General features: G+C 37.6%; 1 protein-coding gene across 1 annotated transcript; it reads right to left on the reverse strand.

Moving 5' to 3' along the window:
- Positions 1 to 281: 281 nt before the first annotated feature.
- On the reverse strand, positions 282 to 47,344 carry LOC104402017 (diacylglycerol kinase eta-like; the record flags this gene model as incomplete). Its single annotated transcript, XM_010009782.1, has 16 exons — positions 47,316 to 47,344; positions 37,446 to 37,551; positions 35,268 to 35,348; positions 19,342 to 19,446; positions 18,860 to 18,992; positions 12,405 to 12,511; positions 11,169 to 11,294; positions 9,908 to 10,010; positions 8,541 to 8,703; positions 6,155 to 6,263; positions 5,711 to 5,850; positions 4,046 to 4,130; positions 3,753 to 3,838; positions 2,241 to 2,340; positions 873 to 1,149; positions 282 to 410 (listed from the first exon to the last, which is right to left on the reverse strand). Coding segments are annotated over exons 4-16 (1,612 nt in total), but the record flags the coding sequence as incomplete, so codon positions are not given.
- Positions 47,345 to 72,089: the final 24,745 nt, after the last annotated feature.

Raw genomic sequence — 72,089 nt, forward strand, 5'->3', positions numbered from 1 at the left:
CTGAGCTACCAGCTGGGCTTAAACCATGACAGCGAGTTAAATGCAGACACTTCTCTCTCCGATAAATACCTTCTCAGTTTTGTAAATACACTCCAATAGACTGTTCATCTCGTCTCCTGCTTTTTTCCCTTAACTTTCATTTATCCAAATCTATCAAAATCTGTGACTAGTTTGCAGTGAAACAGGATGCTAGCATTTTTAATTATGGAGCCAACTGTGCTCCATAATGCAATATAAAAAGACTGTGTAATTTGAAATTATTTTATTCCTCATTTACTCACCCGGTGGGGACTCAAGTTCCTTTGTATCTTCCTCTTTTTCCTCTTCTTTGGATTCATCCAATTCTTTGCTATATTCTACTGGCGACTGGTTCACTTGTTCTTCACTATGAGCATTCTGCTCATCCACAACTGCTTATTAAAAAAACAAAGACAGAAAGTTTCAAGATTTTAAAAGACAAACTGCATACATGGAAAATTAGCTCCTCTTTTCTGTAGCTTCAAATTTAAAAAGACTAACAAAAGATTTATATTGCTAATTCAATGAAAAAGAGTTTTGCAATCCTTCACCCATTGATAAAGATTTGCTGCCAGAAATTTTCATTTTGTGGAGGATAATAGTTACAAAAGAAGCACACTTTTATATGTGCACACACGTGCATACATATGTATTCATATACGCAAACAGACAGTCATCAACTCCAAACAAGCTGCATTTTTTTCCTTGCAGCTTTTAATAAGCACATAATTTCAGCTACAGAACAATTCAGAAATCAAACTTTAATAATGAAAACTTCTGCTAGTTTAAAAAAAAAAAAAGAAAAGAAGCAACCTTATTCTATCAGTAAGGATTAAAACGTCGCTGATGTGCACCTTTTTCTGCTTGTTCAATGATCTGCCTCACAGCCTTCTTCAAGCTGTTTGCCCGGAGCATCAACTGTTCCCTTGGTTTGAAGAGTTTCTGGGTGGAAGACTTTGAGACACACTCTGCTAATTGCTCTTTACTTTCAGACAAGGATTCTTCACTTGAAAATTCCTCTGCTTCTTCTTCCACAATGGGGGGAGTGATGCCTGGGAGAAGGGGAGCAGCCTGGGCTTCTGTGTGAAGAGCCTGGAGCAACAGGTCTAGCTTCTCATTTAACTCAGAGCACTAAGACAAAGTGCAAAAGAACACACACAGAAAAACCTTAACATTTTCAAGAGATTAAGAACCAGATTATATTTAAAGCTGTAGGCGTCTTAAGTGTCTATGTAATTGTTTATGTAAAATCCAAATTTAGGTTCAACACTTTGCAATATCAGATTATGAGTAGTCTGCATGTTTTTTTTCCAGACATACTCTGTGGCACCCAAACAGATTAAAGCAATTACAACCAAAAACCCCGACACTCAGATTAAAATAACACACCATGCTAAACTCAGCCTGCCACATAACTAGGGTACAGATTAGATCTGACTCCTCCCCCAGTGGCCTGCAGCACAGAGAATCACCACTGATCTGCCCATACCATGTATTATAAGAAATTATGGGTGTTCAGTACCCCAATTTGGAGAGATAATCTATGGGGACATGCCCAGCTGTTAGACTGAGACACATGAGGTTGTTTTCACAACGCAGCTGTACATTTAAGCAATTAAGTTGTCACAGAGCAGAGAGGCTCAAGCCAGAACCAAACACCTCAAGCATCTCTGCCTATCACTAAGCAGTTGCTCTTTTCAGGTACACAGGAGAAGAGGTGATTTTATAGATTTTCTGAGCTTAAGGGAAAGGAAACCAACACTGTCTGACCTTGGAACAGTAAAAAAGAAAAGCTCATTTTCTAAAATGTGCGCTGAATAGAAATGTGAACCACAAATTGCCATTTAGCAAGCACACTTCCTGACTCTGGGATTGCTAGTGATTTTGTTTTCCTCTTATCTGTTTAGCTCATGTAAATCTTGTGCCTCACACCAAACCCTCCTGCTGATAACTCCTAATGCAAAATATTTCCCTTTGTCTCTATGTATGTCGCCATGAACTTTATCCTTTATAAAGGAAAAAGTATGAACAGCATTTATAGACATCTTAAGAGTTTAAAGATGGCTTGGAAATAACCGTTCTATGCAAGAAGAAAACAAGATTTTCAAGTCATTGGTTGAAATGAAATCCAAGCTGGGCATCCTGAAGTAATTCGAAAATTAAGCATCTAAGAGCTATAAACATTAAAAACCCCGTAACTTTAAACCAGAACATAGTCTTACTTTAATGGCCATGGCATCAGCTTCCTCTGCATTTTCCATTGGTTTTTCATAAGTCTTCCCTATTTTGGCAACGAAGTCCTTTACAGTTTCACATAATATTCTTCAGATAAGGAGAGGGGAGAAATCAAATGAAATAAAATAGGTACGTTTTGAACATTACATTCTTTTGGCAATTTATTTATATTCATACTGCTGTACATCATTGTTACTGAAAACTGAACTCTGTGATCAAAGCTGACAACACTCAATTCAAGTGATAAGCTTCAAAACAAAAACTCTTCCTACCTTTTATTTAGGGCTTTGCACACATTGTGTCTCAGTCTCTTATTTCTAAGAACTGAAATAAACATGACTAATTTTATCCATTCCTTTGCTTGTACACCTTCCATACCACAGGAATTAGCAAACTTGCATTCACTCTGACAACTACAAACACAGTCTTGCAAATTCCAATGCAAAGATGGAGCCTAGAAACCATAGAGAAAACCTATTGACTTTAATGGAGCTCTTCTTACACACATCCCACTGCACAGCTCATGCTTTTGAACCACAGCTTAGGCATATCTATGCAAACTACAGTGGCTGCAATGAATTTTCATTGTGTATATCAGAGAACGACTTGGTTCTTATTACCTACACTGCAGACAGACAGCAAACTTACTAATGTGATGTGAATAACTGCTTAGTACTGTTCATTTTGTTGAAATTTATTTGACAGAAATTAAATAAATTTAACCAGATACAGACCTAATTTAGAATCTGGAGTTATAATATCCTGCGGTTTCATTTTCAACACGTGCTATGTATAGTCTAGAAACAAAATTTTATTAACTTGCATTTAGCAAAAAAGAAAGTGATGTAATAACATTCAGATGTACTTTTTAAGATTCTATGACTGTTCTTTTGCATACATCAAAATATACAACTATTTTTTTTTCTTCACAGTGAAGGTATATACAGAATCCTTCTGATCTCAGATGATGTCCATAATATGCCAAGTAATTATTTCTCATTTTTAAGTGTTTCAATCTGGGGAAAAGAACCCTTTCATTTGAGATCACTACTGATTGAATTGACACAGCTATGGCAAAGCTACCTAGCCTGAAGTTCTGCTTCATATTGGTGAAGTTGTTTATTTGTCCTCTTAAAGATATGGATAAAGATACACATAAAGCAAAACAGAAGAAACGTAATGTGAAGAAGATCAAATATTTGCACTACTAACAGTAAGTTTCATATATAAGCTGCACACTGATGTGATTTAAAATCACTTTATATTATGTGGTTTTTTAAAATTTCAATGTGTTTAGTATTAAGCTACCCATTACAATTGTGCCATATAAAAATTTTGCATAAAAAAACATGCACTCTAAAAGATATAACTCAAGACACATTAAGGCAAGCCAATTGGGCCAGACATAAGAAAATCAGGCTTAGACAGAAGGTTATTATGGTGATGGTGTTACACAGGGGATTTATCCCATACATGGTACATAAAACGGATAAACTCACTTGGCAGATGATATGACAACAGAGTGCTGATCAGAATTGAGAATTTTTGCAAGATGAGCAGCAACTGAGTCCTCATAAGCTGATATCTGAAAACAGACAGAAAAAAAGACTTCAATTTCCCACATTTCCGCAGTTTAATACCAAGTAGTGAGCTAAAACATCTTCAAACCCAGCAGGATTTCCATTTCAGATCTATTACAAGGACATGCAGCTGGCAATGCAGATTTTACCTGCATATTGTATTTTATGTACCAGGTTGTTTAATATTCAAAACAACAAAAGTAGAAGTCCACCTGGCATTCCTCTGACTCTTCTGCAGTCACTGGAAGTATAGAAGGCTTTGCTGGTAATTTCAGTTCATATGACATTATACTCCACCTGAAAGAAACAACAGCTTTTAAGTTTCCAGATCGTTAGTTTCATCTTTTCTCCAACATAACAAAAAGAAAATTCATTGTCACATCACAGAATATCTGTTAGAAAAGAAAAAAAAAAAAAGCAGCTTAATTTTCAATTGTAAGCTAATTACATATGGATAACAATTTAGAATAATGGTAACATTAGTTTTATTGCTCAGATTATTTGTTAGTGATTTGATGACGAGCCTTATTTGTGAACAAATCATGGGATATTCAATGCAAGCAACAGATTTTGCGGTAAAACATTCATAACATAGCATAAAAGAATTTGTGGAAATTAACTACTGAAGTGAAAGGAAAATAGACCTGTTTCTAAAGAAAAAGCTCTCAGGTTACATTAGCTTTTCATCTCAACTAGGGGAGGCAGACATGAGAACAAAGCTAATGGTGAAGTATCTTCATTGACACATATATGTATCTTCCCCTGGTAAAGGACAGTACTCCACAGCATAGATAGTATGAAACTGCTAATAGCAACATCCTTCAAAGCCTGCTGAAAAGAACAAGTGATCACTGAAGATGGCCTTGGGAGCAAGTCTACTGAAATTAGCCAAAAAAGGAAACTAAGCTTTTTTTCAGTACAGAAAAAGGTAAACGTGATTTAATCTACTAGTGTTTCAGAATGTCCAGGCCAACAATTATTTCTAAGGACCAGTAACAAGCAATTCACTACGTACTTTGCTGTAAAACCATCAATTAATCTGCAGAAAAGCTTAAAATAAAAAAAAACCCGACTTGTTTGTCTATTCCATATTAAAAACACCTAAAATGAAATCGCCTTTAATGACATTCATGCATTTGTAATTAGAGCAAGCACAGAAAGAAGAGAAAGGAACAGAGTAAGAAATAACTGTTCTCAAAAACAGCGTTACACCTTCATTGGAATGACATGACCATCATCCTCTGACTTTTTTAAATGGGGATTGCTCTTCTGCTTAATGGATAGAAACCATACAAAAGAAGGAGTGGAAAGGTCTCTTGTTTTTGACTAAAACCCCAGAAATATTAGTAGTAGATCAAGCCAAAGATGCAGTTAGCATCTTATCCATAGCTGATGCCTCAGGAAATTATACGAAGTGTGAAAGCACACAATCTGACTTCTCCTCACATCCAAGGAAAGAGAGCTCAGGAATCTCTGAAATAAATATGTTACTTTTAATGGCACTTAATAACATGCATGGAGCCCATAAAACTGCCCCAAACAGTTTTGAATCCTTACAATTTCTTAATGCTTACAACTTCTTGTAACAGGCAGTTATGTAGCTTCATCAGTTATGCAATAAACTGTCACCTTTTGTTCATCTTTGGACAACGCATTTCCTAGTTTCATCAACCACTCTCCCCTCTGACTCTTCAGTTTAAAAAAGACATTGAAGAGCTGTCCCCACTACTATTTTGGCTTCCCTCATGATTATGATCTGCACCCTAAAAACCCAAACCACCAAACACTAAGTCTCTAAGACGGATTTAGGCCATCAGACACCCAAACAAATACAATTTGAATCTCATGGTAAATCAGGTATAACCATTCAAATTTACCTGTCTAACATTTTCGTGCTGGCTCGTTCTAGTTTTTCCAAAATCTGAGGAAGTTGTGTATCATCATCACAGGATCCTCCCCAACCAAGGACACGAGCGAGGTCATTTCCAGTACCAAGGGGTAGCACTCCTAACTGACACTGAAACACAACATAGGAGCAAATCTACTAGTGAAAACTTGAAAGAAAAAGTACAAACTCTTACAAATGCTTGTTACTTCAAGCAGCAAACGTTAATTATATAGCTGATATCTAAAGCTTGTAAATTCAATTGTACAATCCTGACACAACTTGCCTGGTTTACACCAGTGAAAATTTTCATTTAACAGTAACTATTGAGTTTGGCCCATATACAAGATATGACAAAGAACCAAGTCAAGGAAAAGCAACCATACAAAATTAAGGCTGGTCAGTATAGTCAAGGAAAGTAAGTATGCACACTTGCCTGTTTGTGCAAGCTGAGCTTGTCAATTTCTGACAAGACCCAACCCACGCTTCCATCGCCGCCACACACAAGAATCCTGAAGTTGTCAAACTTCTGAAATAACCTCAAACTGCAGAGAAAATACAGCTTCTTAGAGCCAGTAACATCCACTACTGAGAAAGCAGTCATATTCATTAGCAACTGTTACATGAAAATGTGGTCCTTTCACTGCTCGGGGGTATGTGGATACAGCCATCTACTTAAATAAACCTAGCAGCATCCCATCTACTGCTGTATATTCCACTTATACTGACATTTCTGATAAATAACATGCCAAGTTTTACTTAAAAAATTCCCTTGATATTGTTTTCAGGATTTTATTAATGTTATTTTATTCATATTTTTAAAAAATTCTAAACTGTGCAATTGCAACTGCTCTGTGCTTCTCACTCCAGCCAGAAGCACAAGGCACCGATGGGGAATTTTTGGAAGAGGTCGAGACACAATGACAGGATATGCTCCACAATACAGGTGGGCTTTGCCAATGCATGACTAACTAAAAGCAAGGACTGTTGGAGGCAATTACTACACATAAGGTGATCACAACAACGTAAGACAAATAAGATATGCATTTCATGTTAGATGCTTAAAGCCATATCCTGCTTTCACTTCCTCCTGTTCTCTCACTTGCAACAACTCCAGGATACAACACTTGGGTAGTACAGAAAAGGACAAGAGAGACAGAACAAACAGAAAGATGAGACACAGAGGAAAGGGGAATGGTATGTGAAGAAACGGCCAATAAGTAAAACCAACAACGATTTAAACTTAAAGAAACACCAACAAAACAAAGAATTGTAAAGTATAAACTCTTAAAATAATAAAACCAAAGATGTTTATTCTTAATGCATGTTATTTTCCAGAATATGTATAATCTCAGAACTATTTCTATAAAGCAACATATTAAGATCACAAATATTTGAAGCATTTATATTTTTTCTAAGAAAATAGTGTCACTTCTATATGATAGGCAGATTCCTATTCAGAACAAAAGATGCAGATATTTAAGGAAAAAAATGTTGATACCAAAACAATTTCTCCTATCCTGAGAAAAGGGAGAAAACACCTAGGCATACACTGGCTCAAACAATGCAACTCTGCCTTTTAGATCAACTAGAAAAAAAGAATACATCAGTACAACCTGATAGAAAAACTGCTAAGACTCTCTCTTTGGAAACTGTTTGGGAAAACATTTAAAAGCAACCAAGCTGACCTATAATCATAGGTTAAAAAACGAAAGCAAGCCTCCTGAACCATGCTGCTGCTCCTAGGTACAACTGTATGGCCGAACCCAGGACAATGAAGCAAGAGAACTTGCAAACAGACATCTTTTTCAGAATGTCCTCTCTCAAAAATTGCCTCTCCAATTTAGATCAACTTTTTACTGTCAATTTAATTACATGTACGCAATGTTAGCCAAAAGGGATTTAGATTCAATTCAGATTATCAGGCTTATAATTAAAAGAATATTACAATTTAAAGAGTTAATATAACATGTCAATAACACAGTACTGAGCACAAAAGTCCACAGCTGTATTCCATTGTATTTGTATTATTTGCCCACTGTTTGAACTGAATTTTTGTGTATGTTTCCTCTACATTTTTAGCACACAAGCATAATTCTGCATCTTTAAGAGTACAAAAATTAGTGTTTCTAGTTCCTGTAACTGATACTAATAGGCCATTCAACCACAATGCCATATCTGAGTGGAATTAAGTTAGGTAACAGAAAAATGTGCATGAATTTAATCTTTATGAATGTGCAAAGATGCTTGGGTTGTGGCCACCACTATGCAAATTTCACCCCTCTCTCTCCAACAATCAACCCTTAGGTTTTGTAGAATGCCTGATGATTTTAACTGTGGTCTTGCTCCAAATTCTGTGAGATGCTAATTTTCTTGACCATTTGCATATGTTGCCTAAACTATATTTTGACCATAGTTTTCAGATGACAGAAGTTTTACTGTACTCGTCCATCACCCACTGCAGACTCCCCCACTGGCATTTGTGTTCAGAATTTCCAAAAAATACAGAGTACATTTAGACAACAGTTTTATTCCATATCTATTCACAAAAAATTCACAGGAACATCTGAATTACGCATATGAAATGTAAGAAAAGCAGCTGGGCAACTGAGTAAAGGCCCTGATTCAGGAAAGCATCTCAATATTTGCAACGGTTTTGAGTCTTACCAGTTAATAGAAGTCAAAGCTAGCCAAAAAGCCACTAAACAGTTGGGCTGATAGGTTTTGGTTTTGAATTTTAGCAATGCGGGGACAACACGACACTATACTTCGCACTAAATTCCCTTGCAGAAAGGATTGCTCCAGGTTTCCAAGGTCATTACCCTAAGTGAGGTCCTCCATTCATTAAATCGAACACCTGAGCTGGATTTAACGACTGTTTGAATCGCCGAAGAAACTTTACTCCCTGATTGTCTCCACTCTTTGAGTTAACAAAAACTAAAAGAGGACTGGCACAGGATGGCGGGCATGTGGCTTTCCAGAAACCTGTGAACATAGTTAGAAAGAATGAAATAAATAAAGCTTTCTAATATGAACAACACAAAAAGAAATCATGGGAAAGAGGAAGAAAGGGATGAAGGACAAAAGGAGTACATTTTATCATGCATAATGTAAACTCTAAACTGAGTACTAGCCCTGCAAGGAAAACATAATTGCTAAAGATTTACCAGTTCATTTTTTTCTTTCAGGTATTTTCAGTGTCTAGATTTAGTAAAATCCTGAAGACAATAGCTTTATTGTTTTTCCATAGTGAAGAAGAGTACTAACCTTTTAGAATACTTCCCAAATCTCACCTTCAGAGATTATCACTTAATTAAATATATATTTCAGTTATAAGTGTTTGGTTTCGAATATGATTTTTCTTCAACTTTACTGGGTTGAAATGGATCATCCACATCTGTATGAGCTTTCTAAGAGCACTACAGATTTTAAGTTACTATATTCAGCTACTCCAGGTGAGACTTCGCATGATAACCTTTTTTTCAGACTGAAGTTATACTACTAATTATAATAGAATCACTGAACAAGAGGTCTTCCGCTGTGATTCAAAGCTTAGTAAATTCAGTGCAGGCCTTAACTAATTACAGCAGGCTTTCTATAATGTCCTTAGTAAGTGGTACTAATGGACACTGTTGTCCCTAACATGACCAGTCGATGAAAGCAGTGGTTTCTCAGCAACACTTCAAAATCAGACATTGTAGATACAGGTTTTGACATTTGATTCAGGCAAAGTTAAAATGACAGTATTGTTTTCGATTACTAAAAAAATTACTAGAGCTACAAATAAAAAGAATGGCATTAAAGGATGCTAATTTAAATCCACTTACCATAATGTGCAATTTAAAATAAGGTTTGATTAATTTATTTAAATGCCAAGAAAAATAATTTCACATATGGAACAATCTTCCTAGCATGAATAATAAACAGTAGCATGATGTTCTGGTCTAAGACACTGCATAGCAAGTAAACAGAGTGAATATATACAGCATAAACAATCACTTTTGCTAACTTCATACAATAAAATCTATTAAATTGTGATAAAGTTTTTGGTCTATACTTTCCATCAACATAAACCATAAAATTAAAGCTGCTAGATTTCATGATACTCCTTATGAAATCCACTCGCTGCCTTTAAGTGCAGTCTCCGCAAGTCCAGAGCTACCACTCAACGCACTACAATACTACGTACCATCAGAGTCTATACTGTTTAGTGCTGTTGGAGGTATGATCGATACCTTACATTGACCAAGTGGACATTTACGAGGATACAGATCTTTACAGGCAGTGTGAACCTACAAAAGAAACAAAAAATTAGTTCCCTACAGTGGAATTTCAGGGTGAAAGTATAAATTAAATAGTATCTATGTAATAAAAATGGGCTAATAAATAATAGTTAGGTGTAGCGGGAAGAGGAGCAAAACTCAGAAAAAAGTCGTGACAGTGTTCAACCACAAAGACTTTTCACTTGTTCCACAAAATATAAGTTTGGAGCACTTCACCTTCGGCTACCCCTATAGCAGACATGAATCATCCGTTCAAGGGAATCATTAGCCTCCATCCATGAGAAAGGGAGGGCCAAGTTCCCAGCAGCCAGCATCCGTGCTGGGGGCAGAAGGCACTCTGCACACATACAAAGCAGTAGCTCTGTATGTGCCTGGTCCACCTGGCTCTTCTGGAAGACCCATCTGCACCAAAGCTAGCAAACCCACTGATCTAAGCTAACCCACCAAAGGTGGGTCCCATAAACTGTGCATTGTAGAGGTCTGCTCCATAATTGTTGGAAAGACAGGCTGCACTTCACCTAAATTTCACATCACCTCTGGGATGCCAATCATTTCCATCTGCCTACACAACAAAGCCTCAGACATCTATATGCCAAAAGATTCAACAATAAAAAAGCTGCTAACTTTCCACTTCTGTACGTTGGTATATGAAACCCATCTTCTTAGACAAGTTAAAAAAAATTAAGAGAAAACTATGTTTTGGGGAAACAGCAATAGAATGCTATAGAATTTCAATCAGCAACCTACAGAGTATGCTGGAGAACTTCAAGATTATGCAGTAACAAAATATTACTACATTAATATCAATAAATATTAACTATATTACTAAAATATTATTACAGCAATATCTGCAATAAAAAAGAAAATACGATTAGCAGGTTTACAGAACAGGCACCTGAACTTTCAGTTATCAGTTAGGAGAAGTCAGAGAAAACACACCGGATACCAACACCTACTAAAGCAAAGCTGCAGCTGTGGGAATACTAAAAAACAACTGAAGCAAGTAGGACAGTCACAAGAAATCAGGAACATTAGAAAGACCTGAGTTTGCACAAGCTGCCTGCTCCTAGTTAATCCAAAAGCAGGTTATGAAATGAAAAACTAAAAAGAATAAAGCAATAAAGCTGTCAAAAACTTAAATGCTTGGATGTGGTTCACTGCACCTACCATAGCTTTACACCAAAGGCACTTCCAATCTTGCAGGCGTAAAACACTGCCACAAGTCTTGTCGCAGACTGCGCATTTGGCACTGACAGGCAGATTACCCTCTAACCACTGGTGAGGCATAGCTATCTGTGAAGAAGTAGTCACACGAGTTAAATACTCAGAAACAGAAGTTAGAGGCTTTTGTCTCTCAAATGTAGGTGGATTTCACGTACTTTCCACAGGTCTACCCTTTCATCAAAGAAGCAGGTATAGCTGACCAGGGTAAGTGACACTGATGCTCACAAGGCAGCAGCTATGAACGTGGCCTATGGTGGTGTTTCACATGCTAGGCAGAAAGCGTGACAGCTGAAGAAGGGAGGCACATCTTGTTCAACTATTCATGGTACTATGGTAGCAACTAACCATAAAATAATGGGGCAGTGAAATCCAGAGATGCCGTAATATAAATAAAGAGCCACTAACTTAATGTTGACTACATGACACGAACCAAGTAAAACAACTAAAATTCAGAATAGGCAGGACAGCAGAACACCTCTCTGGCTTTACCCCCTCACCATGGTTGGTAAGTAACAGCTCTATGAAGCAGTCCCTAAATGCAGTGCAAAGCTTTACTCAGTACACTCTTTGTCCCATTAATACCAATGGCAACTCAGGACACTCATAGGTGTGCAACTTCACACTAACCTTCTAGGAAGAAGTTTCACAGCAGTGGCACATACATAGTTTGTTTGTAAAAATAACCCATTACAAATTCTTTTAAAAAGGTTTTTTCATTCCTTCTGCTAATTTTAAAATTCCTGCTTTCATCAGTAAAAAAAACCAACAACCCACATGATAGTGAATTCCAAAGAAACCTCCTGAAAACAGCCATCGGTAAGGAGGACACAAAATAGATGGCCAAAACAGCACAGTAACAGCATAAAATACCACCTTTGCTTAAGAGCAGTAGGAACTTCTGGGAGCAATTCTCCAGATTCTGAGTTTCTCTGCATGTGGCCTTTAAAATCTTATAATACAGCTGCAATCTAGTGCCCACAGATACTAAAATTGTCTTGTGAGATAGGAAAGTAACTTTTGTCTAAATACCATGTTAATCTTTAAGAAGTGTACAGGAATATAGCCACCTACCATTAACTTCACTGGTTCACATGGCAATATGTCTATGCTTAGTCTCTTTTTTTTAACCATCAGGAAGAAACAGCTTTGGAAAATACTGCAAATACAAATAGTACTTACACCATCTTCATCTTCAATGATGTCTTTTCCAATTGAGGCTAATGTAGTCCATTTGCAGTTATTTGTTGCTCGGACAGCACATCTTTTATGTGCTTTAAACTTACACACTGGAAGGCACACATAAACACATACACTGTGTTATTTGCTGTATTTCAGTGATATATATCTTTTAAAAAATTAAACATAGATATTCGATTTAAGCAGCCAAATACATGTCATTTAGTGTTGCACATGACAAAACCCAACTAAAAGAAAATTCAGTTCATAATCACTCCAGCTTTAACTGTGTAAACTGGATTTAACTGCTTAGTTGTAGCCCATGTTAAGTGCATCCTCAAATCCACACTGACCCCCATTTTTTCAGGTGTACTGCAAGGTACGAAGGTACAAATACACATTTAACTGTGTTTTTGCCTTTTCTATTCCTCCAGTGACATAACTCAAATTTGCAAGAGGTGACAAGGAATGTTTTCACAGAAGTGTTTTACTTCAGGAGCTCTGTTTCTTTGCTTAATGGATCCTGTTTGGGCATCATGCTATGCCTGCTTTCCCAGAAGCTAAGGAAGTGAAGGATTAGGTGGTGATATATTTACTCAGGATACTGGTAGTTATAACATTTTCCAAGAGATTAAATTAAGTGAGGAAGAGCCTGACTCCTTAATGGATTATTTATTAAAAATCTACTAATCGGAATACTCAGCACAAGTGTGTAGTCTAGGCAGACATTTTGACGATCTAGTAACTATTTGTATTTTGTTCAACTCAATTAATATGACTAGTAATGATACCATATTAGATCAAATAGATTGACACACCCAACTGTGGGTATTTCAGCTATTGGAACTGCATGACATCATTCTATTTAGAGTGCATTATAGAAATTATTTTGGCAAAGGCCATTAAAGGTTTATGAGAACTAGCCAACAGACCAGAAGTTGTAGTCTCTTTTCGAAGAAATATTTGACAGGAAACTATCAAAAGATTTGGCCCATCACTTGTCCACCATTAAAAAAACAGTACAAAAGGTCTTGTGAATCATAAATTTCTCATTTTAATTCCACTGATCCATTGCCAGATCAATTTAAAAGTGAATTGAGACTAGGTAAGCAACAATCTGAGTCTGAGAGCAATCCTCACTGTTCTGGGAGATGCGTAAAAGTATGTGCTTAGCTCAAAGAAAAAGGAGGCAATGGGTTTTTTGCTTTTACAATAACTCCCCTGGTCATTTCAAAATGCAGCAGCATACACAGACTCAAAGTGTGCAAATATCCCATATACCTCAACTAGCAGGGCAGGCTCACATTTTCAAAACAGCTCAGCATCATATTGCGTGTTTGCCAACCTACTGCATCCCAGTCATGTATCAGCCTGGTATTGGAAATCTTTTGGAAACATGCAGATATACTGCTAGACATCAATTGCCATTACTTCACCAATGCAAGTTAAAAGATGAGAAAAGAAAAAATTGAGCCAAACCAAATCTAGAGTATTCGTAGGATGTTATTTTAAATTTGCATTTCCTGTGTAAATGTTTCTAGCTGGAATATGAAGTAGATCTCTCTAAAAGCCAGCCAAAAGAACCACTTAATTAGCAGACTGTTGTCACAGTGATACCAACATATGCTGTCAGACACAGTGATTAAATCTAGAGCTATTATTATCTATAATGAAGAATAGTCAACATTACTGAACCTTATTATGGGATCTATTGCACTGAAAAAATACATATATGTTGCCTTTGTTATAGAACATTTCTGTCTCAAAGACCTTTCAATCTAACCACTCATCAATTAATAAGACTACACTGGCAGGACACTCAATTTTTTTTCCCCTAAACCTACTTTTATGATGAGTTTTCTCTTCTGTGTTCTTCAAAGAAGAACTGGCCGAAACTGTTCTTTTCCAACTTCAAAGGCCAAAGCCAAAGATTTTGAAACTGATCTGAAGATCCCTAAGCTTGTATCTATAGTTAAGTTGTCAAGATGGAAGGATTTTTCTTCAGGTATTCCAAGAAACTTGGTGTTTTGTTTCCAAGAATACTATCACATTCTTTGACGAACAAGTCACAGTGAAAATGGAGTGATCCATGTGAAAACAGCAACCTAACTTCACTCCAATTTGAAGCTTATGTCTATGTTATAAAGGATAAAATTCAGCAGTGTCTTGGCAGTTTTTACTATTTTCACCCAAATAAATAACTCTGTAAGTTAATTTAATATTACAGAGTGGAAAAAGAATACTCATATTACAAAGTCAAGTCCTACAAAGTCGTTACTTATGCAACTTAACTTTGCAGTATAGATTTGCAATACAGCTTTGCAATACAGCTTTGCAATACAGCTTTGCAATATAGCTTCTGTATGCAAGTATAAAGTCTTCAGTTATCTGATGATACACTTTTTGAGAACAGGACCCTCATTCCCTGCTTGCACTGGGTGGTTCTTGGTAAGTATGCAGCTGTGCCATACTCTGGTTCATAATAATTTTCAACAGGTGTTTGCCTTATTTACTAAAAGCTAACGAAATACTGCTTTTTATACATCAATCTTCATTTCTTCCTGGCCTTTTAAAATTATTATTATTTTCATGCTAAGTACTACCACAGTTAAGACCTTTTTTTTCAATAACATATATCTTCAAAGTATCAGTGACTTCAGAACAGCTTCAACTGATTTTTGCAGTTAGAGAAAGCACAGCTTTTCCGTCATACAGGTCCCAGATTACAAACAACACACAACCACTGATTTGATCAGAAATCTTATTTAAGTGATTTCCCCAGGATTACAGAGGGGCACAGTGTGATACAAAGTCACAGAGCACAGTCTTCTTTTATTCCTTAATTCTTTAATAATCAACATCCCTTCTCTTCCTGACCACTTCATTCGCTATTCACTCTCCTGCCTGTGCAGAAAATGTAGCAAATCTCCTGGAAACAACTACCCATGTAGTGGATAAGTACCCTGTGCAGTGGGTAAGAAGAACAGGGTTTTGTGGGAAAAAAAAACCAATCATGATGAAAAAAGACCAAGTACATGAAGTGCATTTGCAGAGTCAAGTTAATCCAAATATTTTCTTATTGCTGGCCTTTAAGATCCTAAACTGTTCTTTCAATGTTGTTTCTGTGTGCAATTCATCACAGGAGAAAGCATCCCGTTTAAACTGCAATCACCAGCATATTAGGCAACAACCAAGGTTCAGTCATATTGATATTGAAAACACTACATGAAAAAATACATCTTTCAGAATAATTGTAAATGCAGTGTTCCACTGGCAATGACTTGGATAGAAATGTGGTGTTAACACAGAGTACTTGAGGCTAGAGAGCTTTAAAAGAGTTTCTGTAGATAATGATCTTTAGGTTCTTTAGTTTTCTCTGCCTAAACATTCCATATATGCCCGTGTTTACCTGATAACTTCTTATGCTTATACTCCTGAGCATACAGCAAGCTGTACTCTGGATGAGAGAAACCTTTAAGGAGCACAAGCATTTCTTGATTGAGATAGTTTGGAGTCATTTTCAAAGCAAGGCAAAGAAATTGTAATTTCTCTGTCCTAGTAAAGACTGTGGATGAATGTCATGGAGATCAGGCCTTTAGAGCTAGCTAAAGCAACACAACACACAGACAACTTTTGAAAAGTAGATTATCTTTTGTGAAGACACAAAAGAAGGAACTGGTGGGAGATATAGCACTGCATTTCAAAGGACTGTATAATCAAAGTTTTTAAAAGTCAATTGTTTTTTTGAGAAGCGGAAAGAATGAAGCCTGGTTTGATATGAATTTACATCTTTAGTTTGATATATGTACTGATTCTTTGACTTCTAAAAAGAAGCAAGTTCAGACTACAGTCTTTTCCCTACCAAAGGTATTAACATACTCTCTTTTCCTACACTGGCTTCCATAAAACTTACAGAACTATCTTCAGGGTGGCTTACAATTTATTTGGTCAACCTCTGCCAAAGGCTACTAGGAGGGAAGGTGCCCCAGAAATAATAGGGCACCAATCTTATCTCCAAAATAAATGAAGCTTGTTGTGTGGTCAGGCTGAAAAAAACAGTTGTGTAGCGCTGCTGGCGACCAGCAGGTCTAAGAGAATAAAATATTACAAGACTGATCTTCTAAAGTACCATAACCTGCAAAATATCAGCAATGGGATTTATTTTTATTTTTGTCTACAGTTAACAGTCAAGAATTAGACCACAAAGAGTACAAAGTCTCTAAACTACTTTCAAGATGACTTGATGTGCCAGTAACACAAACCACGGACAGGAGGAAGAGCTCCAGTATCTCTTGAGAAGGAGCCTCTCATGCTTCCCAATACAAGACATAATAGAGTAGCCTGGATCAATGACCACACAAATAATTGAATTTCATATAGGTATAAATGGATTCCCAGTGTGAAGCAGTGCTGGAGGCTTCAGATGCCAGGCATGAATATTTAAACAGGTTTTTTTAAAGCTGTAATGAGAAGAAGTACCACAGAACATGTCTGGTGAATCTTAAGACTCCATACTTCCTACATTGTCTCCTCAAACAGTATATATTGCTAACACAGGGCAAGTCAAAAAAAACCAGATGGTGAAATGCATTAGAACTGCACACGGCAGAAGCCAGTAAATATGAACTCAGTCACATAAGAATTTTAGAGAAAAAAGTAGTATCAAACCAAAACACGCTTCTTAGATGAAGAAATTAAGGATGGTTAACACAGGCGTTCACAGGTCTACAGAATCAGAAACAAAGTATGAGTATTCCGTAGAAGAGTCAAATGCCAGAAGATTTAGACTAGATGCATAATTAAAGTTCTCCTTTTGTTTTAAAAAACACTTGGGAAAAAAAAATAAAGTCGTAGCTAAAGAGTAAAAGAAAATCATAGTATCTACATATAACCCAATCCAGGTCATACGCTTTTACGAAACTGTGGACCAGTGAAAGCAAATCCAAGCTACCTTCACGAGCCATTAGGAAAAACTGCTTAAAGACCAACTGGCATCAGAAATGTGGATATAGTATTAGTTTGTAATAAGTTACGCAGAAATGTGACAAACTCCTAAACTAGAAAACCCAGAAAATTATGAACCATGACCATTAACACTGGTAATCTTATAAGAATAATACTTGCTAAACAGCCTTGTTAAATAGCTATAATATTAACTTATAGAAGGATAAATTCTTTATGAAAGGAAAGAACTCTTTCCTTTCATTTGCCTGAGCAAATATAACTGTATTTGTACACAGAGGCAATACAACTGCATTTTAGTTAAGCACATGATACTTCCATCTGCCAACATCAGACAATGAAAATACCATAATTGCCTTAAAACTGTCCAAACGACTCACACACAGTGGAAAATATACATCAGAGTAGCTGGAAGTAACTATGCTATTTGCAATTTCTATGGAATGGGTTTGTCCCGTTCCTTGGCAACTGTACCATTAGCTACATTAAAAGCATGGACAATTCAGGATAGTGGGTTAATGTTTCCTTCGTAAGATTTCCTTAATACACATTATTATGCCCAGACCTCAAGTATTGTAACAGGATCAGTAACAGAAATGCATTTGCAGTTGGGTATCATGCACCCAAAAAATCAATTTTTGAATGGTGTAACTGATTCTTTTTTGGGCAGTAAGCTATTTTGGAAATTAAAAACCTCTACAATTCATATATATGAAACGTATATCACGGTCACAGGTGCTTTATTTTCAGCTGGATTATAACACAAGACTTGTTACTACTTTTTCACACAACCTGCAGCAGAAAATAAATAAGCTGTTTCAGGTTTATTATAAATATTTGTTTGTGAAATATCATTTCTCCAGATAAGCTTCATGTTGAAGCTTACCCACACCTCCTTCTTCTTTGTGCTGGATTTCATCTGTTGAACCATCAAAACACAAAGACATCTATCTACATCTCTACCCCCTCACTGCATGGGAGAATTTTTAAAGCAACACATCTGTCCTCATCTGTCCTGCCTGCACTACAGAATCAGGCAGCAGTAACAGAGCAAACAAGAACTGGAGGGGAAGAGGTCACAGCATTGAACAAAGTGTTAAGAATTTTTGCAGATTTGGGGCAGAAACTACCATTATGATTTTTTCCTTGAGGAATTCTGATTCTGCAAACCAGTAAGACTATTGTGTTTCACATTTTTGATGGGCAAATGAAACAAATCCTGTTTTTTCTTTCAAACCATCCACCCAGCACGTTCCAAACTGGTCACTGCAACAGAAGGAACTGTGTTATTGACACAAGTTAGAAAGGCATCTGGAGCATGAAGTAGGTGAGCCAGACAGTTAATAGTCCCTCTGCCCAAAAGAAAGTCACTCTAGTGAATAAATTTCTCCCTTCAGGCTATTTTCTTATATTCATTATTTTCAGAATCATCCCTCGTCAGCCATCTGTCTACATATGCAGCATCAGAAACAAGGGGAAGAAAGCTTTTCTTTTACCTTCACAAGACAGGCCATGAGAAGTGACTCCAGAAAGGCTCTCTCTACACACGTTACAGAAGGTAGGTCGGGCATGGGAGCAGGCGTACCAGTTATGCATCCCTGAGAAATGTTCCACATTAAACTGTGCGGTCTAGTAAAGGAGAAGTTAAGACAAATTTGCAAGTACAGAACACAGCTACGGTGACTGAAATTAGCTACGGTTCCGTATTACAAGGTGATGACAATGCAACGTTCACCAAAAAGTATTTTCCAAAGGGTATTTAGCCTGTTCTCCCTCCAAACTTCTAAACAGAAGTGTGATAATAAGCTGTCATTCCACTAGTAAAGGTCTTAACATGAAGCTTCACTCTGACATTAGCCACACTTCTCACACTAAGAAGGGTGAATACTCCAGTTCTGTGTCCTGTAGCTTTATCTGTTGAGCTAGTACCAGTCTGTCCGAGCTAGTACAGGTCTCACGGAGAGGGATGTCAACTTACCTCATAGTGTTCCCTGGACTGAACAGACTTCAGAGAGCTTATCCAGTCCTCCATTTCTTTTCTGTTCTCAGCACACAATATCAGCCTCCTAAATGGAGTGATTATCTGAAAAAGAGAACACACTCTGAATAATCCAGATAGTAAAAATCATGATAGACTATAATATTTTAGGTACTCTTTCCTGTGAGATGACGCAAAGGGAAGACGCACCCTACATCACAAGACACCAAATGCTTAAAAATATTTTCTTTAATACACTACCAACCACGAAGGAGTTTGCTTTTCTTTTTTCAGCTCCCAAGATTTGAATCAGGCTTCAGTATAGATCTTTACAATCTATATTGATCATTCCTCCTTCTCAGCTCTGTCTACACACTGAGATTGAAATACTCAAATGGCAGGCACTTAAACTGCTAAAACAACTGTTCTGGAAATTACTAATTGACTAAAATTGCAATCTTATTTCATAACAGCATTACAGCAACTGCAAAGTTCATAACAATTGCTAGAAACAAAAACATATAAAAATCAAAAGCCTGGCAGTCTTAAACAACAACAAAAGCTTCCATAATTTCTCTATCTTGTATATTGATATTAAATTTACAAAAATTTAAACTCACATAAATTCGAAACAGAACTTCCTATACAGAACTCAGTAAAAGAACACATACAAATCTTTACAAAAAGACACAGAGAACTAAAGCAAACAGCTGAAATCATATCCTACTAGGATGGTCGAATGAATTCCTGGAACAAGTTGATGCTGGGGAGTTTCCAGTGGTCTGCAGCTGGATTCTAGAGATGTGAAAACGCTGCACCTTGGAGGTTCAGAGTATAAGCTGTTTTCCTCTCTCCCTCACCAATAGAAAAATAATTAAAATAACAGGAAGGCACCAGAAACTATCAGCTAACTCCCACTGAAATTATTTTGAGCACTGCACTAAAATAGACAAAGCAGTTACTTACATAGTAAAGAATTTAAAACAAAGTAAGTACATGAAATTGAAGGAAAGCCATTTGTTTTGTTGTAGGAAGTCTGAAAAATAAAATTAAATCCTTTCTCAGTCATATCCATAAATCTATTGCATAGCATGTACCTCCCAAACTTGCTAACTATTTAAGTAAAACAAAGCAAGTACAACAAAAAATTATAGCTCTGAGTACTGTTTTAAATGCTACAGGCTAGATATTGTAACATTTGCACTATATTAGTAAACACTTATCTACAGCTGCATTTACTTACCCGATCTCTGCTGTAAAGTCTCTAGTCTTGATGTGTCCTATCCACTTCTTCATTAAACTGAGCTGCACTTTAACATATCTCAAAGGCAACGTAACTGAAGTGCAGCAAGCTGCAAGTCACATGGAAGGGATGCAAAAACCCTGTGGGCTTGCATTTGGTTCTTTCCTTTTTTTTTTTTTTATGTACTCACTTCACATGGAATGGAATACTTTCTCTGTTTTCTATTTCCTTCAATCTTGCTTAATCTTTTTAATAAGGTTTATTAGTAGCTCTCCACAGCTCTTCCTAAAGAACAGTTAATGCAAAGAGCAATGCTTCTCTCATTAGTTTGGAGCCAAACAGACGCTTTATTACTTCAAAATGTTTTTCTAGGCCAGGTCATCAAATGAAGCCCAGAAAAGCCATTAAATCATAATATAACCCTGGCTCCAACAACAATCAGCATTCTGCTGAAATTTCCAGCTTTCCGTGGACTGAGAATTTCCGTGGACACCAGATTATTTCCTATTATATAGCATGACATTATAATACGGATTAAGTAAGGACAAGTCCACCCAAAATTCTGCTTTTGCATCTGTTCTTTCCCCATGCTTATTACTGATGCTAACCTGTAACCAGATGTTATGAAATGCCATTAAGCAACAACAGCTGCATTTATTACTGAAGACTCCTGACAATCTTGATCTTTCCAAGTAATATTTATTAATATCACTCACGTCTCTACTACTGTTGATCACAGAAAACCCTGTGTGTCCCCCCACTTTCCCTTCTCAAAATCAAGGCCCTAGCTTAGCTGTTCACACACAGTTATCTAGTGACAACGGGGATGCCCTTTGGTGTCCAAAGCATCAGGATGGGGCACGTAAATATGACAAAGGACGACAGCACCCAGAACAGCTTTAAATAAGCCAGGTGGGACACCAAAGGCCATCTCAAAAGGTACTACCCATATAATGACAATCGAATCATGCCACCAAACATTGCTAACTAATGCATGTAAACATACAGAAATTCCTACATCCCAAATTCTTATTAAATTCAGAGCGTTATAAACTTAATAAAGTTCAAGAGCATTTCAACAGTCTAAAATTGAAATTAGATACTTTATATAATTCATATAATCATATAAATGATATATAATCATATAATTCATGTGATGAACACATGAATTCAGGATCAATTCTTACTAGTGCTATAAAGTGGGAAGTTGAAAGACACATATTCATAAATATAGCATCTATAACATGATGATTAGACTACATATTCGCTTTCATTTATGTACTTTTAACAACAAACTTGAAGAAAGTATATGGTAACATTAAAAAAAATCAAAATGCATTCTGCGCAAAAATATTGACAATGCTTGGAATTTATCTTAAGAAAAGAAGAAAGAAAAAGAAACTAAGCAGTCCATTTAGATTCTCATCTATGTCATTCTACAAAATCATGGAGAAGATGTACTCTCATTAATTAGGTATTTCACGTAACATAAGAACTCAGGGAACCAAGGAAACAATTAGCAACAAGAAGTGTTTTTCCCTAAATGTAACAAATTATTTAGACTTGAACAGTATTCCCAAAGGATGCCGAGGACACCAGAAGTATAAATATCTTAAAAGGTATCTGACAAATTCACCACAAATAGATGCATCATATACTATAAAACACAACATCCAAAACCTTCAACTCATCAAGTCCTCAAAATCCAACAAGTGAATATTGGGAAGTTACACAAGAGGAAGAATCACTGTACGTGCTCTGCTGCTTATACTCCTTTCTTGAGTACCTGCTACTGCTATCAGAGTACTTTGACTTATGTTTTTATGAGCTTTACACTGACTCAGTATAGCTGTTCTTGCTTGTCCTAAACTAAGAATGACTTCCTATAGCTTCTTATTTGCATTTACACAGAAGGCATGCTTTCTAAAGAATGCTGATGGAAAGTTATGATCAACTAACTGAAGTGGGATATTTAGAGTGCATTCATTAAAGACAGTTGAACCTGTATGCAGACATAAAAATCCCCCTTGTTTTCCATCTATGTAAATTTGGATTTTACTAGTAAACTTATCTCATGTACTCATATTCAAAGTCCTGTATCTTTTCTTCCACCAGCCAAAGTCAGTGTCTTTTCTTCTATTACATATTATGGGGTTTTTTTAATTATTGCTTGCTGCCCCAGGTACTATTTAGTTATCACTCTGAATATGCTAAACTCTCAATAGACAAGAAGAAATTATATAATACAATGACAAAGGAAGTGTCACAGGAACCACTGGAAGACCACTGAGGTAGAAGAGTTTTCTTTTACTTCAGAGAATAAGAAAACTCTTAAATCTTGGAGGAATTCAGGTGCTAATGGTTCACACGCTGACAAAGCAGGATACAAATCAAGAAGGATGAAGACAGAAAAAAAGGCTTTAAAAATAAATAAATAAAGCAGATTTAATTTAGAAGATTAAGTTACTTTGAAAATTTTCACCGTTGTTAGTTGCCAAGAAGAAGTCATTGCTGATTTTGGAAAAGAGAGTTATCAAAGCCAGATACTGCAGTATATTGGAAAGTAATGAAACCAAGGTAGTGGGAATGAAAACCGCCTTTAATGAAGTAGGCATATACAGTTTTGAAAGTTGAAAACAAACAACACAGATCCTAAAACATCATACGAAATAAAGAATGTCTGCATAAAAAGAAATATAGCCCATTACTGCAATAATGTTCTGTTCTGTTTGGAAAAAGAGGAGCTTTTTGAGTGGGGAATGAAGGAAGGAACAAGAAAACATTGTTCAGTCTGCCACTACATAGGTCTTGCCATAAATTGGGATTTTCACGCATGTTGACACTAGGATAATTTGGCTTCTAAAAGTACCCAAATACTCATACATATGCACATACATATCCGGAAATTACTTTGATGAAAATTACACAGTCAAATTTTGGGCGACCACTGCGACTTTTCTTTCAGACAGCACCTATTAGGAACGAGCTTAACATTTGGAAATGAAATAAAATTACCATTAAATTCAGTGTAAATTTGAAAACACCTTTCAGTTTCAAAGGGGCCAACTTTATTCATAACATTCTATATGCCTTCAACCCAATGGGTTTAGACTTAGGATCTGTAAAATAAAATCACAGAGAGTTCAGTTAAAGCCTATTGCCCAATTTTTAACATATTTTATCATAGCAGCAATATATAAGAAAATACATTTCCCAAAGCTTGGTGGCTACATTTCTGTTTTCCTTTACTGATGCAAAGAAAAATGCAGGCACCAAATTTGCTAATCAAGAAATAATGGTCTACATCTAAGCAGGAACAGAGCAGCTATTGCAAAGCACCCTGATTCCTGCAACATGATATTTGCATTAAGGCACCTCCTGCTCCTCTAAACTATTATCAGGCATTACACTAATAGCACTTTGTATGGCCAATCTTGAAATGTCTTTAGTAATGTGGAAACATCACTTAGAATCTGAAGCGGGTGGGGAAATGGTTTTCCTGTTCTTTGAACAGATATTTTAAAATATCTTTCTGGAACTAATGAAGAGAGGGTGACAAAGAAAGATAGAGCACCCCCACTTCCCCTCTGAGGGACAGCACCCGATGCCTTGGGCATGCACACAACAGATTTAATGCTTTGTAACTTCTCAGTGCTTCTAGACACTGGAGACTGAATTCTGACTAACACCAAGTTAACATGTTAGGCCTCCCTTGCTTTCTGTCTGCCCCTCCATTTCCCTGTCTTCATCCAGGTAGATCCATATGAATGCAATGGATGAATGCACCTCCATCACAGTGGTGGGAGTAGACTGCTGGGGTCACTGACGCTTCTGTACCTACCAGAACTTGTCTGCAAAAATCACAGTACTAACAGTTGGGCAGCTTTCTACAGTACTTCTAATTTCTTGAATTCAGGAGACACTAAATAAATTGTAACAGTACTGTCACTGTCAAAAGTGCAGTTGGTGCTTTATAGTCAATTGTCACTATTCTTTTTCAAGATGAACTGAGCCAGGCAAAAGGATAAATTACAAAGGGAGCAGAGGATTTAAAAGCAAGGCAAGTAATAAATGGCTATTATATTCGCCTGAGTACAATACAGAATTTATAATCAGAACAATTAGCTCTGTCTACTCCACTAGAACGTTGCTTCCCTCTTTTTGCTGGCCTTCTATTTCACTGTTGCCAAGCTCAAAAGTAATGAAGTAATGTGTGGTTTTGGCTCCCACAGTAAAAACTCTTAGGAGGGGAAGAAAAGGGTTAGTTCCACAGAGCATCTCCTGCACCAGTACACCAAGACAAGTGGGCTTAACTAAAGGGAAGGACAAAAGCAGTTAATTCACAGAAACAGGTTTAAGGTCTACTCTGCCTCCACCTGGCAGTATAATCTAGCCAGGTAATTTAGGTGGCCGTCCCTTATGCCACATATAGCATAAATTAAGGAGCATCTCCCACAATAGATCCAGGTACAGGTGGTTGGGAGTAGTCAGCATGGATTCATCAATGCCTTAATTGTGTCTTAATTATCTGTGTAAGTACCTGAAGGGAGGGTGCAAAGAAGATGGACCCAGGCTCTTTCCAGTGGTACCCAGTGACAAGCTAAGTGGCAGTGGGCACAAACTAGAACACAGAAGGCTCTGTGGGAATGTCAGGAAACGCTTTCTTACTGTGAGGATGACTGAGCACTGGTACAGGTTGCTCAAGGCAGTGGCAGACTCTCCATCCTTGTAGATACTCAAAAGCTGTTTGGACATAGTCCTGGGCAGCCTGCTCTAGGTGGCCCTGCTTCAACAGGAGAGTTGGAACAGATGACCTTCAGAGGTCCCATTCCAACCCCAAATCACTCTGAGATTCTGTGAAAACAGAATCCAGGTAAATCAAGTAAGTCAGTTACAACATGCAGCCTTGAGCTGTGAAACAGATCCAGCACTTTGTCAGAAATCTACAGTTCCCCATTTAACGTCATGTATCCAACATCAACCAACTGCTAACAGAAAAATGCTATTCTTTCAGAAGTATAACTTTATAACGAGACAGTTACAAGAAGAGGGGTAGGGAAGTTACATGAATTTGGACCGAAGAATAAGATACTTACCTTAAATCAGCATTTAAATATAACAGAAACAATAAACTATTCTTGTATATGTAAACTAGCAAATGCTATATATAGTTAAATGCCTGCACATTTCTTTAACATTCTTACTTAAAGATTTGCTAAGCACATTACTTTGCACTGCTGTGCCCTTAGCTCCAGCTTCACCAGCTCATTATATGTCTATCGGATGGGATGGCTTCTGCGCTTACAGGAAAACATTTATATATATATTTAATGGCATTAGGTGTGAAGTTATACAGAATAAAAAAGCAATTGAGTATTTTTTTATCTGTAATAACAGATGATTGTTTAAAGATGATCCAGCTGCTTGAAGCCAGGGATCCTTGTTCACTAGAGGCAGGAAATTTATTCAAAGTTTACACCAGTGGCTTTGCTTATAAAATCATTTGCTATACAGGAATGGCACTGAGGGATACTTTTTAAGGTTTCTCCAGGTATTGTAACCACTTCTAAAGCAAAAGAAAGAAATGTCAGAGTATAGGCAAGTGTAAACTTCAGGAAGAGCAAAATCTGGCAATTCATTATCATGTGCTTAACAAATCTCAATTGAAGAACGTTAAAACTCTGGAAATGATGATGTTTGCTTGTTCTCCAAACATTCCAACTGCTTCACTGGTGCTGTACCATGAGTTCAAAAAGGAAATAAAAGATCTTTTTAATGCATTTACTTCTATGCAAATCATCTCACAGTGTTTCACAAATTAAAGAAACTCTTAGAAAACTAAAGGAAGAAAAAAGAGACATTTTCTCTGAGCAATTTTCAAAAAATTCTGTTTAAGCTCAAAATCTGTTGAAGACAAGATCCGGGCAAACGTAACCAGAAGTGAAATGTACAATACAGTCCAGAAAGGTCACAGTTCTAAGCACCCCCTTGTTTTCCTCTTCTGAAAAGTGTTCAGCTTTCTTGTAATAGCTCAATCCCAAGTGATTTATCTATGGATTTTAGCCTCATAGCTGAAATGTTTTATTGCTTTTTCATAATGAAACTGAAAGCTTTAATGTCTCCAGACACTCTAGGGAGAGGGAGACAGTGCATCAAGTTGGGCCTAAGGAGCTTAAAACTTGAAAGTCACACCCAAAGCTCACCAAAGAGCTCTCAGCTTCATTATGTTTCTTTTGTCTCTATCAGAGGGTGGGGGAAAATGAACAAATGCTAAATGGAGGAAAAAAACCCTAAGTGCATTGCAAGTGCACACTAATTGCTTTTGCCTGTTTTATTTTCCCTTCAGCATATTAATTTGCTATTTCAGTTTTTGTTTTGTTTCTAAGCTGCCTGATTATAGAAAAAAAATAGAAAAAGAAAACTGAGTGGAAAATTGAACAAAATGGAAGCACTTCCCCTCTCTTTCTGTGGTTTGGGTATTGCTCGGGCTGGGAGCATCAAAAAGCCTTCATCATTTAGCAGCTAATCAGCATCTGTATGACAACAGATAGTTCATAACTATAAAAACTATATCCATTTGAAGAGTTAGCTACCCATGCAAAGCTGAGTCACACTGGTGAGGTCAGCACAGGAACTTGAGCTGGTTCCAGACATATTCTACCTCCCAGAGGTAACAAAAGGCTCGAAGGTCTTCATGGATGTCACTCCAGGACTCCTATCAGCCCTGCACTTAGACTGCAAAGAAGGCATGAGGAATGTCAGGGTATGCCATTCCCCCACCTTGAAATGGTGCCATGCACTGACCCTTCTGATAACATTCAGGGCAAAATTTAAAATGCAGTGCTTCTGAGAGTAGGATCTGGCTCACAAAGGTACTTTAAGTAAAGACACCTGCAAATGTGCCTGAACTCCCACCATCATCAGTATATACTGCTAGGAGTGTTAACACTCAACTGCAACGAAAAGGAAATTTCAGTGTACCCAAACCCAGGAAATTATTGCACATCTAAAGGATAAATGTGATGTAAAGTATGCTGAGAGGAATCCTAAAGATAGCATCACACACAGTACACAGCACTTCACTGATATTTCTTTTGTTTTCCTTCACACAAACAACTTTCAAAGCTAACATAAATTCCTTATCCAGACCTGAATCACTAGTAGTAGTAGTATACAACTGAGTTAAGATACACCTACAGCAGAGGTTCATGCAAACTAAAGAGTGTTCACCCAAGATTCTGTTTGGTTAAGTAAACTTCATATGTAATTATTTGAAATTTGGCTTATGTAAATTCATCAAGAAACAGAAACGTGAGCACAAACACAAATCCATTCCTTTCGTGTCCCTGTGGTTGATCAAAGCAAAAAGTCAAGCAAGAGTATCTCCTCCCTTCAAGGGAACACGAGCAGAGACTATATGTAGAAATTTACTAAAACAGCTTTCTCACAAAGAAAACAAAATTGCATATAGCTATGCTCCAGAGTATTCCTACACAGCAAACCAGAAAGTTAAGTCACTCAGGCTAAGAACAAGGCAGTGAAAAAAGTTTGCTAAGCAATAGCTGAAACCAAGGGAAACCCCCCAAGTCTGGAACAGACCAAAGCCTTGAAGATGGTTGCTGACCCCGTTATCCCAAAAGTGTCCCAACACTGGAGTAGTAGGATGATTTCGTCAAACTACAGAAATAAGAAAGATGGTGAAAGAGAAGCAGCAGAAAGCCCACAAAAAGTCAGTGCAACCTTTAAGTAAGTGGCTCTTGGAAAAAAAAAACAGACCGAAGTAGAATAATGTCTGAAAAAGACTTGAGGCTATGACTAAAGAAACCACGGTCATGTCCACTGAGACGAAACTGCAGTATATTGGATTTTGTAAACAAGCAGGACAGTATCAGACAAATATCTCCAGTCATCCATAACCTTTACTGCATTTAAATAAACCTCAAGACCCTGAACTTTTGGCAAATCAGGAATCAGTAATAAAACTGTATTGATGTTAGATTATTTCAATAGGAAAACCCCCCACTATTAGGACTTACTATTCCCAGATTTAGGACTATCTCTCTTTGTCTCTGATATTCGAAAAGACAGAAAACTCGAGTACCCAAACCCGAAGATGAAAGGTTTTAAACTCCTTTGGGAAAAGGCTCTTCTCATTTCCTCTTAATATGGCTTGGGGAAGGTTAAGCAGTTCCTGCATTCCCTGAAGTTTTCGTAGTCCCTGAAGAAAAGTCTCAATAAAAGCTCTGAAAAAATGTGGGTGGCAAGAGAGGAAGCGAAGTACGTCCAAGTCTAAGAAATTAACACTATCTCTCCAACACACTGCAAAAGCCTGGCAACAGATTCTGTTTTCCATTCCCATTGTGAATATTAAAAGCTAACTTTCTAAAATCAATTAGAAGCAGCTAATCTCAGTGATGAGAGCTGACTGATGTCAGAAGCAGCAGGGCTGAAATAAACTGCTGAAAAGCAGCATGCCTTTAGGCCCGGTTGAAATATTCAACTTGAAATTCTGATGAATCGCAAGACTTGAGTTTCCAGTACAACTGGGCAACCTCCCATCAAAAACAGCAGCAGGAGGATTCAAAGATGAAAAGAACCAGTTTATGCTTTAAACTGGTCCCACATAAATTACAAGCCAGTAAACTTTACATCCCCAGCTAAGACGTAGGATGCGCTACATTCAGAACTATGGTTGGGAAATATGGTAATCAGAGTTCTGGAAGAAAACAATATAAACTTTAACCACGGTTGAAGCACAGTTGCTCCAATGGAGTATTTGGCCTCACTGACCTATAAAAAATGCCTACCCGTCTCAAAATACTGGGTCAAAGGAAAATCAGCAAATGTTTAGTTTATCAAAATCTATCCAGATTTCAAGTAAGTCACAGACAACTGGATAAAGATTATTTTGTTTGTTTGTTTAAAACCATCTTAAGCAGAACCCTCTGCTTTCAGCACAAAGTGAACTGAGAAGTCTGACCAAAAAAGTGGAAATCAGAGAAAAAAGATCTTAAACTTTTTGTAACAAAATTACATTCGGGAACTACCTTGAATGAAATGCTACTCATGCTTTGGTTTTTTCTTTTTCTTTATATAATATGAAAAAAAAGCTTTAAACCAAAATTTAATCCCTTTAATTTGTACTAAATTAAGTACTTCTGATCAAAAAAGATAAGACATCAGTTTGACCCATTATTATTTTTGTTCAGCCGTTGAACTGAAAAGATGAATTATTTTATGCCCCAATTATGCAATGAGATGAAAAGCCAAGGGACCTAAAAAAGTAAGAAGAAATAATAAGAATTTTTAATATGGGAAAAGATTCATAGATAGTAAGCATTATTCTCTTACAAAATTTCATGATGCAATTCTTAAACTGGAAGAGAATTGTGAAGTAGAGGCAGATACAGGAACATTTACAGACAGCACAAAAATTTTATTACTTAACTTACCTCCTTGATCAACAAGGCATTTCAGAGAGCTAAGAAAGGTATTAAACAGACAGTACAGAGACTTGAAAAAGTTCAGTTTTGGTAAAAACAAAGAAATGCACACCAGAGGAAAAACACAGAAACATAGAGTAAGTATTTATGAATTGCAGACAGCTTCAAATTAAGATGAAAAAGGATCTTAATATCATTATAGAGGATTAAAAAATACATAATATGTTGCTGCTGCAGAAAACAGACAAAATGTGGGATCCATAAGGAATGTAAATAAGCATTTATTTAGAAAATTGTCCCAAATATCCATGACTTGTGCTCTCTGAGTGCCAAACTGGTCACTTCACTTAAACATGATGCTGCAGAATTAATAGAATGAACAGCAAAAATAGGTAAGAATTTAAAAAACTGTAAAATTGTTAAATCAAAAGGAGGTAATAAAAACCACAAAATACAAAAGAGGTTATAAGTTTCTGTTGCTTTTGCCTCTTAACACTAGGTGAGAATTCTTAATTAAAGCCCAGCCTGTTAAATGTTCTCCAAGGAAGTATTTTTCACAGAATAAATAATTAGACTGTATGGTCTATACGGTCTATAGCATCGCCAAAACCACAAAATACGCAACAATTTATGCTAGACATTTTTGCAAGCATACCCAGAATCCTAGCAATCAGTGTTATTGGCTGGAATAGAAAGTGCCATTTCCAGCCAATTTTTAATCACTAAGAACTGCAGTAGGCTTTCCAGGACAGCAGATGTGCCTATGGCAGCTTCCTCCCTATCAAGATGACCACTTTCAGAAGATGCATCTTCAACAAAAAGTACTTGATTCAGCACCTGATTCAGAAGCTGTAAGCAGAGTTCTGTAGTTTAGGTGTCCTGGATGACAAAGCTTCTGTTGTAGCTAAAGGAGTTAGTTAATAATCAGTGGAGTCTATACTGAATAGAGCAATTACAGGAATCTACCTTGAAGAACTGTTTTATCCTAAATACATAATTTTGGGGTCTATAAACCCATGGTTGCATCCCACCCTGAAGTTAGGGCAAGCCGAATCCCCATCCTGAGTATCATTAGCATGTTAATTTTCGTATTCCTAGAAAGTACATTCCTTGTTACTCTCAGATTCAATTCAATAACAGAATTAATATAGCCAGAATTTTCACTTTTCTGAATATACGTATAGTAAAAACCTGACTGTCCATGGCTTTGTGTAATTTTTAGATGCACAAGAAGTTGGTCTAACCCACATCAAATGCCTAAAGCCAGCTATACAAAGCAATGCTTCAAAGCTAGTACTTCTACCCTAAAATTATTTACATTATTTATATCACATTTACCACTAAAAACCTGAGAAATTAATTAAATGTTTCAAACATCAGTTTGGATGGATCAAAAACAGGTGCTGCCACACAATGCCTGAGCATTTGACATGATACTCTAAAGCAGATTTATAATAACCCAGGGCATTGTGTATGCCCATGTGGCTCAATAACTGAAAGACAGCATGGTTAACACCACAGATTTATGGCATGCATCCATTCTTTGTCATCAAAAGCAAGGCAGAAGTAGAAACCTAAGCCAAAAGTTAACCTGTCAAAATCTCCTTTTAAATTGCAATTCATAAGCACCTTTTTTGCCCTAAAGAACTTCATTAATTGAATATGCCTGTTCAAGAATAATTTTTAAATCATATTTTAAAATCCAATCTCTTATACCTAGTAGAACAAAAGCACATCACCAGTGCTCCACATGCCCATGCTTGCATGCTGAAGAGCGCCATTCAGCTTCATTCAATCTCAAGTCTTGTTTTGAGAACAATAAAGAGATTTTTCTAATTGCACTTGATATTTCAACATGCCATCTTCCATCTCTACAAGCCAAGGAACGTAAGGAATTACAGCTCTCAGTAGAATTGGTCACTGCTCCATATGCTTGCGTGCAGTAAGGATGAGAGACTGATTCATCTCCAAAGTCTCCCCAAACAGGTAACATGCTGTGCAACTACATTCCTCTGGTTGTGCCAAGACAACAGAAAAAGCCCTCTGAGGCAGAAGCAAAGTGCTGTGGAAAAAACATTCAGCAGAGTACTCAACACCATTATGAGGATCAGTGCCCCCCCATGCTGCTGAACTGCAGGGATGGGGTGAGGAAAAGCCCCTGTGGGCTCCTGATGTGGCTGGTGGAGAGGGTGGTGCACATCTTCTATGGCCTGAATTGGCTTCTTCTCTCTCTTCATGCAGACTTAGGAGACTAGCACTTACCAAGCGAGTAGGAAGAATCTGGCCTTGAGGATCTCATATAAAGACTCTGAAGTCAAGGGAGACCTTTCCTTGGTTGTTTTTATCTTTGCCTCTAAATAAGAATGGTCAGAACTGCAAAATGCCTATAATCTATTACAAGGCACCCTAGTGGAAGCTTGTGCACGAGGAACTATTCGCTAGAAGTGAGTTGGTTGTTCAGTGAGAAGTAGTATCATCAGCAATAAAGAAAAAAATTGAAACAGATGAGCTGGTTTAAGTTTAGCAGCTTCTCATTTCAATTAGCAGATATTTATTTACCTCAACTTTTCCCTTTACCTCAATTTGTTTGTAGTAAGAAAGGAAAAGTAATTCTGGTGAATAAACAGTGATATTTAGTTACATAAAATATTCTGCAAGTACACTACAAATAAACTCAACCTTAAATCTGTGTGCTGTGACTAATTTTAGGACTTGAATTTTAGCCAAAAAAAGAGCATGGAAAATCCTGACATGCACACCTCTCTCTCCAAAGAGACAAACTAGAAAGGGCAAACAGTGATATCTACAAGCTGGAGGTGGAAGATTGAGGGAAGGCGAAGGATTTAGCTGAAATGACAAAAGGATTTTGGGGGAAAAAAAAAAAATAAATAATGTAAATCTTTAAAGGTGTGTTTTCCTGGCAAAAAATGGACATTTGGTGTATATTCCATCTACATAATTTTGTGTAAAAATATTCCCTAACGGGACAAGGAAATGAGAGGAGTATATTAACTGGAGAAAGCTAAAGTTAAATGTTTAATTTTTGCCTTTTTAACAAAGGAAATGATAACAGACCACTTAGAACATAAAGAAAAAAATAATTTTAAGAAAAGCTGGATTATATTTTTTAAGATGGAAGGGGGAAAAAAGGCAAAAAGAAATGTTTCTTTTTATTTATAAGGAGCATTGCTGGAAAGCTAACCACTCACCCACCCCCAATCCCTGACTTTAAACCAGTGCAGGCAAGGCCGGAGATGTCTTACTTCACTGAGCTGTGTTGCTGGGAGACTGGGTTAGGCAAACACAAAGAAAAAAGCCAAAAGATTAAGTGAGATGATGGGTGTTGCCATATTTCACAGGCAAATCAGGTGATGCTTCAATCCAGGAGAACTATAAATCATTCAAAATGAATTTGAAAACTCCTGAGAGAAAACACTGTTTGCCCTAATTTACCCAGGATATGAAAATAAATAGTGTCTCCAAAGCTGTTAAAGCTGTAGCCCCTGAGATTTCTTTTTTCACTACTGTCTTCCCCAGAAGTCTTGATTCAAGATACAAAACATGCTTTTGGTGAAAAATGATATACTGAGTGGCCCTAAAGGATAAAGGATTATAAAGGACACCAAACACCAAACATTGTAAGGAAAAACAAAAAAAAAAAGAAAGAAAGTAACAAAACCACGCCACTTCTCTATCCACCAAGATCATAAAATCACAGAATATCTCAAGTCGGAAGGGACCCATCGAATCCAATTCTCCTCTCATTGCACGACTACCTAAAACTAAATCATATGAGTAGGAACATTGTCCAGATACTCCCTGAACTCTTAACAGGCTTGGTGCCATGATCACTTCCCTGGGGACCCTGTTCCAGTGACCAACCACCCTCTCAGTGAAGAACTTTCCCTGAACTTCCAACCTGAACTTCCCCTGGCACAGCTTCAATCCATTCCCTCGTGTTCTATTGCTGGTCACCAGAGGAAGATCAGCACCTTCGCCTATGTTGCTCCTCTTGAGGAAGTTGTAGACTGCCACGAGGTCACCCGTCAGCATTTTCTTCTCCAAGCTGAACAAGCCAAGTGACCTCAGCTGGTCTTCATAAATCATGCCCTCAAGATTCACCATCTTGGTCACCCTCCTCATAGATTGATGTTTTTACATTGAGGTGCCCAGAACTGCACACAGTTTTTGAGGTACAGCTACACCAGTGGTGTAGAGTGGGAAAATTACCTCCCTCAACCAGCTCGCTATGCTGCGCTTGATGCACTCCAGGACACGGTTAGCCCTTCTGGCTGCAAGGACACACTGTTGACTCATATTTAACTTGCCATCAACCCAAACCCCCAGATCTGTTTCCACAGAGCTGCTCTCCAGCCTCTCATTCCCCAGTTTGTATGTATAACCAGGGTTACCCTGTCCCAGGTGGAGAATCCAGCATTTGGGAAATCAGCATTTTAATAGAGAATAACGGATCTGCAGGTTAAGAAAAATGATGGCTTTGCAGACAGCAGGAGAACTCAAGACCTTCAGAAGGACAACTTTACCCACAATCTTCCTCATTGCTAGTTCTTGTTCACAAAATTTACTTTTCCAGAAGTTAAGAATCAGCAGAGGAACTGTGTCAGATGTTATCACTTAGTTCCAAAAAAGCAATTCAACAATGAATGGCAAGACCTGTGTACAAAACGCGCATGTGAACTTAATGAAACAGGGATTTTTGAACACTCTTTGTGTCTTATACCAGTATCAAAATCAAGGTACAACCGTGAAGACAGCTTTTCCATGTGAATTGGAAACATACAGGGATATGACCAGCAATGCAAAAAAAAAAAAATACACTTCAACATGACAGAAAACAAAAAAGTATAAGAAATAAAAACAATAACACAAATATGTTTGGATCAATTCAGCATGCCACCTCAAAAAGAAACTACAGCCTAAGACTAAGCTTTACTAATATGTACTAATGAAGTACTAGCACTGAATTTTGCTGTATTTTTAATGCCTTATATCATCATCTTCTGAAGCAACATACTAGTTATCTAACATACTAATTTCTGCTAAAAAATAAAATCACAGAAACAAAATTATCAATAGCTGATGTTACGTTATACCATTACTAATTAAAGGACACTTTATTTCCAAATAGAGGAAAATAAGAAGCAATTCAGAGGAATCTTGATTTTCTCAGTAACAGCCTATCCACAGTTTTTGAGACCAATATGAAAATAGTTCCATACCGTGAAGCTGTTGTTGACATTCTTTGTGCTTGATTCAGCTACGCTGGCATCTGACAGGTCAACTTCATCAAATATTAGAGACTGCAAATGGAAAAGAACATAAAAATACTAAATATAGTCTGAGGCCACTTTCAGATACGCTTACAGTGTGTGCTTTCATTTCCTTGTGTCCATTCCAATTGGAAAATAAAAACAGAAAAAAAAAGTGGTGAAATAAAAGTTGAAATTGTTTGTTAGTGTCTAAGTAATGAACTGAAGTTTGTGGTAATTGAATTGTGCATCTAATGGACAGTACAAATATACTCTTAGAGGAAAAATGCAGTTATATACTGGGGAAAATAACATTAAAATATTGTCCCTTATTTCACGGGTGCTTATCTCCTGTTTCTGTGCAAGAAACATGATAATCAAGAAAACCAGATGTGCTATCATCTTTTTAAGTTTCATCCTGGAAATGAGGTTGGAATATTCCGTGAGGAAATCAATGCCATTTTCCTACTCTCTTCTGTCTCTCTAAGAAATGACCTGCCTAAGTCCTTTAGTGACACAGTTTAGTGGTTGACTTTCAGTCCTGGAGTAAAGGTTTTCCAACCTAAATGATTGTATGATTCTATACATAAAATGAAAACAGAAAACACTGATGTGATAAAACTTCTTATTCGACCCCTAAACACAGCCCTATTTGCTACCTAAGCAGAACATGAGAACATAAAAAAGTGGCTCCAAAAATATGTATTGCTTTAAAATCTCTTTTAAAGGTATTTCTTTTAATAGATGCAGCCTTGGGGTGTCTACTATGTAGCATGAATACGGTGTCAGAGGAAAGAGACTCACACTTAGTAAAATACAAATTAATTAATCAGTTTTAGGATGAAACTCTAAATTCATGAAGGGGACTCTATGATACGGTATCTATAAGACAAAAGGGCCTGAAGAGATCCTTTGTTTGATGTGTCAGCAAGAAAAATGTGTCTTCTTTAAACACCCCAGCCTCTGGCAAAGGATTAATTAGGTTCTGTTAAACTCATGCTGGGTTTTGAAGCATGGAAGGGAAGGCCAACAAAATGCCTCCCCCTTTTATGTAGCCATACCATGTTCTTCCATGGGAAGGAGAATCAATGCTAGGGGAGTTTCAGCATATCTGGACTCAGTGTTACAGAGTATTTGTACATCTGCCTTCTCATTACACCCACTTTTCTCATCTTCATGGCACAGATGATGTTGCCATTCTTAGAGCTCTTATATGACATGTTTATTAAGTCTATGTATAATGTTTGTGGTAGTACCATCTGCAGAGAAGTGCAGCAACAGAGGTACTTCAGTGGTGGGTTCCCAGGAAAGACAACGCTTTCCTTGGTTCAACACAGCCACACAACTGTGCACCATGCATTACAGTCATACAGTCCTAGAAGGAGAGGTGTCCATGCCCTAGTAAGAGTTTTATTGAGAAGACCAGGCTGTAGAAGATGACAAAGACCTGAAGTACCTCACCTCTTGCTCTCCACAGAGTTAAGAAAAGTAATGCCCGCCACTATGGAACAGCACTATCTGAGCCAGGCCAATGAGCCAAAATGCTCTCAGTCCTGGCCCTGAGCAGGAGGGAGGAAATGTCTTTCAGAAAGAAGTATTCCCCTCTGCCCACCCCCAATTTTCCCACCAAAAATTTCAATTAATGGGAAACAGCTTTTTCCCTTGTATATCAGTTTTGGTAGAAAATCTTCCTATCTTGATTTCACATAATCATTTCTGCCTCTTTAATGGCAATACGGGCATCAGATCAGAAGAGTTTTAATGAAATTCAGTTTGAAGGATAGCTCCTGAGCATCATCCAATTTTTACGCGCGTTTTTTTTAAACATTAGATTTGACTGCCTGAGACACACCCCCCAAAAAACCCCCACAACTCCTTAAGATGAATTTATTATTTGTCTGAATAGTCATAAAGGTTGAAATATTAAAATTAGTGATAAACTTCATTAAAAAATATCAAGAGAAATCACCAGTCTTCTTTAGCTAAATACACTACATCTTATATACAGCAGTTTTTAAATAGAACAATCACTAAAAATCATTACATTATTATTATATATAATTATTATTATTATTGCACTCCTAAATCTAAACAAAATTGGAATTACAAGTATACGGCATTAGACACCAATAAATACCATAGAATTACCTTTGAATCCTTAGCATAGTAAAGGGTACGCCCTCGAAGTTTGAAGTAACGCTTTTTCCACCTCTGAAAAGAACTGGTTTGCTTCAGTAGTAATCCTTCTTTTATACTTGTCTGAAAAATATTAAAATACAGAAGACCACGTCAATAAATATCTTAATAGGTACACATACAGATGAAAGTTACACCTTTTAAAAATTTATGTTACACTTCATATAACTGTGAATTTAAACTTCTCTCTACTCACATAAAATCGAGACTAATTCTCTGTCAATCAGACTTTGCACTGCTATTTTTCAAACAATGAAAATATTGGCAAAATGCTAATTTTACATGTAAACTGAAAAAGCAGTCAAGAGGCATATAATTACTCTGAAGATGAACACAAAATCATTCCATTGTCTGGACAGATGCAAACCCACAAATATTAAAGTGAGCAATAACTGATGGTGGCATAATTCAGAAAAAAAAGTACTAAAAACCACCCACACAAGGTCATTTCCAGTTCCAAATTTGATTATGTTGACGAGAAAAACAACTTCCACAGAAGCACTAATTCAACAAGGTACTTAAATGTGTGTCTGATTCAAGCACATAAATTATGCCTTTAAAATAGAGGGAATGATCCACTATGATGCAAGCCACGCATGACTTCAAGTGCGTTGGTGAACTGAAGCCTGCAGCATGAAACCAGCTTAACATTAGGAATAATTATTATATGGAAAGTGTGAGAACAGTAACAGCTAGGGATATTTTTACCAGGGAAATATTTTGCTGATCCAAACCTTTCCACTGCAGACTCAACCCTGCCTACATAAACTCCATTTTTTTAAATCAATGTGACACAAATTAGTGTATTTTAAACATGTATGCTGCTTTTGCCAGTTTGTGGGGGATTCATCCAACCTGTTACAGAAATTCTCCACTTAATCAGATGAAATGACATGACACAGCATACTAATTGCATGAAATTAACTTTCTTCAGCTTTGAAGCACACAAAGGGTATAAGAAAAAGCAAGTGTATCTGAATATTACGAGGAGGAGGAGGAGGCTGGTCTCTTCTCCCAAGAAACAAATGATAGGACCAGAGGCAATGGCCTCAAGCTGCACCAGGAGAGGTTTAGACTGAATATTAGGAAAAATTTCTTCACTGAGAGGGTGCTCAGGCATTGGAACAGGCTGCCCAGGGCAGTGGTGGAGTCACCGTCCCTGGAAGTGTTCAAAAAACGTGTAAATGAGATCTTTAGTGACATGGTTTAGTGGTGGACTTTGCAGTCTTGGGGTAATGGTTGGACTTGATGATCTTAAAGGTCTTTTCCAAGCTAGCTGATTCTATGATTAAATTCCAAAATGGCCTCTAATATTTCCAGAATATTTCCAATTTGTAGTGTAATAACATGATGCTACTCTTCACACAATTTCTAGACAATGTGATATAAGCATCAGTTGAAGTTACTCTAGAGCTTTTGGAGACTTAACCAAGACCTGACCTAAAGTTCATGAACATCTTCTGTTATCAGATGTCAAACTCTCCTTTACACAAGTGATAAAAATACAGAAAAAGCAGAAAGCACTCTCATGTTCCTACCATTTCCCTGAAATAAGAAACATTGCTGTTATGCACATACATTGCAGCCTTCATTTAGACATTCCTAACATCACAAACTAAGAATATGGTCCAACGATCATACGGCAATTGAATTAATGCTCTCAAAAAAGCAACCCTGTCAGACAAAATATCGCAGCTGAAAGTTTGGATTTATCTCATTTCAGACACTAACAATCTGGACCAATGTATTGGGTCAGCCCTCCTGCTCTAGCTAAGCGGCAGCAATTCCCAGCTGAAAGTGTCTGCTCACCACAACCATTTTAAGACTGCTTGCAATTTTCTGACCAGACCCTAAGCTTATTGTCTATGATATAAATAGATTTACTCAATTACCAAATACAAGCACTTATTCAAAGCTGTTGGTTGTAGCTGTGCAGCACTTCTGTTTCATATCGCCCTCTGAGGTTTACGATGCTCATCATATGGAATGGGAGCAGATGCCTTGTGTGTTTATCAAAGATCAGAAGATGTAGGACTGGAGAAATTCAGTTCTAAAGGAACAGTAGCCCAAATACACAGCAAGCCCAGACTTACTGGAAAAAACTCCAAAATGGAAGGAAATTCATGTTCCCTGAAACACACTATGCATACTAGGAAACAAGAGTATTCATCATGCAGGCTATTTTCAGGAATTTTTAAATGTGTTCAAAGAACATAAATCTCCCTAAACCTTGAGCTCTGACTCACTAAAGAATTAACTCTTTCATGTCATTTTTATGTCTGCAAAAGCCATTTCCCCCTATTTCTACTCACCCCTTAAAATACCAGTCCCAAAATCAAACCAGTAATATCAAAATTAAATCTATTTTGAAAATAAGCCATTTAAAATTAGCTCCCTAAAGCCAGCAGTAAATAGCTATGTAGGCTTTATAGAATGTAAAGTTTACATTTTACCACTAACAGATACGCTAGGCTGAGGCTTGAGCACCATAAATAGACAATTCCATGGCTGCAGGCATCAAAAACTGAGCATAAAGTATTGGCCCAATATCCTTAATTAACTTCATTTAGCCTTTAAAATGTGCAAAAAACCTTCCAGCTGCCAACTGAGTCATTAGGTAATCTGCTAATAATGCTTTCCTGAATCTACACACAAGTCAGAGCACTTACAGTAATTTGAGATTGGAAGGGGCCTCTCAGGTTGTTGGATTTGGGTCCACATTATCGCCTACAACCAGGTCATGTAAAGTTTTCCAAAAGTGTATTTTCAGGCTATAGCTACATCTTAAGAAAGACCTTTTCCTCTCCCAACAGCAACTAAAACAGTGCTCTGAGACCTAGCTGTTCTGAGAAACTTTCTTCTAATTAATCTCAGCTGGACATTGAATCTGAAGCATAAGCAATAATCACTGCCAGTTATATTAACTACTTTCCTACTGTAATGTGGGTGAAACAAGAAGTGCACATTGCATGATCCCGTGTTACTTCTCACTCTCACATAACCACCTCTTATCTGCTTACCAAAACTTCTGACTTCCCCATACAGCATCTTGTATCATCTAGTAATACAACATTCCTCCAGAAGTATGGGCCTATAAAAATGATAGGGTAGGGTAGGGTAGGGTAAGGTACGGTACAGTATGGTATGTACGGTATGGTACAGTACAGTACAGCACAGCACAGCAGAACAGAACAATTAAGATAGAATCCCTAACAATCTTTACTACCTCAGCCGTTAACAATTACGAATGCGATTCACAATATTACAATCACAACATCACAGTGCTCCACAGTGGTATATATTCCTGAAGAAATCTAATTATAAAAATCATCACCACATTCCATAAAATTAAGGTGTACATGTGTGATCAATTATCCAAGAACGCTGAATGTAACTCTACATCGCCATGATCTAAATGACAAAAATAAATGGGATTAAGATACATTAAGTATATAGCAGTTGAAAATTCAAACTTCACATTTTTCATTTCAAAGACAACCAACCCCAATGCCTTCACTCAGTTTGTAAAGTCTCACATTTGCACATTTGATTTTTTAGTTGCTGCTGCTGCTAGGAAGACCCAAATATGGAAGAAAATATTCTGAACTGAGGAAACATTAAACTGACTATGGATGCATTATTGGCAACTGCAAGCTAAAACACTGAATGATTACAGATAGAACTCTCCTCCCTACTCCTTTTCAGGTATGTAAGTGGACATGCTGCTCAAAATGTGTCAAGTAAGTGAAGAAAAGAACATCAGGAAATTTCTGAAAGTGAAGAGAATGAAAATGAGAAGAGGATAGGCCATAAAACAGGGCAGGTCAAACTTAAACAGGAAATTAAGAGGGTGAAGAAGAATTTAAGATCACACTGCAACAGATGCTCATGCTGAGACTAAAATGTTCCTTAAGTACTTTGAAAGATGAAAGACAGTTAGGGGGTTGGTAGGATCATTTTTCAACAGAGGTGTGAAAAGGATACTCAAGGATGAGAAGGTCACAGTGAAGAAGCTCATCAAATTCTTGGCATCTGTCTTTACCAATGAAGACGATGAGACGGTATCTCACACGCCATGTTCTTTGTAACATCTTCATCAACATGAAGCACATATACAGGAAGTACTAGACCAGCCAAATCCCTAAGTCACGTGGACCAGAGGGACTGACCTGAGAGCCTTAAAAAGACCACTGTTACTAACTTCCAATCTGCTAAGACAGTAAAGTCCACACAAAAGGATAATATTGCTGAGCCCATACATATCCAGTGGGAAAAAGTCAACCGAGCTTTTGTAAAGGAAAATACTGCCTTGCTACCTGCAGTGATTTCAGGGGGTGGAGGGAAAAGCATGTGGATAAATGAAAATCCAGTGGACAAAGGCTTCCCACAAATGACTACTGAAGAAATTAAGTTAGAAAGGAATGGGATAAAGGGGCTTTTTGTGGACTTAGAGTTGTGCAAGGGATAGGAAGCACAAGTAGACCTTAACAGTCACTCTTTCTTCTGGATTCCCAAGGAATCAGCTTTATTCAAATTCAATGACCCAAAGAAGGATCACACAATGGAATCTTCAGACTTGCAGAAGATACTAAGCTCTTCTGAGTCCATGCCAATAGTGAGGAACATAAAGGAGGTTAGAAATCTGAGCAGGAGGGCCAAGAGGAAGAAGATGAGCTTCAGCCCAAGTAAATGTAAGATGCTCTGCTTAAGGAAAAAATCTAAACCTCACATTCCCACATTAACTTTGAGTGGCAAAAAGATCTAGGAGTCACAGTCCTCTGAGCTCAAGCACAGTCAGAAAAGCCATAAAACTTTGGCTGTCACCAAGTAACAAAACCAAGACAGAGGGTATCATTTAGCTGCTATATAAAATACTGGTGTACCAGACAGTTCTGCTCTCTCCAACTCAAAACCCAGGGTTAACAAAAGGGACAGAGAAGGGCAACTCAGATGATTCAGAGGATAGAGAAGCTGCCTTGTATGTACAAAAGACAAAAAGGCTCAGTCGAGGAGTAGAAGACTAAGGGGGTAATATGGTTAAAGTTTATAAAAGCATTAAAGCAGAGTACAGTGCATGCAGAACTATTGCTCAACAAATCCCACAGTCATAGAGTTACAGGATCATAGAATGGTTTGAGTTGGAAGGGACCTTGGAGATCATCTAGTTCCATTCCCACTGCCATAGGCAGGGGCAGTTTTCACTAGACCAGGTTACTCAAAGCCAAATCCAGTCTGGCCTTGAATACTGTAAGAAGAAAGAATGTGATAAAACTATATTGAGATCAGCCTAACAAAAACAAAACAAAAAAAAACCAACCAAACAAACAAACAAAAAAAAAGCAGCGCATCTTTACATAGCAGGTAGTGATTTTATGAAGCTTGCTGCCACAAAGTATTGTAGAGGCAGACAGCATCACCAAGTACAATAATAGGATTAGACAAACTCAAAACCACCACCACTGTATGTGGTCTCTTTAATCCACCATGAGGAAGTACCAGGGGAAAGGACTGCAGCCAAGCTCACGTGCTGCTCCTGAAAAGCCTTTCCTATTCCACTACTGAAAACGGATTATTGTCTGACCCAGGAAATAATTCTACAACTTGGATTTTTCCGGCTGTGTGACAGTATCTCTTTTGCTTCAACGTCTGATGTTTGTAAGTGGACCTAGGCCTGTGTTTACCAAAATAATTCATATTTGGACTGTTGACAGACGAGGTCATTAAATCAAAAAGAAACAACAACATTCCATATTGTCCTCCTGTGACGCCTCCTATTCATATGACTTTGCAAAGTTGACTGTTGAAATACAATCAACCCTCTTCTTTTTAAGTATTGTGAAGAGTTTAGTACACTTTCACCATCTGCGCAGGCATGGCTTTAGGCAGACAGAGTCTTCATTACATTACAAGGTAAAGTATCACAGCTCATATTAACTCAGAGACCCTTAAAATATTCCATGTGTTCAGCAGATCAAAAATTACTTTTATTATTAAAAGATGTGACAATCAATATCTGAATTTTGATTAAAATTATGACCCAGGAATTCCAAGCTTGTGATTTTCCTGACAACCTCTGTACAGCAGCTTCCATTACTGTCACTATGCTGACAGATTTTTCATTAGTTATGTCAAAATAAAAATAGATTTTTATCAGCCAAGAATAAAAACTTCATCAGCTGCTCAGTGCAAGGTTACATTTGTATTGAAGATCCCTGATCACAGTGAGGGGAGCATGACACCTGAAAATTAAAACCAAACCAAGAACTACATTATATCTATGATTTCGTACAGCTAAAAATGGTAAAAATAGAATTGAAAATCAGTATGATTATGTTGACTATATAACACTGCTTTTATTTCAAGAACTGATCACACAGTGGAACATGTGGGGCTGTATCATGGAGTACCTTATTTGCCTCAATAAAGATGCCCGAGACTGGCGCTGCTGACACGTCCTCCAGATTACATTAGTGACAGAGAAATCAGGCAAGTTGCATATGCTCAGTCTGTTACTGTTGATGACAGTTATCCCTGTCCCATTAAAGAATAAAAGAGTCTGGCTATCTTTAAGAAAACTCCTTCCAAAATCTCAGTGAAAGCCAGCCACACTCCCCCCACCTCCCCACCACAACACTAACCTGTGATTAGGCATCCCCGTTTTTGTGTAATAATAAAACAGTAAGTTCTTCCAAAGCTATTGTTATATTCTGTGTTTTTGGAATCATTTATGTGGATGGATTCTAGCCTAAATGAAACCGTAGTACAAATAAATGCAAGTATGCAGCTTATGCCATGCCCTTTTTCCTCAGTCCTGTTCCCCCTACATGTTCCCTTCCAGACTCTGCAGAGGAAACAGATTTTGCACCACTGTTGTTAAAAAATAATAATAAAAGAAGAATAGTTTTCAGCTTCCTTTACTTGGAATATATGGTTGTGTAGTAAAATATGAAGTAAATATGAAATTGCAGTGAAATTGACATAATAAAAACATCTTAGTAGCAAGGTGAAGTTCAATTAGCAGATTGATTTAAATATAGAGGTTATAGCACACATCAAAAATGAATGAGTTATTGCCATATTAAGATGAAACATTGCACTTGGAATTAAAAAACAAACAAACAAACAAAACTATTGTAGGTATAAAATCGTACTAGATTTACAATTGGAGAAGAAACTTTATCTGCAGTTCAAGTATTTAAACTCCTAAATTCCACCCATGTACATGTTGATCTCACTCTGCATTCTCATTAATCAGGGCATGAAAGAGTTGTAATACACTGAAAAAGGATTAAACACTTCATAGAACTGTGACTTAGTGACAAAGATTTAAGGGTCTTGGCGTCATTACACAACTCAGCTAACGAAGTCTTAGAGTAGTATTTTAAAGCTACCGTTTGGAGCTTCAATAGCTGTTGGTTTTAAATTATACAGAGAGATTTAAAACAACTAAGTCTAACTGATTTTGAGACAGAAGAATATAAATGGTATGCATTTCAGGAAGAAAAAAAATGGAAAAAAACCCAAACCCAAAACCCATAGTAAACAGTCAAAGCACACAGCTGGCAAGATTTTTTTCCTTTACCAGAGTTATTTAGGTCTTGGTCTCAACTAAGTAGGAGGAGCACTCAACACACTTGCCAGTCTGTAAAGCAGATGCAGCATAGGTCCAAAACAAACTATTTTCTCCACCTCACACAGCAAAATGGAAAAAAAAATCCTATTATATTTCCAAAGAAAAGAGCAAACTCTTCCTCTAGTTCTGTCCAGTGTTAACATGCAAATAACAGTTGATCAGTCAGTTGAGGGAATCACAAAATCATATAACAAAAAAAATATTAAACACCGCTACAAACTTTGAAGCAATCCTTTCTTGAAAACAAATCTAAGTTAAGCTTGTCATAACAAATCTTCTGTGTTTTACTTCTTGTAGTTTTAGGTTTTGCCCCTCTGAGAATGTTTAAACAAATTCCAGTGATGCTGTCAGAATCCCTAGGAGCTACGCTGGGCAGAAAGGAGCCTATGCAGAGCCATTTAGAGCCTGTGACTCTCCAGGGAAAGCTGGGGAACAACTCCTTTCCTTCTTGCAGGCTTTTTCCATACCTCTACTTGACTTCCACTGATCAAGTTATGAAAGCAAAAGCTTTTAGCAAATGAATTCACACAAGGCCAGGAAGAGTTGTAGGATAAAACAGAACAGTTCGGTTGGAAGGGACCTACAACCACCATCTAGTCCAAAACATACACATTGTAAACATACAATATTAGGAAACCTCAGTATCACACAAATGTGTTTTAAAAGAATAAGTTCTTAGAATCTTTGTATTTATTCACTTATTTGAAGAGATTAAAACTGTAAAAATACCATGTCATCCATTCACTGCTTAACCTTTTCTAAACTACTAGCTGTTTTTAGAGAGTGATTGGTCATTGCAGCTGGTATCTTACACAAAACTCAGGTCTATAGAGACAAATAGACACCAATTTCACAGATAGTCCTGTGATCTGCAGATTCCTTATACGTTTAGAATTACAGAGAAGTTTATTAACTGAATACCCAAGCATTCCTGAATTCTTAAAGTGTTCCGAATTGCTGCAGATACAGAGACTACATGCTTTCATCTAATTCAGTGGCTGCACTCCATTGCAAGTTTATATTGGCCCCAATTTTGTTTTACTGGATGGCACATAAAATCCTGGATACACATTAATCATGTCTTGAATTACATTTTCTAGTATTTTTCCACTAACAGTCTTAGCTTAATACTCTACTTCTCGAATAGTTAAATCAAGAAAACCTTTAATTCCACAATAACTCAAAAGCAAGATTCTCTTGCTTACCTATACAACTATTGAGGCACGAAGAGACCACTTATATTTCCCGCTACTGAAAAATTGATCTTTGAGTGAGAAGGCTGCTAAAATTATACTAGTGAAATACACAAAAAAAGGAAAAAAAAAAAGCAAAGTACATCAAGAAGCACTTAGAAGAGCTATATTAGAGCACTATCTGTACTACACTATCTGTACTACAGATAGTACCAGTACTACAGGTAGTGAAAAAGCCTGTTGATTATCATAAAAATTATTTAGAGAAGGCAGAAATACAGGATAGGCACACCATAGATTGGATATTTGTTCCCAGTTTGACCACATGTTTTATGTGTGACCTGGGAAATATCAGCTACTGCTTGTTCTTTGGTCTCCACGCTGCAAAAAATACCTTCTTTATTCTTCTCTGCAAGAGTCTGGTTGTGAGTTGTTAGCATTTTATTGAATGTCTCACTAGAAGTGGCATTTAATTTTAACCAAATTTTTTCTTCAATTTCTTTTTGGATGATAGGGACTTCAGAAGTATTTAAAGTGGGACTAAAAAATTCACAATCCCTATCCTTTATTATCAGAATAATAGGGAAAAAAATGTGGAAAAGCACATTACTGCAAACAAAGCTGCAGGATAAAAAGTTGCATTTTGAGACAAGGGATAACACAGATCTTCTTTAATACTCGCACTTTGTAACTAATACTGGTACTGTAGGTTCAGCTTACATATAAATTCGCAATTTAGGAGCACAGTTGTTGCTCCAGTCACAAAACAGTTGAGGTTGGAAGGGGCCTCTGGAGATCCACCTAGTCCATCCCCCTTCACAAAGCAGTCACGTAGGGCAGTTCACCCAAGACTACATCCAGCTGAGTTTTGAGAATCTCCAAAGATGGAGACTCCACAACCTCCCTGGACAGCCTGTGCCAGTGTTTGAACACCCTCAGAAGGTCCAGTGGACTTGTGTACATACAGTCTAAAGGTTTCCAAACTTGATCCTCCACCTATGGTCTTGCTTGCTCCTGACCTTCCCACTGGTCTCAGGGACCTGGGATTGGAGAAAGCTGGTCTTACCAATAAAGACTAAGACGAAGAAGGCATTGAGTATTTTGGCATGCTCCATATCCTTTGTCACTGGGTCTCCTTCATTTAGCAGAAGGCACAAGTTTGCCCTAGTCTTCCTTTTTCTGCTGATGTACCTCTAGAAGACCTTCCTGTTGGCCTTCACAACCCTTGCTAGATTCAATTCAGGTGGGCTTTGGCTTTCCTAAGCCCATCCCTGCATGACAGTTCCTCTCAATCCCTTCTGGGTCACCTGCCACTGCTTTCATCTTTATATGTCAGCTTTTTCAGAAGCACCTTGTTCACCCATGCTGTAGACCACTCTTAGGACTGTAAGACTGTCACGGCCAGATTCTGACTCTGTCTTTCACTCTACCTTCTGTTAGTTCTAAAAGTGAAATTCCTTCTAGCAAAACCATACTTTTTTTCTACATGTGCTTTTCCTATAATTCCTTACAAATATTACTGAGGTACCCCTTGCCCAATTCATCTGAATCAGGATTTTCTTCTAGACAATGCCTGGAGCCCAAACTGGCACCAAAAATTGGAGTTCTGGTTACTGCATTTTAATTAAATTGGAGTTATTAAATTTGGTAGGTAGATATTATATAGCTTGGTCTATTTTGGAGGAAATATAAATAAAACCAGTTTGTGATATAGTACTGAATAAGTGCTGATCAGATCTGAACTTCACTGTCCAGGCCACTAACAGTTCCCTGTAACCTTTGGTAGGTGGCTTATTCATTGCACCTCATTCTGAACAGGTAGAAAAGAAATAGTATTTCCTCACCTTAAAGAGATGTTATGTTGATACATTCAGCAGCTACATATAAACATTACATGTATACATACTGAACCACTATATATTTAGGAAATGGATTATTACCACAGAAGTGCTGATGCATTCCCCAAAACAGCAAAGCACTTCTAGTAAAGGACAGGCTCTCAGCTGTTTCTAGCAATTCCCATGGTAAAATCCTACTTTTCTTCACTATCTTCAGCAGCAACCCTGGTGGAAGCAGAATTCTCATATTACAATGAGAGGAGGAAATTCTCTTTTGAGACGACCAGGGCGAAGAGCAGAAGAATAATATACATCGGATCCTCCCTTCCCCTCTGTTTACTGACAGAAAGTAAGAAATAAGAGCCTGTAATTACTTTTGAATTCACATTCCCTCTGTGACCAGGCTCATTCATAGACATGCTATTTTCTCTCATTCAGAAAACAAAATAAAGCTTCTTCTCTCAAAACACATATTTCTGACCAGAGCAGGGCAGATCAGTAATTCTCAGAGCTTTATACAGCATAGCTCATGCTTGTCTATGCATTAAGGAGCCTCTTTTCTGACTCTAATAGGCTCTGGCTCTTACTCTGTGTCCAAACCCTTGAGTCGTGGAACACAATGCCTCATTTCAGTCCATGGGAAAACAGGGAGTGGATCCTTTCGAAACATATTTCTGGACATGTGAAGGAGAAGGAGGTAACGTGACAACACAGTTAGCATGGTCTTACCAAAGACCTGAACATCAGGAAATCTTTTCTAAGAGCCCTGCATCACACAGTAGCATTGTACCTCCCATTCCAGTTGCTGTTCAACAGTTCTTATAGCTAAATAGATCAAATGTTGTAGTCACTCACTTTTTGCTTTCAGTGAGTTGAGCAGCTAAGTACGGACTTCTCCTTTTCAGTTTTAAACAGCTTGATGGTAATTTTTTCCATTTAAACGATTTAAATTGCTATTAACAAAACAGCCCTAGTACAAAACCAAGTAAAACTAGAAACATGGAAATAAGTGTGCTAGAATAAAACTTGACTACAGTTCTCATTGGGGTTTTTTCAATTCGAGAAAGTATTTTCCATATTAATAAATTCTCAGTTTTATAAAACCTGTCACTTTGCATATCCATTGTGTAAGAAGATTTGGCACCTTGAAGGTAAGAGCATTTATGTGTTTTACAGTGTGCTTGCTTTCAGACTGTGATGCAAAAGCTACTTCCAGGGGAACTAAAAAAGACAAATTCCATTTCAGCTTCAATAAAAACTCAAAAATATTCTGAAATCTTCATTTAACAATGTATCCTCCATACCCACTAACAAAATTAGAGACTCATAAAGGGCCTAGAAAAGGCATAAAAAGATCTTCTAGTCCACATGCTCCTTCAATGTAACACTGACTGTATACAGACTTGCAGAAACAGGTTATCCATTATCTTATTTGGATGTCCCATTTTTTCACTTGAAATTTTTTTCTGGGCATTTGTTGGCAAAAGGGTCACTATCATCCAGCATCTACACCAAAAGACAAAACACATGAGCAGTAGAGGCACTGCATCTCATAAGCCTGTATTCATTGCTTCTGTAGAGCTGATCTTCATATGTCCAGCTTCCAATCACAAAATCCTTAAGACAGAATGATAGGGAGTCTAAGATCTGACTTTTCACATGGATTCACCAAGGGAAAGTCATGCTTGACCACACTCATAGGAAAGTTCAAGTAGTGTGGGCTAGATGAGTGGACAGTGAGGTGGATTGAGAACTGGCAGAGATCAGAGGGTTATGGTCATCAGTGCAGAATCTAGTTGGAGGCCTGTAGCTAGAGTGTTCCCCAGGGGTCAGTAGTGGGTGCAGTCTTGTTCACCTTATTCATTAGTGACCTGGATGAAGGGCTAGATTATACTCTCAGCCAGTCTGCTTACAATACAAAACTGGGGGGAGTTTGGCTTTGGTTGATACACTTGAAGGCTGTGCTGCCATTCAGCAGGACCTCAGGCTGGAGAATTGGGTGGCGAGGAACCTAATGAAGTTCAACAAAAGCAAGTGTAGGGTCCTGCACCTAGGCAGGAGTAACCCCACGCATCAGTACAGGCTGGGGGCTGACCTGCTGGAAGGCAACTTTCCAGAGAAGGACCTAGGAGTCCTGGTGGACGACAAATTAAGCATGAGCCAGTAATGCACCCTTGTGGCCAAGAAGGCCAATGGTATCCTGGGCTGCATTAGGACATGTGTGGCCACCAGGTAGAGGGAGGTGTTCCTCCCTCTCTACTCAGCCCTGGTGAAGATGCATCTGGAGTACTGTGTCCAGTTCTGGGCTCCCCACTTTAGAAAAGACAAGGAATTACTGGACAGGGTCCAGTGGACAGCTACAAAGATGATTATGGACTGAAGCATCTCTCTTATGAGGAAAGGCTGAGAGAGAGCTGCGCCTGTTTAGCCTGGAGAAGGGATGACTGAGAGGGGATCTTATCGGTGCATACAAGTATCATAAGTAAGGGTGTCAAGAGGATAGGGACAGTTTCTTTTCAGTGAGGCCCAGCAATAGGATTAGGGGTCATCCTTAGACTAATCCCATATGACATTTGCCTAAGAAGTTCTTAAAGCCGCCAGTTGCAGAGATCCTCTACTACTAAAATGTTTTCCCTGATATAAACCTCGCTTGTTGCACTTTAAACCCATAAAGTGCCTTTGTATGACAATGACACTGATGTAAAACACCACTAAATGAACTCAAAACTCAAAGGCTGTTCTTAATTCACAGTACTTTGCAAAGAGAAAAACATGGAGAACAGCAATCACTTAATAGGACGATTGTCATTGCTCTTCACATGGCACATCCCAAACTTCTTTTGTTCAAATCACACTAACTTTTCATCAGGAGAATATATTATGAAGACACAGTTATTAAACGAGTCATAAGGTTGTTCTGCTCTTTGACCAAACTAGTAAATTTGCATCTAGGAGTATTTTGAAACAGAACAAAGATGGAGAACTGCAAATGTTTTTCCACAGAGGATATTGGTTATGCAAGTCTTGTATCCTGCTATGTACTAAGATTAGGCTTAGCATACAGCACGTAAAGATATGATACGATTATGCTGTGTGAAACCTCTCCATGAAGTACCATTGTCAAGAGCATTTACGAGCAAGAAGCTCTACTCTCCTCTGGGATGTGGATTGAGTGTCCTATTTATTTCACTGGCATTTCACATAAAAGTGGAAAGCATGGAAAATATCTTTTAAAAATAGATGTGGTTAATCAGATTTCTTCTTGCATTTCCTGGTGATGTTTCTTTGGTATCTACTTTCTTCTGCTTAAAATACTTTTATTCTCATAATTGCTTACTTGTGTTCAATACAGGTACTATAAGCTTTTGAGATTTATCCAATTTCTAAGCATTAAGTACTTAAGGAACATCTGCAGTTGCTGTCTTTTCCCTGTGATAAGAGCTGGAGGACTTTGGCAGATAAGCCCTAGAAGATCTTGCCCATCCTGTCTCCTATGCTCTAACAGCCGCAGAAGGGAAGATGCACCCACTGTCCAACCTTTCAGATTAAGCAGATAACAATAGAAAGGCTGAGTTTAGACCACACCACTAGGAGCTTCAATGATTGAGGCACAAACATGCATGTTTTCAGACCAGTAATTTGGAATAGAAAGGCAGGGCAGGTGCTCCTTAGTTCTAAACCCACCAAAACTTCTGTGCCAGAGCATCCTGTTCTCTTTCCACACTTGTGCTGGAAACTGAGTTACCTTAGAACTTTCTCCACACACAGGAGGTCATCGAAAACAAGCTAAAATCATTAAAAATATATTAATCAGATCATAGCTGTTTGATGAAAATTTTAGATCTACAGGATGATCTTTCATCTTCTTTCAAATTAGCTAGGCTTCAAAGAAAATTCCAAGAAGAATAATTCTATCTATTTGTTACAGTGCTTTTCTTGATAAGAAATGAAAAGCACTTTAGTTGGAATAATTTAAGAAAAAACTATTAGTCAAAAATCTCATTTGCACAAAGATACTGTGAGCTTATTAACTGGCTCCAGACAGTAGTTAGAGGAGCTGACCACAAGACCTGGATGAGAGAAAGATGACAACAAAGTCAAAGCACCCACATCAAAAGTAATTTCTGCGTCATCTGAACTTACCACTCTCACTTCTTCCAACCAGATTCCTGATACAGCCTTATACTAGCAAGGAGTCTGGGAATAAATGTGATTAATACTCATTTTATTTTTTTTCCTTTCCCTTTTTAACACCAAGGTGATGCTTCGCAGTTAAACCACCTGTGTGCTTCATATCTTGCTTAGCCCCACTGACTCATCTGGAGAAACAGAAGAAAAACTACACTTGCCTATTTATATGTATGACATGCTGGCTTCAACTGGGCTATCATCACTAGCATTTCTAGAGACATAGTATTTAATACCACAAAAAAAGGATGTTTCCTAGAATCCAAGTTTCAAGTCAGCAGCGCTGGTTTTAAAGCCGTTCCACTGATTTATCTCATCAGCTACAGAGACTGCCAGCGTTCTCCTTTAACACCACAGCTACTAGCTGATTTTCAGGTTACCAGTTGAAAGGTGATCAATCAGTGAAACTGGTTAACAGCAGCCAGAGATTTCAAGAGGGCATTTGATCAAGCTTCATTGAGCAGCACCTCTAAGAGTGCTCATTTGCTCTGCAGTTACCCAAACCAAGAGGATTATTCATCAAATGACGTAGCTGCTGCTTTTAAACCATCATTCAAGACGCTGAATAGGTTTTCCATACACAACATGAGCATACAACAAAAACATAAGGTATTTTAATTACAAAAGAGAAAATACTTCTCACCAGACTTTTCTCTCTAAACTACGAACTGTTAAACCCTTTCATCTACACTTCAAAATGTAGCTCCAAACCCTCAGAAGGGGATGAATATATTATGGTCTAGGGGTACGTTCCCTTCCATTAACTGGTGTGGTAAATGGCCTGTCAACACAATACCATGGGTGCCGCTGCCAACAACAGCCTTAAACCTCTTTGTTCTCCACTGGAAGTCACGATTTAATTTATATACCTTTTAGTTAATGAAGGTCTTAAACTCACAAGAGAAGCCCATGGGGGAAGACGCACAGACAGGCGCTGACAAGCTAATAGATAATGAGTACAGCAGGAAGCCTCAAGGTAGATTGGTTATAGAAGGCTAATGGGCTCCTCCATCTTCCTTGTACCCACTCCATCTATCTAGAATGTAGCACCAAGACACAGACACCCATTTAATTGATTGGTCCTGCCAGGCACCAGGCCTTTTGCTTTTTATCTGCATTAGAAAGAAAACCGTTTGGTTTATAATCCTGAATGAGAAGGCTGAAGGTTTCTTCATGTGTTTTCTAATATACCTTCAGGTTGACAGAATGAAAATACTATCTTTCGGTATGCAAAATAAAATTGACTGTCCAAGTTTGAGTCAAAAATCAGGGATGTTGTAATTTTTAAACTTCCAGTATAGATTTTTTTATTATTATTAATATTTATAACTCCTTATCTATTCCAAAACTTTACTTCAATGGGGTGTGAGATTAATGAAAAACATAACTAAAAATAAATATTCTGACACTAAAGCACAGTGATTGGAAGGGGGAGGTGTTTTCTTTGCAGGTTAGTGTGTTTTTTCTAGAAAGTTTTACAGTAGTTTTACTTTCTGCTGCCTTAATCATCAAAGACAAATGCAGAGCCTGCTGTGCCTTGGAGCATCCTTTTGGTGCCATTTATATTTGGACAAAAAATGGGCTGAATCTGATCCAGGGCACATAAGAAGGAGTTACAACCCCAAAGAGCCTGCAGCTTTAACAATCAAGATACAAAAAGGATGCACTGAGACATCCTGAGGAAGGAATATGTCAGGTTTTAAGTAAGGAGCAGCAAAATTTATATTACTGTTTGAATACCAAAAGGAAATTAAGGCATTTAAATGGAGAGAGAAAAGTGGCATGATATGTGTGAAATGAGAAAGAGGATCCTTAAAGCAGCACTGGCACGAAAAAAGGACAAGGAAGCAAAAAGACGGGATTATTAAGTCTAGCATCCTTGCTAGTGATGGAAAAAGCCACACACAAATCAGCAAGAGTCTCCTGCAGTGTGAGCTTACATCCTTTGATTTACAGTAACCATTCATATATGCTATGAATAATCAAGAATTATTCACATGAATAATCATATTCATTATGAATAATCAACAATTGAGAAAAGCTACACTTTGGAGTCGCTGCTTAAATTTGTTAACATTTGTTATCATTTGATACACGCTGTCAATGAAATCATACAGTTGAGTTTGGCTGTTTAGTTCACCCACCTACCAATCTTTTCAATGGGCAAATAGGATCAATACAGAAACAGAGAGAAAATGTGCACTAACATTGCTATTAAGAGGGGGGGACAGCTTTCTGGATAAGTAAGCCCCAGCAGCACTAAACAGGAGAGTGATATAAAGCACATCTCCCCACCTACTGGTAAATAAAGTAGAATATTCTTGTTCTAAGGATATCTGGACACTGGTTTTAACCAGTTGTCTGAGGAAGATCTACAAAAAAAAAAAAAAAAAAAGTATAAATACAACTGATTTTAAAATTAGGCTAATATTTCTCTTGTATGAAAGAGAAATAATCTAAGAGCAGAGTCCAATTAGAGCATAATTGGATATGTTAACAATAAAACATGGGGAAAACAATCAAAAAGTGGAAACCACTGTTTATTTCAGAATAAATGTTGGATAATATTAATACAGAAAAAAATATTTTCTGATTCATGCATTGTTATGTACAAATTAGGATTTAAATAACAAATGATGACCATCTTTTTGTATTTAGTGAAGACCAAGGCAGATTCTTGAAACAGACTGAAGAAAAAGCCCTCTCCACCATGAACTGCCCTACCACACCACATGATGCTAAACTTTACATACAAGATGCAACAGAGTTACTCCCCGGGTCTTGATAGTTGGCAAAAACTGTAATTAATCCTAGACATTATTTGGTGTAATTGCACCTACAGTGACAATGAAGACAATATGGAAGCTATCTATAAGAAGGAACCATATATTATACCTTCCCATGGGACCCACATGTAGGTCATGTAGGTAAGAATATGCAATCCAAATAGCCAAATGAGTTAGCTTACCCTGCAAGACACAAAGGCAGCTCCGCTACCAACTTGGTATTAATTGTAAGGAATTCTAATACAACTTAGAATTTAGATATGACCATGATAATTTTTACTTTAAAGGTATATCATTAGCATGCACAAAAATAATTTGATCCTTCGTAAATTCTGAAAGATATCATTATGAAGCAATAAATCATTATGAAGCAAGTTTCCTGCAATGTTTCAAAAAATACATTGCAATTATTTCTAAAATTTATTACATGTTGCAGTAACAATAAATTATTTTTAAGCATTTCACACTGTATAATTAATACTTGCCTATATACTTCCTGAAAAGAGATAATAAACTGCTTTATAATTAATAATTCTGCTTTCTACAATAAATAGAAAAGTCATACAAAGAATATTTCCACAGCTTCCTAGAAGCTATCTGTTGCTTTGAACCAAGCATTTATTTCATTAATGTCTCTTGTGCATCACTCTGAGACTTCTTGCTCTTTACACTGCTCTTTTATGTAGCAGGATGTCACAGACACTTCAAATGCATAAACTGCCTCTGGACATAGAAACTACTTTGAAAGTAAGTACTGCACCTGCTATTTTAATACAAAATAGCTGATGCCAATGAAATCTCATGTTCATCTTTACATACATTCCCCTTTATGTTTTATAGGTTATTTAAATAATTGTAGATTCTATACCTGAAATTTCTAGGTGTTGTTTCTCTGATCAAGCCATAAAAGCTGTTGGAAAAGCTAGTTCTTAAAGCAACTTCCTAAGTAACACAGTCATCACAATATTATTTGAAAAGGAGAACACATGCTGATTTTTACAGTTTCCCAGTGCTCTACATCTAATGTCTGGAACAAATACTAAGATAAAACACAAACACAATGTCCTAGAAATAGTCATTTCCTTACAAATGAAAAAAATCCACAGAAGCTTTTATTGCTTTTTATAAAAATTGGATTATAGCTAATGACCACGTGGGGGTAGTAGTGTGATGGTAATGCTCAGGTACAGGGTCTTGTGCTCAGCAGCACACAGCAATGTAAACGGTGTGAAATCAGTGTATTTCTGCAGGGAGAAGCTGATTCTTTATAGCATATATATTTTAACTATAGGATATGTATACATGTGGCCAGTTGCAGTATCAAAATCTGAAATTTGGGAAAGTCAGGGGAAAATGTTGTAAGTTATCCTTTCATTCAATAAAGGGTTGCACCAAGAAGTTGTGGCTTCCCCATCCCTGGCAGTATTCATGGCCAGGTTAGACAGGGCTTTGAGCAACCTGGTCTAGCGGAAAGTGTCCCTGCCCATGGCAGGGGGTTGGAACTGGATGATCTTTAAGGTTACTTCCAACTCAAACCATTCTATGAGTCTATGATCCAGAATCATAGACTCATGTGATTTGTTGTGGAAAACCAGGACAGTCACTAATTAACATTTAGTGATAAAATATACAAAAATCTTTTGGCAATCATTTACTGAAAGCTGACATTTTCAGTCCCTAAATTACAGAAGAGTAAACATATTTGCTAAGGCAAGTTGGTAAGTTATCAGTGGTTAGTCACTTCTCGCATTAAATATAGATTTGAAATTTCTGTATATAAAAGAGGATCCTCAGGCTTTACACTTACAAAAAGAAAGACTAATTCCTATTCTCTTTTCAGTGTAAAATAGGGTCAATCTTTCTCTTAGTTACATCAGCCAAGTATCATAAGTAACTCAAAAGAGTTGGTCTTGTGAAAGTCACTTGCCTTTTTAAAGATAAGTATATAAATATTTATAGATTTGTACTGCACACAAACACAATAGAGTAAAAAAAAAGGCGAAAGTGCTTACTTGCTATATAAATAGCTATAAGTACATACAAAATCATAGAGTGCAGCTAAGCCTTATAACAAATTGCTTGTGCCATATGATTTGTTCCTACTCAACTGTATTGATTCATAGATTTATTATTTTACTCACATATATTCTATTTTGACAAATAATAACATATATTACAAATAGATATTACTTTTACTCATACAGGAGTCCCAAATGCATTTGATAGCATTGTTATACATGGTCAGAGACTGCCAAAATAATACAAGCAGGAAAAGAAAGAAGTCTTGAAGTTGGCAAGTCAAGCTGAGCCACAGGCCACCAATCCATTTCTCTCCAACTTCTTCTCCTCAATGCTTTTGCAAGTAATATGTTACAAAGTCAATAAACTCTAGCCTTCCTACAATCTGCGTACATGCAGCATTTGTACTAAAATCCAAAGAAGCATTGTTAAGGGCTTGCCCAGACTTGAAAGTTGGTGCAGATTATGGGAGTGTTTGACACTGAAGCGTAATAGCCGGTCCATGTGCAGTCACTCTTACCCTCCAGCAAAAGCATCACATTCCTGTTTTGCTTAATCCCCAGCTAAAGAACTTCATTGCTGTCAGGATGACTCATAAAATCAACAGCTACGTCTGAAATAAGTCTTCAACAGAGCAAATTCAGCTCTGACAACCCAAGAAAAACACAGGAAATACAAAAAAAAAGGTCAGAATTTGGCAAGGTATCTCACAGTAAAAGCAAGATAGGTGGACAAGTTAGGGCAGCAGCATCTTCACTGGTTACTGCTACAGATGACAGAATTCAGGAACATGGAACTTCCCACACCACCTCTCTCAAAAGAAGAGAAGGTTGCTTTTAAACAGGAATTTCAACTGCCTGGTTGAATACAATGCTATCTCACTTTATCTGAATAAAAATGTTACCATTTTATAATAGTATAAGATTAATTAAGATTAATTAATATTAATTAATAGAACATTACCACTGTAATTCCTAAGAGCTTCATTTGTTAGTTAATACCCTTTTTCCTAAGCCAGAAGTGACCGAGCAGTTTGTACTGGCACAACTCTCTTGGTAAGTAAAATGCCTGTATTAAACATGCTTAAAATGACCATAATCAAAGGGGATTAGAAAAGCTATTTTTGTTTTTACTTTGTGTTGTGTGTTTGTTAAATCTTACAAAACAGTTGTTTCAATTATAAAATCTGGTAAGAGTCAATTCTTCCCCTTTGTAAATCTCTCCACAGTGCAGTAGAGAAAGACATTGCAAAACAGTAATAAAACACGAAAATGCAACTTAAAAAACCCACACAGAGTGTTTTAAGAACATGACAAGTATTGAACATTTCTTAGAATTATTTAAAGTATTTCTGCCCTTTCATTTGCAACAGTCAAAGCTTGCAGGCCGTAAGTGAAGGTAAGAGGAATGGTGTACTCTTAGGCTGAGCCGCTGTTATGTAGAAAACGTGACTTGCGTAAGGTCACGGTGAGTCAGCACCAACAGAACAGTGAATCGAAATCCTAATCCCATTCTCAAACTACTGGATTGACTCATTTCCCACATCCAACTACTCTGTATTTTATGCAATACCCCAGTCAAACCATGGAGTTGCTTCTGTAAATGGAATTTTTGGTGTTACAGCCCATTCTTGTAAATCGATCAAGGAAACATTACATTTCTTTTTAATGAGCTTCTGTGATCTCACTTCCCATGTCATATCGTATATCCGTGCTTAATGCTAGATAAATGAGTCAAGTTGGACATTCCAGATGACTGATATAAAACAGTTTTAATGCATCTTCATAGGAATATGTTTCCACAAAAAACCCTGATGACAAAGTAAATAAGCTAAAACCTAGCTATCATCACATCTGTAAATCATGCACAATATTCTTCATGCTCTGGCTCAAAAATAACATACCTTCAGATTTTTTTCAGACAGAATTGTTTGACCATTTTAAAATGCTAAAAGGTACTAATAAATGATGCCAAGGATACCTAAGAAAGTTTGGTCTCCCAATCTCATGAAAGGTGCCCTGCAGAAAAAAAGCATTTAAGAAGTCTGATAGAAAACCAGCTCAGCCTGGAACTGATCACTGAAAGTTCCATCATTACCTGCTGAAAAGTGGGCAGTGTCTCACGCCGACTCTGGCTGTTACAGAAAACACAGATCTAGTGTCTCTGCAAATACCAAACCCTTTCTACACTTCATCTAAATCTGTAAATCTTCATGTTTCAAACTTCACTGAGAGGAGTAAGAGCTGCTTCACTTGTCGACGTTTTAACTTTACATTTTTAACATTTTAACATTTTTAGCTTTGAGAGAGTCAAGAAGAGTGTCACAAATGCAGGGAATCCATGCCTGTACACCAAAAGCCATACAGGCCTCAGGGCTGGCTGATGACACTTCCATGTCATTGGTAGGAATCCAAAGGATGTGCCCAGTCAAGTTAAGGAAGAACCTCAAACTTGACTCTGAAACGCACCGGAAACTCAGCCAGCCTTCTCTAGCTTTACCTCAAATGCTGGCATTTGCCAGACACACTCCAATTACAAAATGCTCTTTATCTCTTTATTCACGAATGAACCAAAAGGAAGAGACAAAAATCTTGGTGGTTAATATATTAACTGCTGCATATAGGAAATAGTTGAATTTCTTATCGTTCTGTTGCAATTTCCTCATACTTCCCAAGGCTGCAGAGGCACAGACTATCAGTCAATTATGGGAAGTAAGAAAGATGTGAAATTCTGCCTGGAGACAGTCATCACACAAAAGTCTTTTAAACTGTACGTTACATTTCTAGAGCAGAAATCAGATGCATGGTACACCTGGTTGTGTTAAGCAGTCAGGAGCTATGAAAAGATTAGTTCACTGTTTAAAGAATATCCTTGTGAATGTGAGACTGTCTAAAGTACCCTATAACAACATTAATATGTTGTATTTTTTGTGTTTATATATTTTAAAATACTTCAAGCAAACTTAATACGTGAGAAAATTCAAACATATGAAAACAAAGAAAAATAAAACCCACAAAATTTGGAATAGTGCAGAGCAGACAGTGGCTATGGGGCCACTGGACACCCTGCCTACACGTCACTTCCTCACTCCTCTAAAGCTACTGATGTGAAAATTTCTGTTACCAATCGCTCAAGAGCTAGAAAATTAGCTGCTACCTGGCAGCATGAGGTGTTATGGGTTACTCCTTGAAAAAGGCTGTGAACTCATGGGTACTATAGCAAAAACCATCCAAAGCCCAGAAGGAAGAAGAGAAACCAAAGAAAAATCTACTGATAGTTTCCACCAAGATTTTTAAGCCAGCAATCTCAAAAACACTCCATTTGAGTTGCATCAGAAAGCGGTAGAACTGTAATGACACACGTATCTGCATGTCAACAGACATTCACAGACGCTGTGAAAGTCAGACAAATACATTAGCAAACTGAATTTTGCCAGCAGAAGTTATATCAGTTGTCTGAAGAACCGTAAGCTGCGCTAGGGAAGAATTTTAACAAACTGTACTAGAAAGCTGTTAGAGGGTTTTTATATAGTCTAGATTCCCGATAAAAAAATAAAAGTAATCATACTCCAGCCCCACACTCATAATGACACAAGTTTCTCTTGCGTTTCATAAATCCCAAACTCTGTGCAGATGCACAAACACTGTCTGAACACATCCCGTAAGAGCACTTGTCTATCCCAAACTCTGAGGGAATCAAGTCCATAAAGGTTTCCTGAACTGTCAAATTTGACAAAATAACATCAAATCTATCTTAAAGATATTAGCAGACTGCATACTCCACTCACTTCATAAGTATAAATCTGGACAGAATGAAGGGTTTCAATTAGTTTAAGCTACTACCCAAATTAAAGGCCTTTAGATTCCATTTCCAAAAGAACAACTCCATCAGCTGTCCACAAATCTTTAAGAAGAGCAGTGTATCTAATGTGAGAACATGGAAATAACAAACTACATAAAATGCTAGCCCAGACTGCACTTTTCCATGCTGCCTTCCAACACACAGACAGAAAATACTTCTGAATTTAACACTACATTATTTAATATAGCGGTAAAAGCAGTCCTCTTCCTTAGAAAATATAAACCTGTTTTATAAAATAAAGTGGATCAGAGACGAAGTACCCTAGACCAGTAAACTGAGTATTGATGTGATTACATTTTTCATTCATTGGACAGGTGCAATTTTGAAACAAGTCTAACAAAATTATGTATTTCCAATTACTTCTCCTGGAGTAAAGAAATGATGGGTTGTTTGGTGTTTGATTCTAGAAAACCAAGACTGGGATCAAGCTTTCCAGATTCAAAACCCCTCCGCCCTTATTCACTAAGTAACCTTGAAAAGCCTTTAACATCTCCCAGCACACAGCACATATCTCCCATGATATGAAGTACAGACAACACCTCCTCCAGCAGAGGTGAAGAAGTCATCATCTAGCCTTTGTACACAATTTGATCTCCATGCATTTTATAGGGTGTCAGGTTATTTTCAATGCACCCTGTCATGGATATAAACCAAATGATCACAACTCACAGAGAAGGCACTACTTTTTGCTTATCAGAAGACCCAGCTTTACAGTCATGATCTCCAGAACCAGAAGTATTAGCCTTATAACTTCTTCTCTGTTAATCTAACCCAGAACACTCCTGTATATTTAAAAAGGAATGTTAAGATCCACAGTTTACCAACATGTATGCATTATCCATTACTAGTTCAAAATATTTTTGATCAAATGTTCTAAAAATGGGTCTACTCATATCACAAGACTGGCCTGTTTCACAAAGTCTAATGGAAGATCAGTTTCGTAAGTAGGAAAGAATCTGAAAACGTTACGAGAAGTGTGGGTGGTTTTTAACTGAAAATAATTTTAGGAGGAAGTAAAGGTGTAATACAGTCACCACCATGCAATTTTAATATCTCACTTGTGCAAAATCTCCATTATTCTGGCACATCCAATTTGTGCCAGGGGAGGTTTAAACTGGATATTAGGAAAAATTTCTTCATGGAAAGGGTTGTCAAGCATTGGAACAGGCTGCCCAGGGAAATGGTGGAGTCACCATCCCCAGAGGTATGGAAAAGACGTGTAGATGTGGTGCTTAGGGACATGGTTTAGTGGTGGACTTGGCAGTGTTAGGTTAATGGACAGACTCGATATCTTAAAGGTCTTTTCCAACCCAAACAATTCTATGATTCTAAAGAAACAGGGTTTTGCTCTTGTTTCTCAGTTACCCCAATAAAGTAGATCCCTGCACTAGGTAAGGCTAGTTAATGAAAGCCTTCAAGCATGTAGAGAACAGGGTTTTTTCCACTGATGTGTCATGTCTCTAACTATGGAACATACAAATCAGTATATTCTATTTTCTGCCATGAGAAATTTGCATCTCCATCTACACAACAAAATCAGATGTGCAACAGCTTCTTTGCTAAATTGCTTCCTCCCGCTCTGCCTGATCCAGAATAGAGCTAGATCTACCTTTTGCTGCTGAAAGAATATATTCTCAGGTTATACATCTTCCCACTCTGCAAGTAAAAGGAATGTTGATTGTAAGGGAAGGGCAGAGAAGAACTCCGAGTACGTCCCTTCTTCTGGAGGACTTTGAAGTTTGCTGAAAGTATTTTTCAGCAAAGACACCAATAAGGAGGAACTGCATTTGAAGTAACATCACTTTCTCAAATTGCTATATTACTTGTAACAATAATGTGAAACAGCAGGTCTCTAACACTGCTTTTGAGAATCTTATAAAACTACGTGCCTATGGCACTTCAGGAACCTAAAGACAGATATTATAGTTGCTTATAAATTAAAGTCATACTGCAGTACAAAAGACACTCAATAACCAGATTCACCGAGCCCTCTCATTGCCTTAGAAAACAGAGAAAAACAGATGCAAGTAGTTCCTCTCCTCATGCGAAAACTAACACAGAACCACTCCCTGCTTTACAAACATTTTTTTTCTGATTAGTTCAGCCAGAGCACACCCAAACTGCAGCCAGGCTCTCCCCGGCAGCGTGACCTCTCACAGCCTTCCTGGTAGGCTTATGCAACCAGGAAACCAAAAAGCAATTCTGTGTAACTTGGCTAATTTCAACCCATCAGGCCATTTTAATTTAAAAACAAGCAACTGTCCCAAATTTAGAATCAGCAGTAAAAAGGGATTTAGAAAATCAGTATAAAAAGCAACTGAAAGTTCTGACATTTCTTCCTACTTTTCAATCAAATTCTCAAGTGTTTTACGTCAATTAATTGTTCCTTTCCAGTTGTGAAATAGAGAATATGAGAATTCAGTAACCCGTTAAAAATACAGTCTGGGTGCTAAGTGTGCATTTCTGTCACGATTTCAAATGAAACTTTAACCCCACACTTGCATTAATCAGGTGATTTCTGCCAAATTATTACTTCAATAAATCTTTAGAAATTGAATTTCATTGGGTTTACTTCAACTTAATAATTTCCTTCATCAGAAGACCATTTAAAAATTAATGTTATAATAGCCTCCTAAGGAAATACAGTCTTTTTGAACATTTATACCCAGACTAAAAGGCTTAAACAAAAGTGGTACATATACATGAGGTGAACATAAAAAATAGTTTCCAGTGTCGCTGAACTATGTAAGAACAAGAGGTTTTCATATGGATATACGAGTGTGAGCTCATGAACACCAGTGATTGATACACATAATGCTTACAAAAATAGCCTATGCTGCATGTGTTATCTGCATTCAGAGAGGCTACATCTCCATCTTCTCGTCTGTAGGTGAAATCAGGAGACTAGATTTTTTCTGTCATGACAAAAGAACATCTTCCCTTTGTGGCACCTGTCTTTGTCTGGGATCAGCAGGTTCAACCCACCTAACACAAAAGCTTAAGTGGGAACTGGAACAAAAATCACCACCTGCAGACAACTTTATGGGAAGTTTGAGGAACTGCACACCACTTACATACCACTGCTACGCAACACAGAGAGATTATGTTTTTAGGGAAGGGATGAAGGAGAAAATTAGAGCCAGAACAATCCTCATCATATCCCACACATTGATCTCTCTTACAAAAAGGCAAATGAACAGGGTGGGACAGTGTATCTTCTACACAGCTTAAGAGGAAGAGCATGAAAAGAAGAAGAAAGGTCGTCATCTAATTGATTCTAAGTGATCTTACCACAGCAAGACAAAAGATCTCTGGCAAACAGCTAAATTTTGCTCTATTTTGCTAAAAATAGCAGCTCATCTGAAGCACTGGACAGCTGAAAAATTAAAATGTACAGGTTTTTTTAAGTGGAGGTGACTCCAGACACAAGGAACTTGGCTTCACCACAGTCTGGTTTACTTTCTGTCTCCATCTGCTGGTACGTCACGTTGCCATGTTAGGTAATTCAATATTTTAAAACTCAGTTAAAACCAGTTAAATGGTGCAGCTTCCATTAGCATCAGCAGAATTACAGCTGGAAGTTTATGGGAAAAAAAGTCCATTAAAAGTTTTACCTCTACAACCACATTCAACATTGCTTCAAATAGAACAGTCAACGATGGATGCCTGGAGCTGAAACAAATATACCTACTCCAAATGACTCATTTTTATCACATTTAAGTAATGATTTACTTTAAAAAGAGCAATGAACATGATTTCCTTTGGCCTTAAGAAAAGCGTTTACTTCTGCCATCATTTCTAGTCTCCTGTTATTCTATTGAATAGCTAAAAATGATTTAAAGAAAATCCTCAAGTTTATACACCGAATTATCAAATAATAACAAACCTGAAACTTTTATACACACAAAGTAACTGGTTGAAGAGTAACTATAAAGCACCACTGCTCACTGCTCTACAGTTACTTTAGTACTTAAAGACAGGTAAAAATCCCCGGCTGGTCCCCAAATTGGTCTGTACTCCCACTTAAGCTTTGCAAGATAAAACCTACCACAGAAACCTGTTCATAAGCAAGTTCCTGATGAAGTTAAACTGACCTTATTCATTGCACCCAAATTTATCGAGTACCTATTTTTGTCATAACCACACTTAAAATAATCATACCAGGTTATGGGAGGACAATACAGCAGGGGAAAAAAAAAGAAAAAGAAATCAATACACTCAATAGATATATATTAATATACCCAAGGTAGCCACAGGAAAAGATGCCAGCTTGTCATAAGCTTTCAGTTAAGGCTGCAACTCCAAAGTCACTAAAAATAATGTTTTCCTTTGGAAAAATTGATTTTCATTTACAAGCCAGTCATTGCAGTTTTGCATCAATCCAATTATTTCACTTCAAATTACTGAGAGACAATATAGATTGATAATTATTTGGAAACAGACGGGAAGCTGGGCAATTTGTGTTTAACACAGTGAAATAATTGTGAATTAACAGTATAATTTATCAAAATTAGCCTTATCTTGTCAGAATGTAAAGTTTAGTTCAACAGTCTTCATATTAAAACAGAACTGCAGAGAGGAAAGAGTTTTTAAAAGGCTCCAGCCTTTAAATTCAAGAAGAAAAAATCTGGTTAAGATAATTATGCATATTAATTTCTAACCACACTGGGTGACAAAAAAAGTAACAAATATTGATTCTGTGATCCTGACAGACAAGTAGAGCATCGTTTTTGTATTTTAAAATAAAATATCCCATCTTAGTTTCTCTCCAACTATCTGACAACTGGTTAGTGAAGCCTTTGGAAAGGCTGAAGATAGTTGAACATACTCTTCTCAGAGCACAGCCCAGGACAAGAGAGGAAAGATGTGAAAAACCTGTTTCTTCTATCGCTCAGTGGCATTTTTCAAGAAACTGAGGCAAGAGGAAGTTTTATCTTAAGATCTGGATCAATTGTTCAGTTGGTGAGCTAAGATTTACCAAACCATGTGTCTGCTTATGTGACTTGGCTGCCCACTTTGCCATCCAGGCCCAGCTCTCTCAAGAGTTGATGCACCCATCTTTGATCCTAAGTATGCATGTTCAGAGAGAAAAATATTTCATAGTTGCCCCCATCCCTTCCCCAACACCACTGCAAGGGTGTACACCAAGGCAGGGATGCTGCTGGTGGCCACCACTAACTAACATGCCAGTTTCTGACCCAAGTCTCAGAGGGAAAGATGCTTCTGAAAAATAAATACCCTCCTTGGAAAACAAGGGTTGGAATCAAAAGCCAGGCAAAACCACTTCTTCCATCAAGCGGAAGCCATTTTACTGCATTTCTGCAATGCAAATTTCTGACTTCCATTCTACATATCCAGGAAAAAAATCTACCTGTAAGGAAACCTTGGCTGTATCACACTAATATACCTTTCAGACAAGCAGTCGGCAGCCCTCCACCTTCTCACATGGCAATGGGAAACTCTGAAACTGCCTGTTGCTACTCACGTCTAAATTTGGAGGGCTTTGCTTAGCATTAGCTGTCTGCTGTAGAAAAGTTAACACAAGTATAATTTTATTGATTCCTACTCAACTAAAATGCGTACCCTTTTGTAGCTCTACATTAAAAATGTGTTACTCCAAAACACTCACAGAAGCTGTGAGGGTCCAGGTTCTTCAAACATGACTTTCCCTTTTGCAGATACACCAGAGAGCATATCACACTCACATTTTTTCGTTTACAACTGCAACATTACAGATGCAAAGAAAAACATCAGGTTTATTCTCTGTGTTCAAGCATCACATTTTTGGTGGCTTGAAGTTAAGAAATGCAAAAATTTCCAAGTGATTTCTAAAGAGATTCCCACAACTAATAACCATTAAGGCAAATAAAGCCTTATTCACGAGAATGCATAACGACTTAGTAAAATTAATTACTTTCCTTTTTAACCCGTTAATCATCTGGTTTTCATTCTGGAAGAAGCCCAGAGTTCCACCTTCCTTTGTACTGCAACATTAAACCAAGAAAATTGCCACTGGCAAAATAAACATCATAATGCTTCATGTAAGGTTTCCAACATTCTGGTGGGAGCTCTGTACAGAAGTATTTCTGTACTCCAGGTTACGACATTCTGTTATTTAAATATTAATAAAACAGTGATGTAAACCACATTAGAAAAGAAAACAAATCTTTTCAATTAAGTTTATTTTTAGAACGAGCCCTAGGATTCCGAATACAGCAGCATTTTCTGAACACAGTGTTTTTCCCTTAAGATTTCTCACTGGCAAGACTCCATAATCTTGCTTTGGTGGCAGGAGGTGAACTTTAGTAGAGAGAACTGAGGCAGTTTAAAGGGCACCTCAGAACACCTCTAAATCATCAGTCAACACACTCAATAGATGCTACAAACGTTTAACACAACAAAAATTGCAATTAGAAGTAAAATTTAGATTTTTTTTTTTTCATGGCATGAAACACCAAGTTATAAGGAGTCTTTTCTAGAGCATTTAGTATACTAAACTGTGAGAGGTACACAAAGCATATTAGCTCACAGCACAAGAGAAATGGAGAAAAGCACTGCTATAACAAACCTAATTTATTCACCAGACTGATGCAATCTGGCCTCAACCAGATTGTATTGTCACATCTTTACATGGGAAAAAAAAAAAAAACAAAACCAAAAGCTGTTATTTTTAGGGCAAAGAATATTTCTTTAACGTTTCTGGATAATAGCCAGCAGCACAGGGCTATGTCAAGATGATGGAATAACCCAACCTTACATCTCTAAGCATCACGGTCACAGGAAACAGAGGCCAAGGCTAAAATGTGACCCATTGTGGGAGGATTTAGTTAATCTCAGGCTTTAAGTGGAGCAATTTATTTAAAAAAAAAAAAAAAAGAAAAAAGACATTGATAGTTAAGTACAAAGGTCACACTGTATTTGTTTAGTAACCATAAAATAACCACTCGCACTCTCCATGCCACAGTTCCATGAGGGGGATGATGTGCTTCTCTTGTTTATGTGTACATTCCCTCAGCAAAGCAGTCAGAAACGAGACACAGACATGAACTTTTGTTACTCAAGAGCAAATACCACCAAGAAAACACCGTTCCATCCATGAACAATTGGCAAAGGCCCTACTATAGATTTCTTAGAAACAGGAGTCCAGAGGAGGGCCACAAAGATGCTCACAGAGCTGGAGCACCTCACTATGAGCGACAGGCTGAGAGAGTTGGGCTGTTCAGCCTGCAGAAGAGAAGGCTCGGGAGACCTTGTAACAGTTTTCCAATACCTAAAGGGGGCTTATAAGAAACCTGAAGAGGGACCTTTTACAAGGGCATGTAGTGACAGGACAAGAGGAAATGGCTTTAAACTGAAAGAGGGTAGATTTAGACTAGATATTAGGAAAAAAATCCTTCCTTGTGAGGGTGGTGAGACACTGGCACAGGTTGCCCGAAGAAGCTGTGGTTGCCCCAATCCCTGGAAGTGTTCAAGGCCAGGCTGGATGGGACTTTGAACAACCTGGTCTAGAGGAAGGTGTCCCTGCCCATGGAAGGGGATTGAAACTAGATGATCTTTAAGGTCTCTTCCAACCCAAACCATTCTATGATTCTATGATTTTTTTCATTCCTATGAAAACACCTGCTGCTGACAGACAGTTGGCATTTTAACAGCAGTATTAGTAATGCTTAAAGCTTAATACCAAGCTTTTCAACAGAGAACCTGAAAGTGTTTGCTTACATGCTTTTACACATTCATTTAGCACAGGATGCAGGGGAGCAGGAACCCCACTGCACAGCTAGGAGAAAGCAGAGTTCATGCGTAGCGTAGGGTTAAAGAGGAAGGCTGGCACGCAGGAACAGAAGGCAGCTGCCAAAACCTCCACTTCTCCACTTTACGAAAACCATTCCTCCTCTGCAGCCATGCAGCTCCTAGCGCTCCGTTAACCGAAGGTGCACATGCGGGCAAGCACGAACAGAATGTGGCTCCATAAAGGGAACCATAAATACTGCGCTCCCAAAGAATGTGCAGCATGTATAAATACTCCAAAATAAAAACAATCTGTCACTAGCAATATAGACAGGTTTCCTAGCGGGCAAAATTCTGACACAGTTACGGGTCAAGTAAGCAAAATGCCAGGAGAAAATGCAAAATCAGTAACAAGTCTCCCCCCAAATCCTTAAGCACCTCTTAAGCCAATGTGATGCTCATGATTCACATAATCACACTTCTGATTACACTGACAGGCCAAGGTTTCCCTTCTCAAGTGATAAACCGGACAAGTTATTGGTCCCACTTACTGTGCACTGGGAAATCCAAGCATGAAAAAATGGTGTATCAGGACCTACTGGAAGAATTTGGTGTTTAATATGGAGCTGTTCTTTTTGTGGGTGTACCAACAAAAAAAGAGGGGTGAAAAGAGAGTTAATTTTCGACCCAAATTACTTCAATAAAGAAATATACAGAAAAACCTCCTAGTTAACAAAACAGAGCTTAATATTCAGGTGTATCACTGAGGATATTTCTTCCAGGAATTCTAGTTGTCCCATAGAGACGTATCTGGAAACAGAAAACCACCACAGTATTTAACAAGAATACAATCGCATTTAGCAAAGATCAAAGATAGGGATAAATGTCAAAAGTAGTCATGATAAAAGTCGGCTTCTCTTCATAGGTATTATATAGTAGCAGCAGTATACAGACTACATAACTTACATGTATATCTCTCTCTAAGAGGAAGGAAAATAGCAACAGATGTGATACTGGACTTTGTCATAGGTCTGGAAGATAAGCAAACAACTAACAAACATGGGGAACATACAAGAAAGAAGAAGAATTAATACCCTCTCAGAAAAATGCCCAAAGCCAAGAGAAAAGTTTGTATAATCACACTGCAGATAGTCCAAGCCTGACCTCATGTACACATGCTTCCAAAATATGAAAACTTGAGTAAAAACATTGACTCTCAGTCATGAACATAACTTCAAGACATCCTTGTAATAATTTTCCATGTAGTAACACCCGAGAAAAAAAAAACCTAGAGGACCTAAACCTTACACAAGACTTCAGCCCACAGATGAGAATTAGCCTGAACAAATACATATTTTAAAAGAAAGAGGGCGAGAAGAAAGTAATAGTACAAAACGATGTGAGTGCACTGTACAGGTCTGCAGTGCCACACATCCTGATGTCTGATTGCTCACCACAGCACAAGAGCAATTAACGGGGACAAGTAAAATCAGTGAGATACTTTTACAGTCATTGAAGATGTACCTAACAAACACATCTATAAATACCACAACTGATGCAGGTACTGGTTTGCACCTTTGAAAGTACAGCACCTGCTTGCAGTTCACCCCATCAGTCAGCACTGAAGAAGCACATTCCTACAGGTTCCTACAGATCTTCTTATCCTAAGTATATTTCTAAAATCCGTGTTCTTTAAAACACATTGTCCAACACAAGTGTTAATAAGTGCCTTCCCTCTGCTCCCATCTCCACCAAGCATGGAGAGGGACATACAAAAGCAAACCTTTCTCAACAGAAACTGTGCTGTTAGGTGAAAAGTACCCAAAAATTGAAAGTCCTTCTCCCGAGAAAACCAAAGCCAATCCAGGTCATGACTCTGATTGCCGACAACTAAGGTGATAGAGCAAGAAGCTGATTTCTCTGGTTTGGGACAAACCAGATAAATTTCTATGAATTATTTCTATGTAGTATTTAAGCTCCAAAACATGACTGTAAAAAACCACCCACCTGGTTCTTCAGGCTCCTCGGTTTGCAAATAATAAAGTACTGTATAATGGGCTAAAGCTCTGTTTTTACAAGTGTCTGGATTGGACCCCACTTTGGCAGCAGTGAAGAGTCCACATGCTCCCTCACATCAAAACATGCTTGGGATTCTCATAATATCACAGAAGTGTCTGATCTAGCAGGTACTGTCAACACAAATGGGCGCATAACCTATACCATACCTCCAGGAAAGAAGTTTTCAGAAAACAGCCATCATGAGACAAAAAAAGTCATCCAATGAGGAACACACAAGAGTGTTGACAGTCAGTAGGTCACAATTTAAGGTGCTAGCCCATGATGCAAGAAACTGATGATCGTACTCCATTCTTCAGCTGGAGGGGGTCGAAAGCCATATATCCCTTTCAAAGACGGTAACTTCACTAGAAGCTGTTTAGCCATGAAACACTTGCCTTGAGCAATGCTGAGGGTGCACTGCACTACTTGGCAAAAAAATGCTTAGCAACATTCAAAGGGCTTCCAAAAAACAAGCATGGCTCCATGCAGCAACAGGAACTTCCCCAGAAAGCATCAGACCTAGATTCTGACCTCTGCTCTGTTGACCATTTATCCAGTGTATATTATACATGTCACTGCATAAACACAGCTATGTATTTGTTTGCACTGGATGCATCAGTTTGTGGATTTCATAGTATGATTTTCAGGCCATAACATCGTAATTATATCTTATGCTACTAAACTCTTGATGGAAGCAAGCTAGATAGACACCTAAAACACAACCAGAGCAAACTTTTAAACCAAAATATGCATCTATGAAGTTATAATAAAGCCAGTAATTTCTGCTGGCTTTGTCCTTATTTTCCTTCTATTTTCTGCAGCAATATGACCTCAGACTGTATTGCCTCTCCAGAATTGGTGGGCAAGTGCTGTAGTACCTCCCGAAATGCTGCTTGTCCTCTACTGAATCCACAAACTCTGACTGAGTCTAAAACAAACAACAAAAAAAGCCGTTTTACTTCCAGAATGAAATAATAAAACTCTAGTTTTATAAATGTATTTAGACCACAAATCTTGTAAATTAGCATTTCAGTTTTACATCTGTACCTTTCTGAGTTCCTTGTCATTACTGTTCTTACGCTATTAACAACCCAATTACCTCAAAATAACCACCAGTACCCAAAAATAACTACTTTTGAACGTGCAATGCTATATTTGACACTCATTCGTCAATTAATAACCTGGTTTTAGCACGTCAGTTTACAACTTTTCAAGTATATTTTAATCTCCACAAGTACTTTGGTTGCTGAAATTCTGACTTATTTAAAATGAACTATCACAGAAAAAAACCC

Source organism: Nestor notabilis, unplaced genomic scaffold (assembly GCF_000696875.1).
Source record: "Nestor notabilis isolate BGI_N333 unplaced genomic scaffold, ASM69687v1 scaffold2562, whole genome shotgun sequence".
NCBI classification, from domain to species: domain Eukaryota; kingdom Metazoa; phylum Chordata; class Aves; order Psittaciformes; family Psittacidae; genus Nestor; species Nestor notabilis.